Raw genomic sequence first — 72,089 nt, forward strand, 5'->3', positions numbered from 1 at the left:
GCCTCTGTGAATTAGCCCCAGACATGCAGTGACTATCCCAAGGAAAAGAAACCAATGCAGCTGAAGTTCACTAACTTTATTCCCTAAAAAGGTAAAAAAAAAAAATCACTGAATTCCATCAATGAATAGCTAATGAGCCTAATATATACCATATACTTTAGGTTAAATTAATCATGAATAAGAAACCTAACATTCCAGCATAAAAACATAAGACAAAGCTTGATTTCCAATGAACTGTTTCTCAAGAAATACCAGTTGCCATGATTTTATATGTACATTCTGTTTATTAAAACCCTGGCACTTAATATAGAAGCAGAAATAATTACAGTATTTCATATCCAGAAGCAATACAGTTGTGAAGGCTCAAACATTCCTTGTTTCCAATAAAAGTAAAAAAAATGTTTTAACATGTTCTATAAGCCCTTAATTGCATAATTTATACTTAGCATCATTTACAGCCAGTACATGTAACATAAACTAGTTATCATTTCCTTCCTACAAAAGAAATATGTTAAATGTGTCCAGATACCTGAGCATGATAAAAACTAAATGTCAGCTCTGAATCATTCTCGGGGGGAAAATACAACTACCTATTATAAACTAATGGCCATCACCTCAATGATCTTCACAAGTGTTTAATGCTTTTAAAGTAAAATGAAATGTCATACTAAAGACAAAAAAAAATCTTTTTTAACAGCAGCACCTTTAGACAAGAAAAGATTGCATCCTGTTCAGCCACATTATAAATCATGACATTTGTGAAAAATAAGTACAAATAGGTACACACAAACACAAAAGCACTGTTCTCAGCAATGATAAATGTCTTGTGGGTAAGCAGTCTGTAGAAATGGCATAAACATCTGGTGATGACCACCATGTGTTGTCTTTTTAAATGGGAAGCCTGTAAACATACATGTAAAAACCAGTTAAAATAAAAATGTAGCCAGCTGGTGGCTCATGCCTGTAATCCTAGCTACTCAGGAGGCTGAGATCTGAGGATCACAGTTCCAAGCCAGCTTGGGGAATAAAAGCCCACGAGACTCTTATTTCTAACCAGCAAAAAGCCAGAAATGGAGTTGTGGCTCAAGTGGTAGGACACCAGCCTTGAGCAAGAAAGCTAAGCAAAAGCTCAAGGCCTACCCCAGTTCCGGCATTAAAAAAAAAAAGATGTAAAGTGCACTCAGTGCACCCTCAGGACTGTCTTCATACTGGTAATCAAGTAATAGGATTAAAATACTGTACCATTTTTAAATGCACTAAGTATTCAAGATGAACAATTACAACAAATTCATCAGGTCCAGCTGATGAGAAAATAATGCATCCAAGAGGATCTGATTTGAAACAAAAAAAGCTCCAAAGACCTACCTGACTCCCCTGTTCACTCAAACCAATACAAACCAATAACACACAGTGTTTCATTTGCTCCTTCAAAAACACCATGGATAGAACATAAAATTCATTCCATCTTAAGCAGACATCTAGCAAACTGCTAAGCTTTGGTTGGGTAAAGTGCAGTTCAGTAGTGTGCATCTTCATCATTCAAACACAGCTAGCAATGTTACAGCTCACTACCATCTTCAAGAGAATTTTCTTTGAGCTTCCTACAGGGACACAAAGTCACATCAACTCCACAATTCTTTTACAACATTCTGCAATGTGCTTCACAATTCCTAGGCAATGAAGCTTAATGGAGTACAGCAAATTCCTATTTGTGCTACAACACATTCAAGATCTGGCTCTGCTATTTTAAAGTTTTCTTTAAGTACTTTCACACTTTTTGTTGTATGAAATTTTCAAGTTTGATTATGATACAGGCAGTGCATTCCATCACCCTCATGGCAACCTCAGAAGTGAACCTGTCATTTGGGATCTGTGGGAAAGGGAGTAAATCCGGGTATCTGGTTTTTAAACTGTCTACGCCGTAAGCTTCCAATGTGTGCACATCATTTGTCAGTCCTTCAAGTTGCTGACTGTATTCCTCTATTTTCTGTGCAAGCGCAGTTGGCTTTACATCCTTGTCAGACTTGCCTCTCACAGCATAGTCGGCTGCGATCAAAGCCAACTTGGTAGAAAGATAGCATTTAAAGCACACCCATTCATTGGCATTCTTGTGAAGGTCATTTCTGGCAGCTGAAAAATTTGCTCTGGCCTGTCTCAACCACCTCCGTGCTTCCACTGGATTACCAACAGACTTGAAAGTAGGAGGAACAAAGAATCGCTGGGAGTAAGTCTGTCCAGATGATGGAGGGCACTTTTCTTTGTTTTGTTGTTGTCTTTCAGATTTGTGGCTTGTGGCTTCTTGATTCCATGAAGTATAAAACCTCTGAAAGGAGTACTTGTCTGACTGAAATCGAGACGCTGAGGTTGAAAATGTTCTCCTAGAGGCTCTGTCAGCATTCTGATCTAGAAAGGCTTGTTTTTCTAACCTGTTGATCTCATTCTGCAAATGTTTAAAGACTTCATTAGCAATGTCATGATTCTCTGGATTTTTGTCAGGGTGCCACTTCAAATATAACCGTCTAATTATCTTTTTCCGTTCTGATTCTGGAAGTTTCCAGGCTTGTTCCACCACCGATGTTACTTCTTTTAAGATCTCTGGTAAAGAATTTACCTTGAGCTTTTTGGGGGAATGATGCTTTGAGGATGAAGTCTTGTGGCTCTCTCTGCCAGGGAAAAGTGGGGGAATGCTTCTCAGTCCAGGGGTAAGGAATTCTGTGGGGCTGGTTGGTGTCGAAGGGGCACTGTCTCTGTTCTGGGAGCTTTCATCAGGCCTGGAGAACTTATACAGATCGAGAGAGCTGACTATTTTATATTCACTATAACCAATGTCGATCTGATATATCTTCCCTAGAAAGCTAGAATTGTCAGAGTCTTCTCTCTCAACTTCTTGCACAATAATTGCATATGTGTATGTTGGCTGGTATGATCCATAGATGTCACCACCTTCCGCATCCACCAGGTATCCAACATACTCTCCTGGATAAAAAACATTCATTGGATCCATAAGCAGAGTATAGTGAATTTCAGCAGGTATTGGCGTGCCAGGCATGGGAAGTTCCAGCTTTGATGGCTCTGATGAGTCGTATTTTACCCCTAAACTGTCTAGCTTTTCACTGATCCTGTAAATATCATTGCATCCCAGCATAGCAATTAAATAGGAAGTGTCGGAAATCAAGTTGTCAGTGGCTGATTTCAGGGTCATTGCTAAGGCTAACAGGAAATTAATGTCTTTACTGTCTGAATGTTGAATGTATAGGAGGATAACAGCATTGCCAAACCTTTTCAGAAAAGCAAATGTTTCGCTTCTGCTGTGGGGAATGGGATTAAAACCTTTAACTCTTAATGTTGTCTGAAGCTTTTCAAAACAGGATACCTTTAATCCTTCTCTAAGGGCTTTGCAAAGTCTTATGGCTTTTTCTTCATTGGCCAGGAAAGCATTATCATTCTCATGCTTCATGATCCTAATCAGTCCTGTGATGAACTGTTCTGAGGAGAGGAGCAGCTGAAGTCTCCCCTGAAGGGAGCACAATGCTCCAAACTGACAGATTTTGGGGGTCTCTTCATCCAACTGCTCTTCAAGTATACTGCTCAACAGACGAGGCCTGAGCTTTTGAGGAAAGAGCATTATCAGCTTCGTATGAAATCCATGGTCTTTCCCTAAGTAGCACTGGCTGAGGTCAACAAGCATTTGCACACCAATATTCCCCTGGATTCTACTTTTGTAATGTGGTGCATCATCAAACACTAAGATGCTAGATTTAACCAGCCTACCATCCTGACTTGGAAGGTAGAGCACGAGGTCACGGGCATTCTCAAGATCACCCCTTACCTTGACTGAGTCATTCTGCAGACTCTTGAACAGACCAGAAACCACTCTCTTGACTGTACGCATTTCATTAGGATCCAACTGTTTCCCTTCAGAGTTCTTGAATATGCGGCTTAACACTTCAACATACTGCTTAGTTGAAATTATGTCTTCAGTACCTAAGAGTTTGAACAGCTGATGAAATGTGCCAAGCTCTAAAGGCAGCTTGTACAGATAAGGCTTAAAATCTGATTCATATTCCAGATTTATCACCACCTCCTCAGGCTTCAGAAGTTTCCAACCTTCTTCTACCATCACAAAGGCCACACCTCGAAGCTGGAACCGGAACTCCCTTTTTTCTGCACTGAGAAATTCATATATGCTCCGCAGGACTTTTGCTCTCGTTTTTACCATTTCTTCATCCAAAGTTGTTATGTTACAGATGTTTCTACAGTTATTAATGACTTTATCCAGTGGGGGATCCAGGTTAACATTAAGCATATTCAAAACTTGTTCAAGCTGTTCCTGTGGACCCAGGTCACTGCCTTCCTGTTCTTTGATACTCAAGGGTGTGGCTTTCTCTGGAAGAATAGGGCAGGATGTCCACAGGAGCTGGAGCACATCACACTGTTTAAATTTTGGATTTACTTGTGCTCCATTGAACTTGATGAGAGGGAGTGTTCCATTCACCTCTTGGTATTGAGGATGAAATCTGATGTACTCAGCAGGGGCCCGCTCGGGACATAAGAATGGTATCAAGGACAGTTCTTTCAGAAAATTTCCAGACAATAGATCCATTCGTTCTTGGAATATGTGATGGAGAAGGATGTCAACTGTATTTTGCAATGTTTCTTTAGACCAGTTTTCTGTATTAGCTCTCACACTGATTTCCTTAGCAAACTGCAACAACTGTTGCTGAGAAAGTATATATTTTAGTCCAATATTTCTTAAGAACTCTATCCAGGATGTCATAAATGCAACTTGATTCTTAGGCTTTATAAGTTGTTCCAATTTTTTAAAGAAGTCCTTAGGAATAAACAATTTTTCAGGAAGCATAACTTCAAACACCCTCACACTTCGGTCATAGAAATGCTTCGCCTGCTTTAGCCGACTGTTGGCATCGTGAATAATCAGTAAACTTTCTAGTTTTTCAAACAGTTGTTCCTTAATCTCTGACAATTCCTCAATGCTTGATAATCTACTCTTAAGATAGATCAAGTGCTCTAATTTTGCATCATAAGAGAGGTTTTCAATTTTTGGTAAGAGGTGTTTCAAATATACCTCAAGATCATCCATAGGCACACAACCAAGCACCTCATACAGTTCCTTTAAATGTGTTTTTTCTTCAAGAAATGCAGATGATGATGACTGTGTCCATTTGTCCACTTCAGTTGAAGGGATACTTTTTGTCAGTACATAGCATGTCCCAAATTTGGCAATGCTCATATAGCGCCCACTGATAGATTTGTAACATGGAAGTGACTTTAAAATTTTTATGTCGTCTTGGGACATCAAGTGACTCAAATTGCAGTTGAAATACATAAGAAGGGCTTCAAAGTCACTTTCCACCAGCTTTTCAGCTCTAAAGGTTGAAGTCTGCACCATGTAATGTACAGCTTTCAATATGCTGGTGGGGCTCTCTATGTTGGCCGTGTGACATGACAACAGAGGAACAAACACACTGTCTTTGGAGCAGATTTTGTTCAAAGCAAGCTGAATGCAGCCAGCTTTCATTAGCGCATGAAAAACTTTATCACTCTGGGCATTGGGAAAAACTGCAATGTGCATAAGGCTTAAAGGAAGCAGAACATCCCCTTCAGGAACCACAAGGTGATTGGCTGAAACAGTAAACTTTGTTCCTGGGAGCAGGGCCCAGTCCTTGAGAGTCTCAACCACAATGTCAAACGTTGGCTTTGTTTCTTCCTGATCTTCTTTCATACTTACAGACTCACTGATAAAATGCCATGCATTCTTAAGCCAAGATTCACTTGCAAAATTGTCCTTCCATTTTGTACAACTCTTGGTCTTATATTCACGAGGCAACACAGAAGATAGCAAGTCAGCAAAGCTGGAAATGTCAAATACTTTCGCCACTTTACCACTCAATAAAATAGTACTGTATTTCAAATATAACGTGTTCATAAACAAGTCTTTGCGGGATGGAATCAATTCGTGGTAGGTTGTTAGAAATTTGGGTCGTTTGGCATCAAAAGTCTGTAAAACACTGTCCAATGTGATGAGAAGAGGCAGTCCCTCAACTTCAAACTCATTTTCTTCTGCGTCTTTGAAACAATAGTCAACTAGAAGTTTTAAACTATGAAAAAGCTTGAGGTTAGTCTGCTGAAGACGACAAGGGAGTTTCCCAATATGGCAGTTAGTATCAGGAGAGGAGAATGTCATTAAAAAGGATCTAACATCAGCAGGAGTTACATAACTAACAGGAATGTCTGCATCTATAAGGCAGTGGTAAAGATTAGCAGTTTCGTCACAGTTATAAACTAAGTTGAAGCCAATCTCCAAAAGCAGGTGTTTCAGTCTGTAGACATTCTCTGCTACTGTCTTACGAGTTGTGATATTATAATCTGCATTTTTAAGGTGCTGCAATTCATCCTGTAGCAAATTGTCAAAAAATGGTCTGGTTTTATTTAGAGTCGACATATTAATCCAAGTAATTATGACTGCAGAGTGTAAATCAGAACCATCAATATTTGGAGCCCGAACAACAGGCAAAAGACGCTTCATGTCTTCATGAATACAACTATACAGTGCTTTCACTAAGCAATATAAATCTGGCTGCAGATCAAGCCTGTTAACTGGGAAAAAGGAAAGAAACTTCTTTAAAGTATCCTTTACAACATGAATAGGTGTGTTCTGTAAAACTGATAATGTTGGGTCAGAACCAGGGAAGTACCGCTTTTTTAACTGGATTAGTAATTCAACATATGCTGGCGCTATTAATGCTGTCATCAAGCTGTTGTTCCAGTCACTTCGAACTCCAACTCCATTATCATCACGCCACAGGTTTCTTCTGGCTGAATCAAGGGCAAAGTGGCCATTTACATGAAATGGCAACCCTGTCTCCAAAGAAAGGGGCAAAAAGCAGAAGGCTCTGTGGGGCTTTTTATAGTTGTGAGTAATGCAGGCAGCTACTCCACCACGTGGAAAGAGAGTGATATCTTGGTTCTTGTGAGCTGATATAACACTTTTGGATACTTTGTCAATACTTGAAAATCCTGATCTATTGCAAATTAGCCATGTGGTCAGATTTCCTTCAGAGTCCTCAGTGTCCATAGTGTAAGTTATCTGTTGAACTGGTATGTCTTTGAGTTGCCTTTTTTTAGAAACACTGTCAATTACAGATGCATGAAATTGCTTCCTCTTCAATCTGTCTCCATCTGTAATCTTGCCCTTTACTGAATAAAGCACATTTAGACCACCTGTAGTCTTGTCTATTTCACAAATGGAAATTTTCTCCATGTGATTAAGAAACATTAGGAGTTCTGCCCCATCTGAGCGCAGTTTATCCAAAAGATTCTGGACCATTCTGTCTGATGATGGAACAGAGGAAATCTCTGACACTTTTGCCATTTCTGCATTGCGAAGAGGAAATCTAAACATTGTACAATTATCCAGTTTAAAGTGATTTCCCAAGTAAAGATCAAGAACATCTGAGAACTGGGTCCTAAAGTCAGCATCCAAATCTCTAAACATGCGTCCAGGGCTAACAGATGTTGCTCCTGGTGCATATCTGGCGTGAGGATCAAAGATACAAAGAATGTCATTGCCAGAAATAAAAGAAGGACAGTCTGTAATATGATACACAGAATTGAATCCTATGCCATATTGTCCAGTTTTGCAAGGATTCCCTTCTTTGGTACCCTTTCCAAGATTCTGAATTCCTCTCACATCATCTTCTGTAAAAGGCTGGTTGTTGTACACACAAAGGGCTGGCCCTTGCAATGGAGCCCACTTATCATCAAAGATTCTATCAACTGGATGCTGACGAGGATCAAACACAAAGCAGATTTCTGTGGCCTTCGCGTCGTCTGCATTTTGCAGAAGCTCTTTCAGCATTTCCTTTTCTGAAGGATAGGCATTGAGGATGCTCTTAATTCTGCTGGTCAATTTCTCTTTCTGTCCAAATTCTGTGCCTAGTGTTGTAAAACAGATATTGGATGCATACCTTTCTAATGCTTTATGTCTCTTTGGTACTGCTCCTAGTTTTACAGCTACTTCCCTGGGTATATCAGCATGACAATATTTTACAGTGCTATCCTTCACTTTTATCCAGGGACAATCATTGTAACATAGTGATTTGGCAGGGAGAAGCATAAGATTAGTATCTGGCAATAATATTTTGCCATAGTTTTTCTCACAAAATTCTTGTTTCTTTTCTCTAATGAGACTCCATATTCCTTCACTGATTATTCGTCGGCAAAGCTGAAAATTCTCTTCTGTTATTTGTTTTTGTCCTCTTTCTTGATCAATTGATTCTAAAACAAGGGCAAAGTCCTCAACAGTAAATGATTGTCTCACACCCACACTTTCAAACAGTTCACGGAAATTGTTTTTATACTTGTTAGGTAATTGGTAAAGGTATGGTGCTGCATCAAAATTCAAATGAAAAGAAACTTTTCCTGAGTCAACATAGGCATTCTCAACCAGGATGAAACTAAAGGGTTTTAACTTCTCAACAACTGCTGTCTTCATTACTTCATTTTGTGTCATTGCTTCATGAAGATATTTATAGCAAGCATTGGTGATATTCTCCTGGTACAATGTAATTCCATCATCCACAGACTTTGCAACTTGTTTCAACTGGTTTATAACCAGATCAACTGTTGGCTTCTTTAGTAATCCCAAAAACTCCTTAACAGCCAGTGACACTGAACCACAACCTCTGAAGGAATGGGAGTTTTCATTGAGAATCGGTTGCAAAAGACAAACTATATCTTGATGTTCAGCTATATAAAGGTCAGTTGCTGCAAACATGGTTTCAGGCTTAAAACTGTTACCTTTCCATTCCAGAGAGAATCCTGCTGGCTTTGTTAGAAATGGAAGAAAGGGGATTGTTTGGTATCTTGCAGCAAAGTCCTTTGCTCTAGGATCCCTTATTTTTAGTTTCTCATCAATAAGACTTAATAGGATACTACTTCTGAGACAAGCAGCAACATGGTCGCTTTTATTAATTTCAGCAACTGACTCTGCACGTTCTAGCATATCATCCCATAAAATATCATCTTTTGCCATACCTAATTGAACTAGCTTAATTAAAATAATAGGATTCAGGTAGTCCTGAGCAGAACCATAAGGAAACCGTCCATCTTTAGTGTCAAATAACTTTGCAACTCGTCCCTCAGGGTGGATCAGTCTTGATGGTAAAACCAAAGGATGCCCCTCCAAGGAGCAAGGAATACATGGAGTAACTCGAAGAATTCCAGAGAACTCATCAAGTTTTTCATTTAAAACATAGTTCATTAAAGGATCTCTAAGTTCTGCTTCAATTTCTTGAATATTTGGAAAAAACACTTCTGAAAAAAACTGTTTCTCTGAAAATGTATTTTCAAGCAATATCTGTTTGCACCCAGCCTCTTCAAACCCTAGTTTCACAGAAGAAGGAAGTTCAACGGCACAAAGGTTTTTAGAGCCAGTCTTCTTAAGATATTTCAGAAATATCTTGAAGGCTGCTGGGCCAACATCTTTCCTTTTAAGTATAGAATCATCTAGAAATCTCACATTTTTCATGGAAACCCATGTGGATCCATCAGAGAAAACTTTGGTCAAATCCTTCCCTTTTCCATGAGCTATATCTTCATAAAATCCTTGACAAATCACAGAGAAATCATCATGAACTAAATCAGGGTCAGGCCAGGCAGTATAGTAGGTATAATCAGTTAGCTCCCCTGCAATGGCCAGGTCCCGCAAGACACTGAGTGCCTGCAGATAAGCTTTCACAATAACGTGTCTCATGAAGGTGGTATTCCATCGTCCTTTTGTATCAGTCTTCCAGATTTCTTTTCTATTGGAAGTAACAGCAAAGCATCCATTGATGTGAACTGGCAGCCCTGTTTTTATTCGTAAAGGTAAGTAGCAGAACACCTCTCCAATGTGTGGTTTCACAGTCCACTTCTGGTCCTGGATTTCAGACAGCAGAACCCCTATAGCCCCACAAGGAACCAGCCCCAGTCTTCTTCCACTTTCACTCAGAGAAAATTTAAGTGCCTCTCCTGTATCCATACAGGTGCAAATAAGCCATGTGGTAGAATCTACAGTTTTCTGTGGCAATTCATCCGATGGCTTTTTTGATTGGCTAGACTTAGCCATTTCAAAGAGAGCAGCTGGGTCGTCATCTGGACCTCTGAACAGTGGTGACTGTAAATCAGCAATCCTTCTGAACACATGGTGAAATTCCTCTACTGTGATCTGAAGGATACAAGACGACTTGGGTGCATCGGTGGGAAGTTTTTTATTACTGTTGCTACAAGTCTTCATGAGCTTGGCAGCTTCTTTTAATACACTCAAAGAAGGGACACTCAAAGCTTTGGAGGAGCAGGATTTTTTCTTAATTATTATTGTATCTTGTGCTAAGCTGGGATTGGTTTCCTCAATCTTCAAGTACTTCAAATACATCGAGTTAACACTCTGAGTGAAAATGATAAGCCTGTGTCCACAGAGACTAAACTCATCCACAAGGGAGTAAATATCTGCTGTATTGTAGCAGGTACTGCTAACCTCACTCACTTTTGCTTCCTGTTGGGTTCTAAAGGACAGTCGGAAAAGAGTTCCATTGTAGCTATAAGGTGTTTCTACAGTCAAAGGTAATTGACAGCCAAATACATCAATAAATGGCTTGAACTGATTAGGAAATTTCCTAAGCCTTTTCTGTTGCTTACTCCAGTTAATCTTGATCCCAGGATTAGATTTATCTTTAATGTGCTTACTGATATGGTTTATGTTCGGGTCAAACATTATCATGAATTCTCGGCTCATGATGATGGGAATGTCAGTGATGTGGTACACAGAATTAAACCCAAGACCAAACTTTCCAACTTTATCCACTTCACTTCTTTTTAACGATTCTCCTAGCCTGGTTATATTCACAAAATCTGAATCTGAGAACTCTGAATTATTGAATGACCACAAAGCAGGTCCATGGCAAGCTGCCATCCCTGGGTCTAGAAGATTCTCTCTTATGTCCATGTTTCTTCTCATATCAATCATAAAACTGCATTCTGTTGCATTTGCATCATCAGCATTTTGAAGGAGCTCTTTAAAAATATCTGATACAGAAGGATATTCTTCCAGAATGTTCTTAATTCTTACAGTAAGTGGTTCTCTTTGTCCGGACTGTTCAAATCCCATGTTTTCAGGATTGATCAATCTTGTGCTGAGGCAAGGTACTTTCAGCCATTCTGCAGTTTTCATGGGTATGTCCTCATGCACCAAAATGATAGGTTCCACAGAATCTTCAAGCAAGTCATTGAGGTCATCAACTTTGATGTCACAATAACAGCATTCATGAATTGGCTTCATGATAAGTTTAGTAGGATTTTTGCTGTGATGTATAGGAACTGGTGTATTGGGGCTTGCTGGAATTTGATTGCTATACAGCCATCTGACAATATTCAACATGAGATGAAGATTTTGTTTGCTTTCTTGTTCACTGAGATCTTGATCACTTTTGAGATACACCTTCTGAATGACCATGGAAATATGATCTGATGTCAATTCTTCTATTGAGCCACATGCCTTAAACAGCTGGTGAAATTTTGCCATGGTTTTAGGCACGTTATGTAAATAAGGCTGAAGGTCCAGGTCATGGATTGGTTTTATCACAGCTTGGGCAAGAGGACAAAATTTTTTACCAGTCCAAACCCATGGAAATTTTAAGGCCTGAAAAGAATCTTTCCCTTCATTCAAATGATCATGCATGAATCCGTAAATTTCAAGCAAAATATGTTGGAATTGATAGTAGTCTTCATCACTAAAGGTTTTTGAAGTATACCAGTCAACAACAGTTTTAAAGTGTTTTAAGACAGCACCAATGCTAGGCTTGGTGAAGATCCCTAATGTTTTTTCCAAGTTTACACTGATACTCTCAACAAGAGGAAGTGATGAGCCAACTAAGATTGCATGGGCCACATCGCACATATCTGGAGGTGCGCAAAGATCACAGAGATCTCCTTTCCAGACTAAAGACCCTGGATAATTTGGAGGCCTGTCCTTGCAGGCGGGGACCCATTTTATTTTCTTCAGTGTCACTTTTCCTTCAGAAGACTGCAAGAGTGAATGATTCTTATTTAAAACCAATAAAAGTGTTTTGGCTTTCTTCAGCACATCTTGATTTGCACAAGAACTGGTCTGTAAAGCTTCGATTTTTTTTGCCACTTGCATGACATCTTTCTCTTTGAGATTAGACTCGTTTTTTAAACCAATCTGTCTCAAAGAGTGCAGGATATCTGGTGAGGTAAAGTCTGCAGGTGGAAAGCAGGTTTCTTCTTCTTTGTAAAAGAGATCCTTTAGGACTTCTATATCAGGATCAAAGAGTTCATTAGCTGATACCATCCGTTCTTGTGAAGTTGGAATGAATTTTAATGGCATTAACCAATCAAGTACATTTGGATTCTCATTTTTAAGAGAAGCTAGGTTCTCAAGGATCCATAACATAAGGTGTGTTACCTCTTCATGTGAATAAAATGCACTCTCGATATCTTTTAAAGCAAGTTTTAAACAGCTAGTCGTCTTTAGTTTCTCAATTTTTAACATGTTTGCCAAGCGAAAAGTGGCTTCATCACTACTGTCTATTACTGAAATTGAAAGCCGTAGCTCCGGTGGAAGTTTGGCAGTATGGTGTAAGACTTTGCAACCTTTCAGTTTGGTGTAAGAAGAAATTCCCTGATCAGATGAGTGGTTAATTCGCTTGAATATGGTCAATTCTTGAATTATTCTTTTCTCCTTTTCACCGCTATCTGTTAAGCTAGCCAAGAACTTCCTCAAAGCATCTTTGTGTGTTGGAAGTAGTGAAGCAATTTGATTACACAATTTCTGCAATGGTATCTTTTCCATTATCTGTAAAACAGCACTTGGTAACGGTGAGTGGACATACTTTTTAATGAGTGGGTGCTGTATAGAGGCATCTAATTTTTTCAAGACAATTCCTCCAAGTTTTTGCACAATGTCTGCTAAAAATTCTGGAAGCTGTGCTTCAGTTTCATCATCTAAAATGACTACTGATGGGACTCTGAGTCTAAGGAGCTCCACACATGTCTGATCTTCATCTAGTGTAGTTCTGGGGATAAGAGGCATCTCATCAAATAGTGTCAAATCCTCTGAAAAATGAATATAGAGATTCTTCCAAACCATCTTAAGCCATGAAACAGGTGGATGATGCTTCTCTTCATTGACTGGATACCACTGAACAACCAAGTCTCTGCCAGGCCAGAATGCATTCATTACTTCTTTAATAAGACGTGCAAATCTCTCTGGATTGAGAAGCTGCAGTTGAGTACATGGTCTTCCTGTAAACAATACACAAAAATGTGATGAATATATAATTTCACTGTAATAATCCTCTATTCTCACAGACACTACAATACTACAAAGCTATCTTCAAATTTTTAAATAGATATTTTATTCATCCATTCAGGTTTTTGTTTGGGGCAGTACTGAGATTTGAACCCTGAGCCTGTGCTTGCTAGGCTAGTGCTCTACCCTTTGAGCCATCCTCCAAATTAAACATTTTATTTTAATAAATTCAACATAGCTTGCCTACAGCAATTTTTAAATGATTTTAAAAATCCATACTAATAATAGCTTATGGGACAAATTCTCTATAAAAGTGCTAAACCCAGAGCCTCGATGCTTGCTTGGCTGGCACTTTACCACCTGAGCTACATCTCCAGCCCTACTTTTTGCAGGGGGTGTAGCAGATTTTTCTGCCCTGGCCAGCTTTGAACCAGATTCGCCAGATTTCAGCCTCTTAAGCAGCTAGTAATTCTTGGCTTGAAACACCATGGCCAAGCTTTAAATGTGTTTTTCAAAGCATTCTATAGTGTTCTACAAATTTTATCAGCATGAAAAACTAATGTTTGTATGTCCAGAAATAAAAGTTATACTACAGAGAATGCAGATGACATCTGTAAAAGTATTTTAACCTTAAAGGATACGAATTGATAAGCAAACCCAGTAATGTCCTTTTGTGTTACTTCATGTACCTAGGACAGAGTAGATCTGTGGACTGGAAGAGAAGAGGGTGAAGTCAGACCACGGAGACTAGAGTCTCTGCTTCAGTGACTGATACTTTTCAAAGCTGGGACAACAGGAAATCTTAGTTTCCTTTCAAACACTAACCAATGTGTAATTAGGTGTCATTTAATCTTTCTGAAGGTTGAGCTCACATCTAGATAAACAGTGAGGATGAACTGTTCTCAGTATAATATACAAGCCAAATATGGAATCATTATTACCACTTTTCTAATGTGGCTTGTACCCCTTACTACTACTGTATGTCGAGCAGAGCCCTAGAGTTTTCAGAAATGCTTTGGGGCAGGCAAAGGGAAAAAATGAGCCACTTCCATAAGCCATGGCTCTCCTCTACTTCTGGACATTTGTAAACTGAAAGACTGGTCTTGATTTCATTGTTGATGGGGAGGGTTGCTTATTTTAACCACTGGTCTAGAAATTAACATTCCCTTTCAAAGTGGAGTTTGTGCTTCAAGCAAAATAATCATTAAAATTTTGTAACTTCAATAGAAACAAGATAAAAACATAAGAATACATACCTATAGAAATGTATCTGTCCAGACAGGGAAACAAAAGCATCTCAAACTCAAGACTGAGGAAACTAATACATTTTTCCCTATGTACAATGATTTCTAGACCCTTGAAAGAGCCAACTTTGGAAAACATTGTACCACAGGGCAAACCTCAGGCTCTTGGAACTTTTGCATATCATTACTTTTCAGTCAAGAGAGGACAGCTTATTTCAAAGGCCTACATACACATTAGGAAGGTGACTTACCTTTTACCAAGCAATTATGTGTTATATCTCAACAAGGAGAAATTAAAGCAAGGGTAAACTTCCATGACTTTTGGAAGGTGATAATAACTAGATTCACAATATTAGCACTTTTCAACTTTCGGTAATTTAAGGAAATTCAAGCAGTAATACCTTAAAAAAATTGTAACTTGCCAGCAACATAATCAGTGTAGTGCCTTTGTTCTATAAATCCTATTAAAATATAATTTTAATGTTCTTAAAAATAACAACTACAACGAAAGAACCAAATCATTTGGAAAGTAAGTTAGAAATTAAATCACAACACCCAGAAAACAAAAAGTTAATATCACTTTATGTTCTGTGCTAAATTACCATAAGACATGCATTCTGTAAATAATCCTGCCTGATGCCCTTCATTAAATTTGGTATTTTACAAAACATATCTCTGAATGAAAAAAATTGACTGATATTAATATGCAAATAAAGTGCCAAGTCTCACACACACATATACACACACATACCACATTACAGCATGCAACTAGCCCACCAGTCATGCTCAACTGAAAGCATATGACACAAAATAAAGGAGAGAGAAAATGTAATAATTCTAACTGTAGTAAACTGTCTCAATCTGAACTTCTCTGTGTTCTATTTACAAGGTATTAAAGATGCTTAGCTTTTATCTCCCATATAAATGTTAACACAGAACAAAGTTTCCATGTTTTGGGTTATAAAGCATGGAGCACCTTTAATAGGATCAGCAAAAATAATTTTAGACATTTTAACAAATGACTTTTAGGGTTATAGCCTTAAAAATTAAAATGTCAGAAAAGGTTAACTATGGCAATAAAATTGTTTCTGGAACAGAAAGGCTTTATCTAAATTGTAATTAGGTGAAATCATTTAAGTTGAAAGGGACTCTTCCTGTGAGTAGTTTTGCTTTATTAAAGATGAGTCAATAGTACCCTGGATGTTGAAACAGTAGTTTTCAATAATGAATCTGTTCAGAGATTACACTTTTTAATTGTTTATATTTATGTATATGATTTTGTTCAGTGCAAACTTTAAGGATGAGGTCAACATGGCTAGAATTATAGTCTACTTAAAGTTTACATAACCAAGAAAAGCCAGTCCTGAATTTTTTAATTAAGTGGGAGTTACTATTTTTGACCAGATTCCTTTAGATTCCCAAATAGCTAATGCTGACCCAACGCTCCAAATACAGCAATGGTTCTTTATATATTCTTTGAGTACACAAAGTGGCCAGAGCAGCTTTGATGGCTGGAAGTTCTAATAAGGAGATTCAAATCTCTTTGTAAATACCTACAGTGAAGATCCTAAGAAGGATGTACTATGAATCCATCTAATCTTCAAAGAAATAAAAAAGAAAAAAATGACAAAAAATTAGGGCAAAAGAAAAGAGGAAAAGGAAGAAAGGCAGCCTGACTGCCAAATAAAACAGCTTCCATACCAAAAATCCAGCAGTGGTGCTGCATCTACATTGCCTAGCTGGAATATCCTGTTCTCATGTGGCACAGGCAAGCCAAGGTGACTCAAAATAAACTCCAGTGGCTAAACTGCTTCCCCAATGGTCAGCACCAACACTCTGATCTTGATTTGGGAGGTGCAACAACAGGGAAGCACAAACCCTAAGGCAGATGGTAATTCAACAGCCCACTGACCAGATTTTGCTTTCCCCTGATTTGACTACACTTTCCAAAATGTAATACTGATAACACACTGAGGGAAAATAATTGTAATGTAGCTGTGTAGTAAGCACTTTTAATATAAGCTAGAAACCAAATTTTATATTTGTATAAATATAAAATGCAATACTAAATATAAGTGAAATAATAACTTGGTTTCTAAACTAACTTTAGATATGTAGAGCATGCTTCAAAGAACAAAAATTTCTTAAAGCAAATTTTGCATCCTCTAAATTTCCAAGTGAAACATGAATTGGGGAAAATAAAACTACAAGTTAACCTTTTATAAAACATGTTTTTTATAGAAAAAAAAGAAGAAAAGGTAATTAGTAAAATATGAAAACAAACAGCAGACAATGGATCTTTAATGAAAAGCTGATGGCCATTTCACTTTCTTCCTTAATAATGTTTCCCTGCTGGGGCTGGGAAGGTGGCTCAGTGGTAGGGCGCTTGCCTTGCATGCATGAGGCCCTGGGTTCGATTCTCCAGCACCACATAAGCAAAAAAAAAAGGAAAAAAAGGCGGAAGTGGCACTGTGGCTCAAGTGGTAGAGCACTAGCTTTGAGCTGAAGAGCTGAGGGGCAGCGCTCAGGCCCAGAGTTCAGGCCCCACAACTGGACCAAAAAATAAAAAATAAATAATAATAATAATAATGTTTCCCTGCAGTTACCAGCCTCAGCACTGAACCACACTCCCAACAGTTCTCCATGAGGCTTCCCAGGTAGGTCCTAGAATCCATAGCCCTCTGACCCTTTCATCTGAATCTTTAGGTATCATATACCAAAGGTGAATTTACAGTCACACTTCCCTAAATACCTAATTTAAAATACAAATGGTGCATGCTTCTTTCATTTGAGATTAAATGTTCTATGAAATGAATATTTTTGTTAATAGTATTTGCAGCAACAAATACCTGTATTAGTAATTTCCTCTCTCCTTTAATAGTTATTACTACCAGACCAAAAAAAATTGATATAGATCATTTCTAGTTACTTACATAAATTAAAAAACAAGATTGAACAAACCAAATGATCAAAAACGATCACGCTTCAAATGTTCACAACATTCAATTAATCATCCTACCTGAATATCCCCAGAGAAGTTGCTGTGCTAGAATATAATTAAATCGATTCTTAGAAAGGCCAGAATTTTCACAATTTTCAAATGATCACTATAGAAATTATTCTGGATCTTAAAAAATTATTCTACATCTTTAGAGAGTGCTATTGGTACTTTTTATACATCATTATATTTTTAAAAAGCCACAAACCAAAGCAAGCAGAACAGAACATACATTTAAAATTTCAAAACATATTCCAATGCAAATAAAATCCAAGCCATTATAAGAATGGAGCTTTGGGAAAGAAAGCACATGTTTGTGTGCATCAACTATATCCCATCACACAGTCATGGGATAAGTACCAATGGAGTTTGTACAGGCTGCCATCATGTAATATTTAGATTCTAGATAAAAACTAAGCAAGTAAAGAAATGTCCTTATAAATAAGTTATCGACTATACAAAGTAAACATACAATTAATTCTGAGTTTAGGATAAAGAAAGGGAGATGGTATTAAATGTTTCCACTGCTTGTCACTACACACTTCTAAGAACAGATCCATTACAGCTAACACTCCTCCAGTGCTTGAGCCAAATCATTTCCTCGATCAAATGGTACTGTAGTAAGTCACTGAGATATATGCATTTGGTTCCCTTATTTGGCAGGTAGGATAGGGACTACAGGTCATCTAATAGAACCATCCTTTGAATACCTTACAGCACACATTCATTGACCATGCAATGTTAAAGATAAAGAAATGTACCAAGTGTCAGTGGCTCACACCTGTAATCCTAGGTACGCAGGAGGCTGAGATCCGAGGATGGAGGTTCAAAGCCAGCCTGGGCAGGAAAGTCCACAAGACTCTTATCTTCAATTCACCACCAGAAAACCGGAAGTGGTGCTGTGGCTCATGTGGCAGAGCACTAGCCTTGAGCTGAAGAGCTCAGGACAACACTCAGGCCCAGAGTTCAAGCCTCAGGAACAACACACACACACACACACACACACACACACACACACACACACACACACACACACACACACACACACACACACACACACACACACACACACACACACACACGATAAAGAAATGGACACAGCTATAATGATCATTAATGGGGAAGGTCTCACACACACACACACACACACACACGATAAAGAAATGGACACAGCTATAATGATCATTAATGACACACACGATAAAGAAATGGACACAGCTATAATGATCATTAATAGGGAAAGTTGAGAGTCAACACATCGTAACAAGGCCTAAACAAAGGAGGTGTGCGAGTGCTGTGGGAGCACAGATAGGCTGCATGAAAGGTGAGTAGCAGACAGCAAAACAAAGGGGATGGTAATGGAAAAACCACCTGCATCACACCTAACAGAGGAAGAGAACGTGCTGTCTTCAAAATATGGGAGAGACCAAGAAGGTAACAAAACTAAGAAAGATGTGTAACAACAATAGTTTATATCGTGTTTCCATGCGCAACACCCAGAAAGAACCAGATAACAAAGAGCCTGGGATTCAGTCCTATGTATAAGAAAAAGGGGGAGTTCTTTAAAAGACTTGATAAAAGACAGAAATTTTAGGAAGTGGTGCTGTGGCTCAAGTGGTAGAGCATTAGCCTTGAGCTGAAAAGCTGTGGGACAGCGCCCAGGCCCAGAGTTCAAGCCCCACGACCAACAGAAAAGAAAGGAAAGGAAAGGAAAAGAAAAGAAAAGTCAAGTCCAAGGAAAAGATAGGAATTTTATAGAAAGATGACTCCTTGCAGTGCTGTGTTAACTGGAGATACTCAAGGTTACTCCTGGATTTCAGGGACAGCTGACTGTAGCCAAAATAAGAGTGAGGATGGAATTGGGAGGAGGAAGGAAGAGTCTTCCCATGAATCAAACAACCAACAAGTAGCCGGGGGACTGGGAGCCCCAAACATCTTCATGTATAAGTCTCGTGTCAAAACACGTGGAATGCTGCTGTCTAAACACCTAAGCTCACACAAACACTACATTTTCTACTGAGTTCTATATGTTTGTTTATATGCTGGGTCATTGTCTCTGCCAGAGTGTACATTATGTCAGAGTGGTGTTATACTGGAATCCGGAAACAGCTCCCTCCATACACCAAGGTTAGAATTGACCTCTACATACGCAGGAAGGAACAAAAACCACTCTCCTTGACATGTCACCCAGACCTCTGTGGCCCACACAACTCTGTGTATCTAATAAAAGTGCCCATCACACTAAATGACAGCCCTGATTTATATTGGTGTCACAGCGTCTATATTAATTTAACACAATGCTTGATACATATGGAAAGTGAAACACATTTATGGAAGGATCTTTGGCTACTAAACTGAACATGGCCCATGACTAAATCTAATAAATAAGTATGAAATTTTATATATAAATAGGATACTTATTATATTAAAATTTTGCCTCACTTAACTGGTTTTCTATTTATTTCATCCAATATCTATCTACTTGCTCTTCTAATTAGTTCCTTATGCCCCAATTTTTATACTAATCCATTTATTCATGTAATGTCAAATGAAAATAACTTAGACCAAGTTAAAAAAAGAAAAATGAAAACAGTATTTTAGCTCCAACTCTGCAACTCAAGTCATGTAACAATACTATTTCTTTGAGCTTCTAATATAAAGATACAATACAGGTACTGTTATCTCACAGTTGTAGAGGACGAACATCACAGAAGATACTCCTTTGAATAAGAAATCCTAAATAACAGGTACAAATGAGAAATTTTACCTGAAGCCCTGTTCCCACCCTACTGGCCAAAGCTGGCAGATAGAAACATCAACATGTCCAGCTAAACTTGCAGCCAGGTCATTGGCCAAGTCATAAAATACAAGAGTAAAAACAATGAATGTTCCTGCTCTTAGGACTTTGTCATCTAGGCATGGCTGTAAGAAAGCGGGCTGAATCAGGTAGACTCAGTGCCATGTACACATGGCAGGAAGAGGTGACTCATGAAAGCAATATGAAAAGATGGACTCTAATGAGCTGAAGGAAGCAGGCAAGACACAGCTGGGTAGGGCCCTTTAGTGACAGTCCCCAAGGCACACCAGTTAACAGCTTCATTTATCAAATGACCTTCACAAGGGGTAGGGCCAACATGAGACCACAGTGCAAGGATCAGTACAATAAATATTAAGAGGTATACTGAAGAACACAAGAACAAAGACTCATCTGCATGGCCCCTACTGAACTCCAACTCACAGAGCATGAGAGAAGGAGAAGGAATTAAGCCAAGGTCTTAGACTCAAAACCCATACCAAGCCTGCCATAATAAAATCACTGCAGGACATAATACAGAAATTCCTGCCTCCAAGCTAGTAGAATCACATTTGTCAGACAGCCAAGGGATTGCTTAGAGGCAATCTCCCACTTTTAGGAGGAAGGAGAGGATCCAAGACACTCTCAACTGGGGAGCAGGGACCAAGCCCAGAACTGTTTCTAAGAGCTCAGTGTTGGGCCTACCTCAGTAAGACCAGCAAAAAGAAAACAGAAGCCTTTATACACAGACCAAATTTCACAGACAAAAGCTCTAGATCTGCCACAGCATCAGGCAAATTGCTGCACATGGGGGATAGACTCCTGTTTCTGCCTGAATCATCAGTTCTTACAGTACTGAACACAGGTGAGTGATTGTAGACAAGACACCAGGCTTACCCTGATTCTTCCAGAAGAGGCGTGAAGGGACACACTACCCTATTTTAGGTACTTCTCCAGTTCATGACAGATGACTTACAACTATGGATCTAGGATAATTGGTTCCAATTACCCTCTACTGTTGAAAGAGCAACAACATACCAACAGCCAACTTACAACCTGGACTTTGGGTCCCATCTACTGTTGAAATAGAAGAATTAACTATGGGCTCAGAAAATAAGCAGCTTGCTTAGAATTTCTGGAAAGGTAAGTACAATCACAGGTAGTTTGTAAAGACTGGAATGCTTAATCCTCCAAAGTACAGATGGTTACAGACCTATAAATATCAGGGAATTTCAGAAAACTATAACTTCACCTAACTATCAAAATAAGACACCAGAAACTACCTTGTTACTAGTATGGGAAACTTCTTGGATGGAGAATTTGTAACAGTCATCTTAAGGAAATTCAGTGAATATCCTGTTTTCTCAAAACAGAGAAACAAATAAGTGCTGAACTGAAAAACTTTAGAGAGATGAAACAATTTTTTAAAAAACCTTTTGAGCTGAAAAATACACTAAGCAAAATTTAAAACATTACTGAAGGATGGGCTGTGAAGGTGGCTCAGTGGTAGAGTACTTGCCTTGTATGCATGAGGCCCTGGGTTCAGTTCCTCAGCACCACATAAGCAGAAAAAGCCAGAAGTGGCACTGTGACTCAAGTGGTAGAGCGCTAGCCTTGAGCTGAACAGCTTAGGGATAGCACCCAGGCCCAGAGTTCAGGCCCCACAACTGGTAAAAAAAAAAAATTATTAAAAGAATCAATAGCAGAATTGAACAAACAGAAAAAGTAAACACAAAGACAGACAATCTGAAAATACATAACTAGAGAAGAAAAAAATTAAGGAGAATCAAGAATGAATAAAAATCTATGGGAACTTTGGTAAAACATTTAAAAGCCGATGTTCAAGTTATGGGCGTTCAAAACGATCTTGAGAATTTCAAAGGGACAGAAAGCTTATTCAAAAAGACAGTAACAGAAAACTTCCCAAACCTAGAGAAAGATACAAGGTTCCAGTTATAGAAAGATCAAAGGTCACCAGCAGATTCAATTCAATCAAGGACACTCCCAAAGGTGAACAATAAAAGAAAAGTTCTCAAGACAGCAAGAGAAGAGAAACATTTAACAGTCTGACTTATTTATCAACAGGCTTCTCAGCAGAAACCTTCCAGGCCAGGACATGAGATTTTTCACAGTACTGATTAGCAAAACTGACCATCTACAGTGCCCAGCATAGCTACCCTTCATGAATAAGACAGACATTGATTCCTAGGCAAAGAAATAAGAACTGAGAGGATATGATATACCTTCACCAACCTATCTTGCAAGAAATGATAAATAGAGCAATTTAAAATTGCAGAAAGATATGAATAAGAAGAAAATATCAAAAGGGTACGTAACTCAATGGTAAGAGCAACTACACACAATCAGATTTATTGTAATCACTGTCACTTTGTAAACTTGGTATGTAAGCCACTCATGACTTTAATATGGTGACTAAAACACAAAACAAAAATATGAATAGCTATATTAATACTAAGATAGAAACAATATCATAAAAGGAGACATCAAAAATTCAAAATGTTGGGGAAAATGAAATGTAAATATAGATATTTAAAATCAGTATATTTCCTCTCTTTTGATGTCTTTTGCTAGCTATTCTCTTTTGTTGCCATCACTTCTGAACATTTTTTTGTAAATTTCATGATAACCACAAAGCACAGAAGTATACTAGAAAAAAAACAAAGAAAGAAAATAGAAAATCAAGAATACTAGTGGAGAGGCTGAGAAGGTGGCTCAGTGCTTGCCTTGTATGCATGAGGCCCTGGGTTTGGTTCCTCAGCACCACATAAGCAGAAAAAAAACCTGGAAGTGGCACTGTGGCTCAAGTGGTAGAGCACTGGCCTTGAGCTGAAGAGCTGAGGGACAGCGCCCAGGCCCAGAGTTCAGTCCCCACAACTGGCAAAAAAAAAGAATACTAGTAGAGTATTTCATTTAAGACAAAGGAAGGCTGTAGGAGAGAAAGAAAGGAACAAACTACAACAAACTAGAAAATTTATTAAGACCTTATCTTCCAACAAGTACTTCAAATATAAATGATGAAATTCTCATATATATGTATATATACATATATGTGTGTATATATGTATGTATACATATATGTTTGTGTATATATATGTATACAGATACAGATATTTTGTGTGTGTGTGTCCTATGGATTGAAGTCAGGGCCTGTGTGCTGTCCCTGAACTTCTTTTTGCTCAAGGCTATCTATTGTTATACCTCTTAAGCCACAGTGCCACTTTGCAGCTTTTTCTGAGTCATTTACTAGAGATAAGAGCCTCATGGACTTTCCTATCTGGGCTGGCTTCGAACTGCAATCCTCATATTTCAACCTCCTAAGTAGCTTGGATTATAGGCCGTGAGCCACCAGCACCCAGCTGAATATATTTTTTAAAAAAGACTCACCTATATGTTGCTTATAAGAAACTCATTAGTCAGACTGATAGTAAAGGGATAGAATAAGCTGATAAAGGGATAAAATAAGATATTTAATACAAATGGAATTCAAAACAAAGCAGGAAGAGCCATACTGAGATCAAGTAAAATAGACCCTAAATCAAAACCAGTAAAAAGCAAGCAAGGAAGGTTTATTATGTAATTCCAAAGGATTAAATTCAGAAAATAGAAATAACCTAAGTATATGCCAGGTTTGGTAGCACATGCCTATAATCCCAGCTTTTTGGGAAAGTATATATTGGGAAGATCAAAGTTCAAGGCCAGCCTGGGGAAAAGTGTTAGTGAAATCTACCTCTATCATCTCAACAAACAAGTTGGGCATGTGGTACATGTGGTACTAGCTACAGGGGGAGCACAGGTAGGAGGAATGAGGTAAGGCCAGCCCCAGGCAAAAACTTGAGATCCTATCTGAAAAATAAGAGGCACAAAAGGTGGGAGGATAACTGAAGTGGTTCTTAACTAACAAGTACAAGGCCTGAGCTGAAACTTCAGTGCCACTAAAGATGTATACAGATATAGATATATCATATATGTGATCTATATAGAAGCAGTCAAATAAACAAAGCAAATATTAAGAGACCTCAAAGGAGATGCAGACCACAGCACAATAATAATAGAGGCCATTAATGTCCCACTTTTGAGGACAGACCTTGCAGACAGAAAATCAACAAAAAACCCAGCAGCGTTAAACTGTACCCCCAGACCAAATGGATTTAATAAGCATGTAGTAGACAACCCTCCAACAATTTGTATACATTTTTCTCAAAAATAATAACCTGATTAAAAATGGTCAAAAGATACAAAATATATACTTCTTGAAAGACAAATTGCTATTTGACACATGAAAAAAATGCTTAACACCAGTAATCATCAGGAAAATGCAAGTCAAATCTATAGTGAGATTTCAACCTACCCCAGTAGGAATGAAACACAGAAAGATTGGTGAGATGTATAAAAAAAAGGGAATTTGCCAGATGGCAGTGACTCACACCTGTAATCCTAGCTACTTACAAGGCTGAGATCTGAGGATCAAGGTTCAAAGCTTTCCCACACAGGAAAGTCCATGAGACTCTAATATACTAGTGTCAGTAATGCAAACTGGAAACTGGAAGTCAGTATAGAAACCAGTAGGGAGATTTCTAAAAAAATTAAAAGCAGAACTGACAGAATCTAGCAATTCCATTCCTGGACAAATGATCCAAAAGAAATGAAACTAGTATGTCAGAGATCACTGCAGCACTAATAATAGTAGCCAAGAAACTAAAACAATTTGTGTCTACCAATTGAATGGATAAAAATTATAATACATATATATATACAAGTGCATACTCACACACACACACTCATACATGAATACACTCTCACATGTACACACACATTAGCTGTGCAAAGTGGAGGATGAAAAGAGTACTCTAAGCAAAAGAAATACTATGTACAAGAAAAAACTATTCCTTCAGGTACAAAATTACTGAGCAGCTCTAGTGAAGCAGGCATTATGTACAAGGTCAGACCAGGAAAGCACCACAGTCACAAAGCTGTGTGTGCCTGCCTACCACAGAAGCAAAGCCACGGAAACAGTACTTCCCCATCAGGGAAGCTATTAGGGGAGAACAGTTGCTCACACCCATGGAAATACCATCTAGTCTAAACTAGCAGCTGACCTACTGGCCAACCCATGTCCACCTCAGAAGTGATTTGCCACCAACAAAAAAATACTCCCTTCAGCCGAGCACTGTAATCCTAGCTACTCAGAAGGCTGAGATCTGAGGATCACGGTTGAAAACCAGCCCAGGCAGAAAAGTCCATGAGACTCTTATCTCCAATTAACCACCAGAAAACTGGAAGTGGCACTGTGGCTCAAGTGGTAGAATGCTTGCTCACCTTGAGCTGAAGAGTTCAAGGAAAGTGCCCAGTCCCAGAGTTTAAACATCCATAACTGACAAAAAAAAAAAAAAAATACTCCCTTCAAAAGTTAACCCATGGGCTGGGAAGGTGGCTCAGTGGTAGAGCGCTTGCCTTGCATGCATGAGGCCTTGGGTTCGATTCCTCAGCACCACATAAGCAAAAAGACAAAAGCTGAAAGTGGCGCTGTAGCTCAAGTGGTAGAGTGCTAGCCTTGAGCTGAAGAACTGAGGGACAGCGCCCAGGCCCAGAGTTCAGGCCCCATGACCGGACCCAGAAAAAAAAAAAAAGAAAGCCTCAAAAGTTAACCCATTCTGTAGGGCACAACAATCTCACTAAAGAGTGCCTGCTGCTACATGTGAAGATCTGATCAATCTTATTCTTGGAGGGGGAAATTAAAGTATACACTGCATGGGTCCTTTCTGGGACAACCACTAGTGAGGTTCATCTCTATCAAAGCTAGGGCCACAAGCCACAGTTCCTTCAGTGGTGGGAATGACAAAAGAGCCCTGGGGCTGATGGCTTTCTGCTTCCTGCTCTAGGCTACATGTGGATTTTCGGTTTGCACAGTTTCACCTAAGCCTATATCCATGATGCACGCCACGTTGTATTTCACACATTGTCAAAGAGAAAGAAAAGGAGAGAAGGAAGAGGGAAGACAGGAAAGCTCTGAAATACTGCAGTAAAGAACAGCAGGGTCACAGGAACCCATGCTGAGACTCAAAGAAAAACTAGCATGAAGGTGACAGCTCACAATTAAATGTGTTGACTATTTCAATCACAGATCTTTGTGATCGGAAGCCATTTATTAACTCATTTTCTTTTAATCTCACTTTAACTCCAATCTCACCTGCCTGCCACATCCCAAATCCTTTCATGTATATTTTAGTGACTAGAGATGTACAGTTACTTCCAAGTTGTCTTTGAAAACAAAAGAGCACATGCTAAACAAGACACATCACAAAAAAAATGCTTTGCAATGGTCACCAGTGGAATAAATCCACAATTTTCAGGCTAACATCTTACGTAGAAAAAGTCCGGACAACAGTTTTATGAGGAAAGGGTGCTTGCTAAAGGTGTAATGTAGTTTATTAAAGTAGTCCTGCAGATGTTTGCCCTCAAGTTACTCTTTTCCTAAAAATAGCTCATTATAGAAATCCAGGGCATTCCTAAGATTCCTCTTGATGCTGTGCTGGGGTCTACTTTGTCAGTCCATGTCTCTTGAAAGGGGATCCTGTCATAACTACCTGACTTAACTACCACAAAGTCACACAGGAGAAGTGTTGAGGGCATCAGGAGGACCTGATTTCCAGGTACGCCACTGAGCATCAGGAAAAGACCTGATTTCCAGGTACGCCACTGAGCATCAGGAAAAGACCTGATTTCCAGGTACGCCACTGAGCATCAGGAACTTAATCTTTCTCTACTGCTCTGTGATACGTAACAGCTAGGGCTGTCCTCATTACCACCCAGGCTGCAAGGTCTGAGGACTAGAGGTTCAAATGGTGAAAAACAAGGAAGCACTGGAAACAATGCAAGGCAGTTTACATATGAAAATGAGAGTTCTGTAAGTGTCTCACTAGACATCCTTAAGTACATCACTTCCAGACTTTTTAGATGCTCGAAGAAGGGTACATGAAAAATCCTAAAATTATTGCAATTCCAGGGTTCTGAAAATATGAAGTTAATGACTTACAATTATAAAATTAATTCTCAAATGTAGTCTTACAAAACTTATTTACATACTTGTAAAGAGTTCACCTTAAAAAAAATACTGAAAGACCAAAATACCTCGAGTTTGGGCAGCTTCCTTTAAAGCAGCTAGAAGGTGAGGCTTCAAGTTATCCAAAATAAGTCTTCCTTCAAGACCTGGAAAAAGGGACCTAGAAGGTGAGAAAAAGTTTACTATGTAATTTCAAACCAGCTAAACTTACCATTTTATAAAAATTTAGTGTAGACATCAAATCAAACTATAATACTTTTTGACCAAGTATTTCTTGCCTTTGCTGTTCCATATAAATTCAGAAATATTCTAAATACCTTAGGATACCATTAATTTCACTTCCTGAAATGTCAATGCACACTCTTAGCTATAAAGAATTACTTAATCAATCTAGGCATGGTGATAGCACCTGTAATCCTGGCACTTGGGAAGTTAAGGCAAAAGGACTGAAAGTTCAGAGTCAGCCTGGGTTTCACAGGGAACCAAAGAGGCTCCATCTCAAAAAGCTATTTAATATACAATTTTGTCTTATCAAAATAAATCATTACTAATTGTAGACAGCTATTAGCATTCTATATTCATTACTTTCAGTGCTGCTACTGAAATTTCCAAGAAAAATAACTACCCAGATAATTCTCTTATTTTATTTCCCAGAATGACCAGGGACTCCCAGACTCAACTGATTCTCTTGCCTCAGCCATCTGAGTCTCTGAGACCACAAACATATGCCACCATGATCTTAGAAAATGTTACCTGACAAATGATGGAACGCTTTTGCCTTTAAAAATACAAAATGAGCTATAATCCTAGCTACTCGGGAGGCTGAGATCTGAGGATCAGAGTTCAAAGCCAGCCCAGACAGGAAAGTCCGTGAGACTCTTACTTCCAAAAAACCACTAGAAAACTGGAAGTGGCGCTAGTGTTCAAGTGGTAGAACACTAGCCTTGAGCTGAAGAGCTCAGGGACAGAGCCAGGGCCCAGAGTTCAAGCCCCACGACCACCACCAATACCCAACAACAACAAAAATACAAAATACATGCTTTAATATCCTAATGAAGTATTTCATCAAAGTCTTCTAGCCATAAAATCAAGACAGATAAGTGGTTAATTGTGCAGTAAAGGAAAGCTATGGGCAGGCCAGGGGGCCCCGACTAGCAAGCCAACATTTTAGAAGTGTGATCTCTACCTTGGATATTCTTGTGAGGTAATATAAATAACATCTTGATCTGATACAGATGAGGAGAAGGGGACAAAATTTCCATTTTGTAAAGGGAGCAGTTCCAGCCCAAGCAGCTCACTGTAGGCTTGGTCAGAAAGCACAAATTCTAGAAGGTGGAGCTTTTCTTCAGCACTGCCCAAGTGCACACACTTCCTCAGCACCTGTCGCACCCACGCAGGCGTCACCTTCCTCACAGGTGTCCCGCTGGAGGAGGCAGCAGCACTGAGCTCCACAGCAGTAGCCAGATTCACTGGTACCTTGGCAATCTGCTTCCCTGAACTCTGGAGGTAGTTGAGTACAGATTTTGTATATGCCAAGCTCTCATCAAGTTCTGTGAAGCACACCTGCTCCAACTTGACCCAATCATTGCTAACTGAGTAAATCACAGCATTCTGGAACAGCTCACTGAACAGGGGCCCCAACACTGGCTGCCAGTGCACTTTGACTTTGCTGGCCTCAGGCCAAAGCTTGTAGATGACATCAACTGACAAAGGGAAGTCAGTACTTTTTTCTGCCTGTAGGCGTTTTATGGAATCTAAGATCAGAGTGGCATAAGCTTTGGGGACAACATTCACGACCAGAAGTTCATTCCAGAAAGCAGCAGGGTCTCTCCACTGGTCCAGCTCTCTCCACTTGATGCTCCGACGGTTGTCAGTCAAGCCAAAGAAGCCACTGATGTGAACTGGGAGTCCCGTTCTGCTCTCTTCGCCAGGAGGTAAAGGAAGAAAACAAAATGCTTTTCCTGAGAAATCAGCTACTGCTCCTCTTTCTTCTTCGTGGCCTGATAAACACATGGCTATTCCTATGATGGGGACAAACTTCAGTTCATCAGCTAGAGTGTCCAGCTGACCACTGATCCCCCGCCCACCCACACTGTTACATACCAACCAAGATGTCTTCTGAGCATCCTTTGTACTCTCATCCTCTAAAACAATGTTTATATGATATGTCACACAGGTAATGCTATTGCTTGGGATCTTTTTACAGTAATTACTTATAGCAGTTTCCAGAATCTTGATGGAATTTGGCCGTTCAAGTTTCATGCCCTTATTCTCACTTGCAGTCACTCTAAATATCAGTTTCTCTGTCCCATCTGCCTCTCGGACATGTAAAGAGACTTCTTGTACACTCTTTAAGAAAAGCAGCACAGTGTCTGCATCTGCCCGGAAAGATTCAAAGAGCTCGAGAACCTTCTGTTTATTGTAAAGATTGTTACTCAGTTGAGAAGGTTGCAAGCGAAGAGGGAAGCGGAAAAATGTTCCTGGAAAAGTGCCATTTATGAACGTTTCCTTGGTGCTTCCAAAAATACCAATGAAGGGGGCAAATTGGTCTGAAAGTGCACTAATTTCTTTGCTGTCATCTTTCAGATTCCAACACTGGCCAGATTCGTGTGGGCCAAAAAGTGTTTGATGAGGGTCTAACATCCCAATCTGGTCACCACTGAAGATGCAAGGGACATCTGCAAAGAGAAAGTCACCATCAACTCAGAAACAGAACACACATTGGAATCACAGATATATGACATTATAACCATCAAAATATCACCTATGAAACAAGTATGAGTCATAAAACAACTCAAAAACAAACATCATTCAGGCTCCGGACATGAGAAATAATGACGCTTTAATTCTATCCTGTAAGTGCCAGACACAGAAACATCCATGATTACTGTGAAAACCTAGGATGTATCTTCAAATACCCATGAAGCGGAAAATGGAAGGAGAATCTGGATATTTATACTCAGCCCCTCCAACCACATGAACCCAATGAAACGGAAGAAAGTTGCACCTTATGCTCCAAATTAAACACCATGAAAAGAGAAAGGCAATGCAGGTGGTCATCTACCATATTGCAGGTTAGTAAGCGCAGGTTAATGAGCTCAAAGCACTACCCTCACTGTGCCAATCTCACCACAATGAGCCCCATTATCAGACTTAAAGATATACAGTTTTGGCCTAGAGTTGATACCAGATGCTTCACTTGTTTCCCACACAAGACAGGGTAATATTCATTCAGTACACACTTCCAAGTGCTTGGTACACCTCTGAGAGGACTTCCTTGGGATAATGCTAATATGTGTTCCTGAAATAAACACTTTAACTCCAAATCCTCACATGAGATGTAACCCCAGTAAAATCAACTCTTCTTATTGGTGATGGTCAACTGCAGATTCCACTGTCAGCATCAAGAACTCCTGAGCAATCATGTGTCCACCAGCCCCCTGGCCAAAGCCATCAGCAGTGAAGTCTAGGGTACACTGGTGCCTATTCCTATGACATGACTAAAAGCAAGTCAGGGAAAGTCCTGAACTATAAAAGCATGACCTATGAGCTTTTCAAATCTTTCAGTTACAGAAGATCTCCAGCTGATGCTTCACACACATGTACCAACTGACAAGTTGGGAGCAAGTCCAGAGTGAGATGCAGATGTGGGGCAAGAGCCCAGTTTTAACATCAAGGTCACTTCTGCATAACACTCTCCACACATGTACAATTCACACCTGTGCCTTCTTACATTTAAAAGCCATATGTTGCAGACCTGAGGGCTAACTTGCAAATAGACCAATACAGATGTTTAGCTATACTTTAATATACGATTTCTAGTTAATACAATTAAAATATAACACAAATATTACTTACTATGTCAATATCAATGTAAATGTAATAAGCTTACTAAATTCAGCTATAGTTAGGATGACCCTGCTTCCCACTCACCAGGGAAATCCTATTTAAGCCAAGGGAGATGACACCCTTTCTTACCCTCAAACATATCCTAGTTTGGAAAAATTAGTCTTCCTTCCTAGATGATGTCATCACCTTCCCTGCCTACTCACTCTCTCCTCCTCCTGCTATACAGTTTAAAAATACCATAAAAACAACTAATTTCAAAAAGAATTTCTATGGTTCATCTGTAGTAAGTGCTAAGAGGTTGTGTGCTAAGAATAACCATGTACCCTGAGAGATACCTACACCAAGAGCTTCAAGTATTTCCTATGTTATCTATAAACTAGAAATCTGGTGTTCTTTCTAGACTCAAAACATTATTTCAATGTAATCTATAAAATACTCAAAAGTCTAACAAGAGTAAAATGTTTAAGGAAAATGTAGATCCCAGGACCACTTCAAAAATCATTTTAATACACTTTTCTCTTTAATTGTCTGATATTTATAAATATGTCCAAAAAAACCTGTAAAATGCAGTTTGACTCAGGAAGATTTACAATTTCTCATAGTAACAAGTTTGTGTATTTCAAAAGCTACATATGTAAACATATAAAACAAAAATATCTTACATTGATTGCACTAGTTCACAGTAACCATAACTTTTAGTTTAACATAATAAAGTAATACTCGGATATGGTTACCACAGTAATTTTAGAGATTTCTAGACACTGGTATTTCACTGAGCACTTAGTGCCACTGTCAGAAGAATATGGGAAAGATTCCTTTAAAACAGTCTCATCTCTGAGGTTAGCCAAACCAAAGATAGAATATTGGCAAAAATATTTTCCATTATCAAAAACTGAAAAGGCAAATACTCCACCTGTTATGTGGTAGACAGAATTAAACCCAATTCCAAATCTTCCAACCTTCAAGGGGTCGTCCTTTTTCCTGCTTCTTGCTATCTCCTGGATGCCATGCCAGTCCTCTGGAGTGAAAACTGCATTGTTGTACACATACAGTGCTGCCCCTAGATGATATAATGTACAAGGTTAGCAGATGGTACAATGTACAAGGTTAGCATTTTAGCAAGAAGTACTCCACAGCTCCAAAGAACAAAAGCTTTCCTATGCCAACTCACTTATCTGATGGGAAATGGAGAGAAGGGTATGCAGTGACTACACTTGGTATTATAACTCCGGTTGTTTCCACAATAAACATAAAACATATTTATGGTAAAAATTAATAGCCAAAGAAATACATTATTGATGACCAGAAATCCAGCATGAAGAAATTAAGGGCACCATGAAACTTAAGATACCAAAAATGTGGGGAAAACAAAGCTATTATCACACAGCACCACACTTAGTGAAAACTGCTTCAGATAACATAGTTAAATCATTTTGGGGAAGTTGTGGTGTGTCTCAAGTGTCTCAACAAAAAGACAAACAAGAGCACAAGACCCTGAGTTCAAGCCCCAGTTCTGGCACAAAATAATAATAATAATAATAATAAACAATCAATTTTTGTAAACACAGTTAAGTGAAAACATAGTAAGGTAACCTGCTATGTAAAGAAACCTCGTTGACATTTCATAAAGTGAAAAATAATCTTATAGTGATGTTAATAACTGTTAATTTGTGCTTTTATTGTTTTTACTTTCTATACAAGGCACTACTTGTATAATTTAAAGTCATTAATATGACAAATATTTAAATGCTCCAGAATTATACCACTTGGTCTCCAAATAGCTGTATTAATAATTCTGCACAAGTAGTTTTGAAACTCCATTTTGAGAACTATCTTCAGAAGCTATAGCACTCTTTGACATATTCAACCTTATTTTTCATCATTCTTTAAGGAGGAACAATGTTTTCCTTTAGGAAACTAAGAAAGAAAGGAAAAAGAAAGAAAGGAAGGAAGGAAGAAAAAAAGAGAGAAAGAAAGAAAGAAAGAGAGAGAAAGGGAGGGAGGGAGAGAGATAGAAAGAGAGAAAAAGAAAGAAAGAAAGAAAGAAAGAAAGAAAGAAAGAAAGAAAGAAAGAAAGAAAGAAAGAAAGAAAGAAAGAAAGAAAGAAAGAAAGAAAGAGGGAGGGAGGGAGGGAGGGAGGGAGGGAGGGAAGGGAAGGGAAGGGAAGGGAAGGGAAGGGAAGGAAAGAAGGAAAGAAGGAAGGAAGGAGGGAAGGGAAGGAAGGAAGGAAGGAGGGAAGGAAGGAAGGAAGGAAGGAAGGAGGGAAGGAAGGAAGGAAGGAAGGAAGGAAGGAAGGAAGGAAGGAAGGAAGGCAGGCTACGTAAGTATAACATGTACCCAGCAAAGCACAAAGATCTTCATATATGCCTAAATGGACCTTGTAAGCACCATGCAAATGAACTATGAAGTACTTCTAGGCACACCAAAAGCTTCTCCTTGAGCTCTTTTAAGGCCATGCCACACACAGGGCTGTGGGCTAGATCTGTTTTACACACATGCTATGACCACATCTCAATGGTATGTGCTGGGATGACATTGGACATAGTGCAAAGGCTGCTGTGCAAGAGACAAGCACACAGTAGACACAGGCAAGGCTGGATGCTACTTGTTTGACCATTACCAACTATAGTCACAGGCTGTCTCCTCATCTATACAAGGATAAAAACATTATCTACCCACCAGGGAATGCCAAGGATCCAAGAGAACAGTACAAGCCAAGAGGCTCAGCACCTGTTTTGTGCTATAGAATATGTAACTTTATATAACATTATAAGGAAAGTATAAAATAAATGTCTTATTACCCAGATAATTTAAAGTGGTACTGAGTAAGCAGAGGGTGGCCCTGTGTATTCCATGTCTACAAAAAGTACCTAAGACACAGAAAGAAGGACTGCAAGACCCACAGCACCCAACACGGCCTGAGAGAGAACACTTGCCAGAATCTCCAAAGAGCTCATCTTGCCTTGAAGACTTGTGGAAAGGAAAGAGGAATCCAGCAGGGGACATGCCATGAACCATACGTAGAAGGAACATCCACCTTCCTTCCCACTGTCTTCAGGAAAGCTGGCAAGCAACCTTGACTGCTGGACTGTTAGCTTTCAATACCCATGGCAAAATAACAAAATTCTTGTCTCACAAATTCAAATAAGGAAATGTTTCTCATAGACCAATCCCACTTCAAATAAAGAAGTATTTCAACCCCACTCTCTGAGAGTTTCTGGACAAGTTAAAACTGTAATCCTAGCTATTCAGAAGACCAAGTCCTGAGGATCACGGTTCAAAGCCAGTCAGGGCACGAAAGTCCTTGAAATTCTTATCTCCAATTAACCACCAAAAAACTGTAAGTGGAGATGTAACTCAAGCAACAGAGCACTATCCTTGAGCACAAAAGTTCAGGGATATTACTCAGGCCCTTAGTTCAAGCCTCAGTGCTCACACAAAAATTATAAGTAAAACCCTGCTGGTTCATATCCTACACCATCCTATACCATTAGTACAAATCCTAAAAGGGAGAGTGATATGAAAAGCATCCCCTCCAGCAGCCTTGACTGAGCCACCATGACTGTCCAGGGTCAGAGTGACAGACAAAGACCAGTCCACCAAAACACAGCCAAGTATGTTCAATCTCTGCATCTAGCAGAGAAAAGCTAGTCATCGTTGAGTATGTTTAATCCAGGTACAAGTCTAGTCATATTCACTCTGGAATTAGATGAGAAGCCACATATTTTGCTTTTGTTCCAATTAGCTTGAGGTCTCATTGGATCCCTCTCTCCATGAACTCTCACTGAGATTAAAATATTCCACCATCTAACCTGATCCAAAGGGAGCACTCCTGATTCTGAGAGTAAGATATGAAAGGAGAAACAAAGTCTGTCTGGGAAGAAAAGAAACAGCAGAGACATATGATCTATTTCTTCCTTTTACCTAAGTAATACACAACAAAGAGATGGCCCAGCCCAGTGTCCTTATAACATGCTGGGCAAACATACTCATAGTGATTACTAGGAAGAGAATACTTAACTACTGGATACCTTCAGAAGATTGTTTACTACAAAGTCTAGAATTCCTATACTATGAGACACAATCCTTTAAGAATATCATAAGCTACATAATTACCAGAGAGAAATGGACATGTTTTATGAATAAGTGGCTTTCTGTGTGTAAGCAATGATCTGCATGTATCATTCCTGCTAAACCCAGGCCAAGGTATATACCAACTCACAACACACAAAGACCTCTGTGTGCTCCCTTCACCTGTGTCTGAACTATGCCCTCAAAAGCCTTAGTGAATTGTGATACTGGGTAAGATCTCCTACTCTTGTGTACCTGATGTGACCCTTCATCTCCCAGTAAATGTCTATCCATCTACAGTCATTCACAATCACCATAAACTTTGGAGCTGCACTAACAAGTTAGGAAGATTCTTTTCAACTCCACTACACAGAATGTAAGTCAGCTATCCAGAATTCATTGGCTCACTTCTCCTTTTCTTTCCTCTTCCTCCTCCTTCTCCTTCAGTCTATCTTAATGATGCCTAGAACAAAAACATGTATCTTACCACCTCTTCCAAGCCATCTTTAGTCACATAAAGATGTCCGTTTCTTAGTGATAATATCAAATACATATTAAATGAGTGAAGTAAAAGGCTTGTTATTTTGTTCAGATATTTTTCTTTGTCTAAAAATACCAACCTTCACACCAAAAGCAGACAAACACCTAAATTAAGCATGCCAAAATGACAATTAGGTTGTTACATAAGCAATGTATTGTAAGTCATCAATAATCACCTACTAGCAAAAAAAATAAGTTGCTCCTAATGATCAACTCTTACCCTGATATTGTGCCATATCTTTCGACCACAGGGTCTCCGTTCCATACTGAGTTTCATCATATAAAAACTTAACTTCTGTGGCCCCAGCATCTTCAGCATTCTGAATTAGTTCCTAACCATGAAATACACCAAAAAGAATTATATTTAATAATACAGTATCTTCATTGTATCATTGTATACTAAAAAGTAAATATACTAAAATCCCAGAAACAACCCATCATCACTTTCATCTCTAGTCACTGTTGATTACCAATAACAGTATGGCCAACAAGGCCTTCCCCAATTAAAATGCCTGAAATTCACCTGTAAGTCATTCTCACTTAGGTTTTAAATACAAATTCCAGGACTTCTTACAACTCTGTCTCTCATTTACCATTTTTCCTTTGTTCTAAAGACATTGCCATTTCCAAAATATGCACATATTCTCTATAGAAGATACCTTCAAGCTGCAGCAATTCCCAAAAATAAACATCAGTTCTCATTTGCTTATCAAACTTACCTGCTTTAAAAAGAAAAAAAGGAACTATTTAATATCATCTGTATGTACTCTTAATAAGCTGCATTCTTAAAAGCTAGTCATGCACTCATCATTCTGGATTAAGCAGAAAGCCTGATAATGACTAAGACTGACTTAAGTTTTCCTTTTGTGGTACTGGTCCTGGGGCTTGAACTCAGGCCCAGGGTGCGGCCCTGAGCTTTTTTCCTCAAAGTAAACGCTCTACACCACTTGAGCCACAGCTCTACTCTACTTGAGCTCTACTTGCAGTTTTTGCTTGCTTACGGGAGATAAGAATGTCATAGACTCTTGCTATTGTTTCTAACTATTTATAATGTACCATGTGATTTTTTTGTTTCTTTGTATGTTCCTTCCCCATGGTATAACCCCTGTTTTCACTGTATTTGATGTTGGTGCCCTGCATCTTGTATTTATACTCCTCTAATTCGGGGAGGGGAAGGGAAAAAAAGAAAATGCTTAAGTAGGGATACAGGTTGACCCATTGCAACAATGAGATGTACAAAACACTGTGTTGAAAACAGACTTTACAACTTTGGTGAGAGGGGGAAGGAGTAGTTGTGGATGTGGGGGAGGGAAGGGATTGTAGGGGAAAAACAAAGGAGGCAACAATGCTCAATAGGAAACGTACTCATTACCTTACTAATGTAACTGTAACTCCTCTGTACAGTATTTTTACAATAAAAAACATACAAAAAAAAAAAAAAAAAGAATGTCATAGACTCGCCTGCCTGAGCTGTCTTTGAACTAGGATCCTTAGAGTTCAACTCCCTGAGTAGCTAGGATTACAGGTGTGAGCCGCCAGTGCCTGGCTTAGTCCTTTCTTAAAGGAGGGAGTGAGCCAGGCACTGGTGGCTCACGCCTGCAATCCTAGTTACTCAAGAGGCTGAGATCTAAGTATCTCAGTTCAAAGCCAGACAAATCTAAGAGACTCATCTCCAATTAACCAGCAAAAAAGCAGAAAGTGGAGCTACGGCTCAACTGGTAAAAGTGCTAGTTATGAGTCCCAAAGCCAAGCAATAGTGTGAGACCCCAAGTTCAAGTCCTTGTATTTGCATAAAAAAAGAGTGACAGGATTTGTGTGATGGGTAGTGGGTACATGAATGGATGGCCAAACATCTGTCATGTAAAAATAAAAGAGTAAAACTTAACATTTATATTCAGCAGTTACTGCTTGGTATAAATCTCTAACCCTGACCACCAAAAAAAAAAATGTCCATTTGCCCACTGGAAGGGAGCTCCAGAGGTAAATAGCTGAACCCATCACCAGAACTTGAAGTAAACTCCATACATTACCACCTGCTTATTCTCCAGATTTTTTTCTTAAATAAGGAAAAAAATCAATAGCTGGTCATTTTAGAAATGAGCTCTGATTCAGACCAAACCAAACTGAGGGCTAATGTTTTAAATGGATGTGTGGTTGGAGACAAAACAAATCACCCTGCATAAGAAAACTCATGAACCTCCAAACTTGGGAGTAAGGAACCTTTTTACCTTCTCAGAACCTGGGGATCACTATTCTGAAGGTAAGTATGGCTAGAGGCTAAAGACAGCTTATACTATACCTCCATCAGAGCACATTTCAAGGTCCATGTGATGTGAAACCACTGAAAGGAGACTCTAGGAGTGGCACAGAATAAAAAAGCTAGGTATGGGGAAAGGATTCAGTTCAGAGAGGACACCCAAAAGCTGGTGTCTAAACCTAACAGCTATTGAACCCAAATATAAACATTTGAACCAATCATGCAACTCTTCTACTGCTTCCTTATCAGTTACTGCCTATTTACACCCTATTTCTCCCAGCATCTTTAATTTTATTTGGGGCAATGAACTCAAGGATTTGTGTTTGCAAGGAAACTAACTCCCACTTGAGCCACATTTCCAGATCTTTTTCTCTGATTACTTTTGACACAGGGTCCTGGGTTTTGCATATGTCAGCTTTAGTCCCCAATGATCTTATTTATACCTACAACCATAACAGAGGTGTCAAGTACCAACCACCACACCAAAGCATTTTATCTACTTGATGGAGTCTTGAAAAGTTTTTGGCCCAGGCTAGTTTGGAACCACAATCCTCTTGATCTCAGCCTCCCATAGTTAAGATAATGGGCTCATAATTTCACATCCAACTATTGATGGCAATGGGTCTCAAGAACTTTTCAGCCGGGTTGGCCTTGAAATATGATCTGTCTGACCTCTGCCTCCTGGATACCTAAAATTACAGGTGTGAGCAGTGGCACCTGGCTGGATCTTTACTTTGTTAATTAAGTTTGTTAATTTGTTAATTTGTATAATAGCAAGCTTATTTACATTACAATTTTATGAAATAACACTGGTCACTAGATAAGTAGGTAAAACAAAATTTTATCTTATGATAAAAATAACAATTTAGAGGCTAGATCTGGTTTTCATTCAGATTTATATATATTTTAGGAAGCAGAGATGGAAAAATATATCTTTAAGTTCCAAGCTCCAACTATCAATCACAAGTTATATGAAAAGCAGGATGGGAAGCTTTCCCAGGTGTAATCTACAGGGGATCACTTTCAAATTGATCTGGGAAGCGGCATCATGTATTTCCCAATTACTTTTGGACAAGTCCCTAAAACAACGGGACTGGTTCCAATTAGTTAGTTAGTTAGTTAGTTCCATTAACCTCACAAAAAATGGTAAGTGGAAATACAGGGGATTCCTAACATCCTTATTGAATCTAGCACTGAGTGTCAGGGAACAAAGACTCTTCTGAGCTGACTGCCAAATACACACATACATAACAAGCAAAGTGGACTAACCACCAGCTACCTGCCAGACTTTGCTGAAACCTCTCCTTGTTTCCCAGTGAGAGCCCCACTCACTCACTTCCTTTTTCTTTTTCTTTTTTATTATTTTTATAAAAGTGATGTACAGAGGAGTTACAGTTAGATAAGTCAGTAATCCAGTATACTTCTTTTTGGACAATGTCACCCCTTCCCAGTTTTTTCCTCCAATTCCCACTCACAAGTTGTATAGTTCATTTGCAAAATAGTGTCCAGTGAGTACCACTGCTGCATGTGTTCACCTTCTGTCCCTCAATTTCTGTGCCCCCCCACCCTTCCAAAGACAGATAAACAAAAGAAAACTAAAACAACAAATCCATGTATTTATTCACTTTTATATCAATGAGATCCAATTCCTATAGCCAAATGAACCCTCATTCTAAATTCATTCTGCTTACTTCTCCCCACCCCTCTGACAACACCCAAACCAACCCCTTCTCATAATAATAAATCGACACAAAAATACAAGAGGTGACACTATTCAAAAAGAAATGTACTCATTGCCTGACCTATGTTAACTGTAACCTCTCTGTACATCACCTTTAAATAAAAATAAATAATTTTTTTTTTAACAAATGAACCTTCAGGTATCTATGCTAAACTCATCTCAGGATACTCACTAGGTCACAAGCTTCACATAGAGCCTATCCATGCATCACCACATGTGTTAAACACCCAGTCCCCATCCTGTAAAAGTTCATCACTAGACAATGAAGTGAGGGCTAAGATACTAAAGACAATACTAAACAAGTGAATAAGAAGGAAAATGCATATTACTGACCTACTTTTACAATTCATTACGGAAGTACCTTATTGTACATAACCTAATTGTTGACAAATCTTCTTTTACTGCTTCCTGGTTGCTCAGGTATCAGTTTTTTGTTTGTTTATAATAAGTATACTCAAACTAAGTGGATATATCATATGTGTATAACAATGTGACAATGAAACCACCTTGTAACAACTAATGCTAATAATAAAAAAAACTTTCTCAAATAATTTCTTTCTTTTTAATGCCAGTCCTGGAACTTCAACTCAGAATGAGTACTGTTTCTAAGCTTTTTTGCTCAATGCTAGGACTCTACAATTTGAGCCACAGCTCCACTTCCAGCTTTTTGGTGGTTAAGTGGAGATAAGAATCTCATAGACTTTCCTGGCCAGGCTGACTTGAACTATAATCCTCAGATCTTAGCCTCCTGAGAAGCTAGAATTACAGGCATCAGCCACTGGCCCCCAGCTAATTTAAAGAGTCATAAAAAGGGGTTTTAATTCATTATGTCAGTTTATGTGTGCAATGCATCTTTATCAGTGTCATTCTTTCTCTCACTCTCTGCCAACTACTATCCCAACCCCATCTATAAGTTTCTTAGTTCCATTTTCACAGACCAAAAGTCAGGGAGTCAAATGGGCTCTGGCTCCTGGCCTCTGATACAGCCTTTCTATTGGTTCAGTTGGCTGGATTTCTATTGGTCAGTTGATAAGTGAGACCCACAGTGCTCTACATAACCAGTCCTAGAGCAACAAACTAGATGACAGCACACAGCAGCTTGTACATTCCTGGATTAACACTGACTTCAGCCGTAAGCCCACCCCACCCAGCCAATCACTGCAGTCATGGAAGGACACAAATGCATTCAAATCTAGACAGAGCTTGACAATGCAAACACTAAAAAGATTCCCAAGTAATTTTACTTCTCATCTTTATTAACTGCAGTTACATGTAAATACAGAACATATCTACCTTAAGGATCTGCCCTCCTTCTGGGTATCTTCTCAAGATGTCCTTGAGAAAGTCAACCAGTGGAGGCGTTGTCTGACCAAACCGACCTGAAACACAGAAATTCTTTGAAATTATTTAGGAGAAAAATCCAATGGTTTACTATCTATGTGATTTCTTCTACCTCTCGGCATAACTGCACAAGTTAAGGTTTCATGTATCTCATTATAGGGCCTGGTACAAAAAAATCTTACCTGGTCAAGTGCTGATGGCTCACACCTATAATCCTAGCTACTCAGGAAGCTGAGATTTGAAGATTACTGTTCAAAGCCGGCCCAGGCAGAAAAGTCTGTGAGATTATCTCTAATAAATTACCAAAAGCTGGAACAGAAGCTGTGGCTCAAATGATAGAGTGCTAACCTTAATCAAAAGACGCTAAAGGACAATGCAGAGGCCCTGAGCTCAAGCCCCAGGAACCCATCCCCCCCCCCCCAGTTCACCCCCACCCTCACGCAGACACATACACAAATCTTTCCTGTTTATGGAATTTTATCAAATCTCAAGATTTTTCATTTAACTGGATTACAAATGAAGTTTCAAAAAAATTCAAAACTATACTACTACAAAAGGTTATTGATTGAAAAACAAATAGCATGGGAGTAGAAGTGCTGTACTTTCCAAAACGAATTAAATAAATGGTGCTTGTAGGTGCTTTGCCAGCTAACAATAAGCCAAAGATGTTGGTGCTCCTATACTCTATAAAAAAAAAAAAAAAAAAACAACAGGATTCTGCTGGCTCTGAAATTCAGTGGTCCCATCTCAATGGCTCCCTAGTTTAGGTACTTATCTTAAGCCTTGCATACACTAGGAAATTCTTAAACTGGCCAGGTCACAACATGGGTGACAAGAGGAACACCATTTTTAAAGTAATCTGTGATTAAAACCACAATTGTCTCTATCTTTCAACTAGTTAATGGACCAGAAGTGCTTCTGAAGTCAGAGTGTTTCAGATTTGGAATATCTACATATGGTTCCAACACAGCCTTCATGTGTGGATCATCTTCACTTTCTTAAACACATGGCCTCATGGTAATGTTATATGTTTAGTATGCATAGGTTCTGACTGTGAACTGGAACACAAACTCAAATGTGGAATTTTCAATTTGTGCCATCAAGCCAGCACTCAACAAATTTTGGATTTGGGACAGTTTGTATTACTGATGCTTAATGTGGATAAATTAATTTATTGTTTTTTTGTGTTTGTTTTGTTTTGGTTTTTTGTCAGTTGTGAGTCTTGAACTCTGGGCCTGGGCACTGTCTTTCAGCTCTTCAGTTCAAGGTGAGCGCTCTACCCCTTGAGCCACAGCACCACTTCCAGCTTTTTCTGCTTATGTGGTGCTGAGGAATCGAACCCAGGGCCTCATGTATGCGAGGCAAGCACTCTACTAAGCCACCTTCCCAGGCCCATATATAGTTTTAGTAAAACTATCTAAGAGCAAGACTACTCCCAAACTTCTCACCTAACTAGTCCATGAACTTGTATTTCCTCTGAACTGAGAACCCCATTGAATCCCTCATCTGCTTCCTTTTATTTCACTCTGAAAACATGATCTTTGTAAAAACTGCATTACTGATATATGACTGACAATCAAAAACCTACTGAATATACACAAGATGGATATGGAAATAAGTACACAGCCATCTTACTGCTACCATCACCCCCCTTTATGTTAGGAATTCTGAGCTCCTTTCTTAATAAAATTTTACTGTTAAGCATAACTAGGGTCCTGTAGTGCCGGGAGATCTCATTTGTTTTGCAAAACTGAAGCTCTGTGCTTTGACCAACACCTCCTAATTTCTTCCCAGCCCTTGACAATCATGCTCTTCTCTGCTCTGTATTAAAACACATTCATCGTGCAACTAAATATGGATGTATTCCTGGAAAATTCAACACTGTACCTCCTCCTTTCAAGCCTTTTGGTTGAAGGCTGACAAAAAGTTGACAATTTCTGGAAGTCAAATCTCCAATCTTGATCCAGTCAGACAACTGAAAAAAAGGACATAAAACACATGAAAAGCAACGTTATCTCTAGAACTATGATAAAACATGTGCTCTCAATGTTTGTCAACCACTCTTACCAGGAAATAAATTGTTCTAAAAAGGTGACTATTCCAGAGGACAGAAAAAGCCAGTCAACATCATTATTTAGACATTTCAAAGACTTAAACTTTAAAGATGGAAGGATTTTTCTTTAAGTAACTACAAATAAAGATGCATGAATTTCTGCTATAACGTAATTCTCTTGTGTGTGTTATATGTGGTTCTGGGACTGGAACCCAGAGACTTACATTCTCAACCCAAAAATCACATTTGGATCATTAATGTAAGAAAAGATATTTGTGCTTGCTTTGATCAGAAAAAGCCAAGCAAGATCAAGAAGCCCTGAGTTCAAGTCCCAGTACCAAAAGCAGGACACCAGTGTCTCACTCCTGTAATCCTAACTACTCAAGAGGCTGAGATCTGAAAATCACAAAGCTAGTTCAGGCAGAAAAGACCATGAGATTTATCTCCAATTAACCACCAAAAAGCCAAAAGTAGAGGTGTGGCACAAGTGATAGAACATTAGCCTTGAGTAATATCCGGAGTACAAGTCCCAGTACTGGCACTTTTTCCATGGGACCTCAGCACATATTAGAAAAAAAAGTTTTGAAATTAATTACAAGAATTTTTAGGACCGGCAACCTATGAAAGTGTATGGTAACTTCCTCATACTACATAGACTTATACTAAATACTATTTCCTAAGTTTAAGCAAAGTATTTTTCAAAGAGAATCCTTACAGGCCATTGCTTTATAGATACACCCTTTGGAAAATCCTGCCAAGGATGCTACTATTTAAAAAATAAAACAAGTATAGGTGGAAGGAAAGGAGGAATAAGCCTTCTGACACTTTGAAGCTGCTTTGATCCATAGCTTCCCAAAATTCCCTTTCCTAAAGTCCCTTGAGGTTTGTTCTGGTGATATTTCTGCTCCTCAGAAAAACGGGATACAGGTGTATTACTGTGGTTTACCGGGATGTTTTGAAAGACTAAATAATCCAAAGGCCGGTTAACTCCATCCCCATCCAGGTCTACTGGAATCTCCCCATACAAAGTTCACAGAATTCCTCCCAAGCTCACCAGAAGGATCACTTTCTAACTTGCACATCACTGACAGGGCAGAGAGGATACCATTCACTTTTTTTTCTTTTTTCAGTCATGAGGCTTGAACTCAAGGTCTGGGCATTGTTCCTGAGCTCTTTCACTCAAAGCTAGCACTCTACCACTTTGAGCCACAGTGCCACTTCCATCATTCACCATTTGTAACACTGAACATTTCCAATTATCCACCAGACACCTCAACTTGACATCTTCCCAGGCACTAGCTTTGGCTCCACACTAACATCTTCATCTCCATTCTCAACTACATCTCAGTCTCCACATGGTCACCACAGCTGGAAAGCATGGGGTGGTGGGGGAGATCTCTCTCCAAACTGCAATACACATCTGCAACTACCTTCTAGATCTAAGCAGGACCTTCCCCCAGTCTCTCCAACGTAACTTGCTCTTCTCCATTCCCAATCCCACAGACTGCACACCTAATGGACTCTATACCATCTTCCTCACTCTTCACATCACCCTATCTAAGCAAACTGATACTTCCCTCAGTTTTACAACAGCTTCATGTCATGTCCCCAGTGAGCTATATGGCCAACCTATGAAAAGCAGCCCAGGGGCTGGGAAGGTGGCTCAATGGTAGAGCACTTGCCTTGCATGCATGAGGCCCTGGGTTCGATTCCTCAGCACCACATAAGCAAGAAGAAAAAAGCCGGAAATGGCGCTGTGGCTCAAGTGGTAGAGTGCTAGCCTTGAGCTGAAGAGTTGAGGGACAGCGCCCAGGCCCAGAGTTCAGGCCCCACGACGGGACCCAAAAAAAAAAAAAGAAAACCAGCCCAGATCTTCCATTGGTGCGTCAGCCCACATGGGTAAGAATATCCATCGCATGACAGTCATACACAAGAAAAACTTAAAAGCTAAATGCTATGACTTATTTACACAGAATATTATACACTGATGAAAAATGAATTAACTAAGCTACACATAGTCTGGGTGAATAATTCAATATTGAGTGAAAAAGCTAATTCTAAGCTATAAACATATGGAATAATATGCTACTTAAAAAGGTCACAAGCAACTAAAAGTAAACATATTGGTTTAAATATTCAGATTATACACACATATATACATATGCAATTCAAATGTATACATCCACAAACACACACACACTATGAAGATAACAAAAAGATATCAGAATTAACAGACATAGATAAAGGAAAGCAACAGATGGACTGAGAAGATTCACAGAAATAAACAATCTCTGACAGTGTTCTAATTCTCCCCTGTATGATGTCATCACAGGTGCTCATTTTATTGTTAGTCAATTAACTACTAAAAGAGAGCCTGCATAAACAAAGGATTATTGGCATTTTGTATAACTAGAGTGCACTAAAAGAAAGGCAAACATGCCAGGAGCTTGGGGTAGCTATACAGGAGGCTGTGTAGATCTGAAGATCTAAAGATCTGAAGATCACAATCCAAAGTCAGCCAAGGCAAGGAAGTCTGTGAGACTCTTACCTTCAATTTTAACCAGCAACAAGCTAGAAGTGGAGCTCTAGCTCAAGTGGTAAAGCTTCAGCCTTGAGTGGAAAAGCTAAGTGAAAACATGAAGCCCTGAGTCCAAGCCACAGTACCAACATAAAAAGGAAGGAAAGATTGGCTGGGAATGTGGCTCAGTGGTAGAGTGTTTGCTTAGCATGCATGAAGCCCTGGGTTTGATTCCTCAATACCACATAAACAGAAAAGGCTGGAAGTGGTGCTGTGGCTCAAGTGGTAGAGTGCTAGCCTTGAGCTGAAGAGCACAGGGACAGCACCCAGGCCCAGAGTTCAAGACCCATGGCTGGCCAAAAAAAAAAAAGGAAGGGAGGAAGGGAAACCTATACTATAGGAAGAAACGTCCAGATCTTATAGAGTACTCAAAAAGGAAGGCACCACTTAGAGCCACTTGAAGTTAAACTGACAACTTAACTGATGAAGTTAAACTGATGACTGTATGGATATGACAAGCAAGAGTTGCAGGTTGTAATCTTGGTGGCCTATGCACAGGGAAGTGACCCTCCAAAAGCAATGGAGCAGCACAGATGCCCTCAGCATCTATCTCCTGAGCAGCTGAGATTTGGGAGTTTTTGGTAGGGCTCTGCCTTTCTTGGATACTCCAGCGTTGGTGCAATTCATATCCAGATGCAATGCAACGTGCTATATAAAATCTCCAAAGGTAACCATAACTTCACCTTTCTCTTTTTTTGGCAATACTAAGTGTTCGAACTCACAGTTGCTAGGCTGGCACATCTCCATCCTGATTTTCAATGGTTATTTTTAGAATATCATCATATTCCCACAAGGGCCACAAGTCACCTACTTACTAGAGGCCACCTACCTGGGATCATGGACCTGCACCATCACACCCAATTTCCATGGAGTCTCACAGTTTTCTGCCAGCACCATGATCCTCCCAATCTGAGTTTCCTATGTAACTTAGATAACAAGTGTGTCCCATTAAACCTAGCTACAAGGTTGAAAGGGAGTCTTGAGAATTTTTATTCTCAAGCCTGCCTCAAACGGTGATCCTCCTGTTCTGGGCCTCCATGTAGTCAAATTTTTTTTAGTGGAGTTATGAAATAATTTGGACATCTGAATCTCAGCCTTGCCAAACTTGCTTTCTCTTACAAGCCTCAAAGCTGCTCAAACTGTCCCTGAGCTCTTCAGCTCAAGGCAAGCACTCTACTACTTGAGCCACAGCGCCACTTCCAGTTTTTCTGGGGTTAATTGGAGATAAGATTCTCACAGACTTTCCTGCCCAGGCTGGCTTTGAACCACGATCCTCAGATCACAGCCACCTGAGTAGCTAGGAGTACAGGCATGAGCTACCGGCACCCGGCCATCTACAGATTTTTGGGCAAACAATACAATATTAATATCTCTCTAAATCTCCCAACATCTCTCCCTTCGTTCAGCTGTCAAAGACATAGGAAGAAGCTCCAAAGTTGGGAGTGGGGCACTTATGATCCCTTAAGAGAGAGAAAAGAAGTATACTTCAAATTTCCTGCTTCAGGATTCAAAAACATGTGTTTCTTTCTTTACAAACAAAAAGGATCAGAAGTGGCACAGCTATAGTTTATAGGCTCTGTCTTGGGATGGGAAGTAAAATGACGCAATTAGAAATTCCACTTCCAGACCAGGAAAAAGGACTGTAGAAAACCAAGGGAACCAAGTAGGTGCCTACTGCTAGGTCCAAAAAGTGGCAAAGGGTTAACAGCTTTCATTTTCTGCCTACTCTGAAATATTTAGAATTTTCACCAATAATTCAGATAGAAAAAGTTCTGAGCAGCATAAAAATTACAAAGGAAACCTCCCAGGAGATCTGCTGAGACACAGGTGACCCTTTGGTTTTGGTTTTGTGCCTGTACTGGCACTTAAACTCAGGGCCTAGGTGCTGTCCCTGAGCTTTTGGCCTCAAGGCTACCAAGTGAGATACAGCTCCACTTCTGCATTATTGGTGGTTAATTAGAGAAAAGACTCTCACAGACTTTCCTACCTGGACTGGCTTTGAAGCATAATCCTCAGATCTCAAACTCCTGAATAACTAGGATTACAGGTGTGAGCCTCTAGCATCTGGCTCAGATGACCCTTTAGATGGCACAGGCCCACCTTCTTTAAATAAGAACCATACAGTCCTGTCCACATTTCCTGCTTGAGCTTCACTGTTGAATTTTCAGGTCCATTTTTTAAAGGTGAAATCCCTTTCTCTCTATTTTAGACAGCCTGGCATTTCATTTATTTCCATCAGACACCCTGGGAGATTCTCTATAGTGTGGAAGCACTTTGGAATCACACAGACATAGATTTAAATCCTGACATGATACATCATCTCACTGCACCTGAGCTGTACTCTTCTACAAATCAGACTAGTAAGAACTCATAGGTTCTTCTGAGTACTAAGTGCCAAAAAATATAGGATTCCTAGAACAGTGTCTAGAGGACAGTTAGCAGCTTAAGTAAATACTCATCAGATCCGAACCATTTAACCAGATAGTAGAGACAGATGTGATCCATCAGTTACTTCCTATCTATCTCTAGTACTGATCTCTCTTCCTCTCTTCTGCAGAGATAAAGCCTGATCTGCAGCTGCCTACTGAAATTCCCTATTAAGTGGAGACCTTAGAACTGGTTAGAGGTCTTTTTTTTTTTTAACATTCCCATTACAAGCAGAGTGGCAGAACCTGTTACATATCCACAAGGCGCTACAGCAAGCAGGATCTAGGTCACCCACTTCTGTTTTGTCATTTTCCCAGATGCTTCTATGTTTTGCCATCTGCTGAACCACCTACAAAAATCAAACTGATCAACACACATCTCTTGGGATTAGCTGCCCCCAGATTCATCTATGCCATAGATTCATTCTCTTTTGGTCTGACTCCAGGCTCTTGACTACACTCACCACCAGATATCAGACCCGGGTGGGACCAGACGCCGAGAATTCCATCTTCTTCTCTATTTTGTGGGGGGGGGGGGGGAGGGGGTGGGGGGGGGGGCCGGTGGTAACTGGGGCTTGAACTCAGGGTCTGGGCTCTGTCTCTCTTAGTCTTTTAGCTGAAGGCTAGTACTCTACCACTTTAATCACAACTCTGCTTCTAGCTTTTTGGTGATTAACGAAGTATAAGCCCCAATACCAGCATGAGAGAGAAAGAGAGGGTGAGAGAGTAAGAAGGAGAGAGAGAGATAAATGGTCGTGGGCACAGAAGAGATAACAGTGAGTTTTCTCTTTCAATTTTGACTCAGTCCTCAGTCAAGTCAATGTCTGATGCCTGCAAGCACACCCACAACTCAATGGGAGGACTGATAAGGAAAAATCAATCTTGGAAGAACAAGAGAGCAGATTAATCCAAACTCTCTGTGTTAGTAAGCAAGAAACCAAAAAAGTGACCCAAGTATAGTACATGCAAAGTCCCAGCAGACTACATTGACTGACTGGGCAAGATAGCCAATACAAGATAAGCCATTGTATATTGTTCAAGTACTCCTGTGTACTTGTTCAACTCCTTTGCATCCTTTTAAATCCTAGAAATGATCTTCTTTATGAATAATACAAATATATTTTACAGATATATTATTAAAATATTACAAGTATATTTATTAAAATAAAACATTAACATTTCTAAATGTGATGATACTAGGGCTTGAACTCATGGCCTTGTACTCTTGCTTGGTTTTTTTACTCACAGCTGGTAGCATCATACCACTTGAGCCACACCTCTACTTCCAGCTTCTCTGCTGGTTAATTGGAGATAAAAGTCGCATGGACTTTTTCCTACCCAGTCTGTCTTCGAACAATGATCCTCAGATCTCAGCCTCCTGAATAGCTAGGATTATAGGCATGAACCACCGGCTAAGATTAAGTTAATCAAACCTCTTCTACATTGTACTCATAATCTAATTTGTTCAGTTGAAACCCACTTCACAACTACTTAAAATAATAAAAATTTAAACTTCCCCTTTCAGAAAACTCTACAATTTTCACAAATCTTAAAAGAGATACATATGAAAATATGAAATATTCAGATTTTTCCAAAGTTTTAGTCTACCAAGTCATTTGTTAGTACTTCAGAAGTTTTAAGTTTCCTCCTCAAAAGACTGTCTATTACATTACATCTGAAGGTCCTTGTGAGCCCTGAATTTCTTTGCTTTTAAAACAGGACAAAGGTTGATGGAACTCAAAGGTAGAGCAACTGTCTGGCAGGTTCCACCCCCAGCACTAACAGGAAAACCAGAGACAATGGAGAAGCTTGCCTAGGTAGTAGCATGGGCAAGGCCTTAGGCTGCATCCCCCAGATCTGAAAAAATAAATAAGAAAAGAAAGGAAAAGAAAAAAAAAAATGAGAATTTTCAAGAAGATATGTAAATGGTGAAGGCACTAGAACACAAACAGAAAAAGAGAATATGAGTAATGATTAAGTCACTTCTACCACGATGCCTCCAAATGTTTAAATAAAGAAAAAGCCAGGCCCCTGGGACTCAGGCCTATAATCCTAGCTCCTCGGGAGGCTGAGATCGGAGGACTGATATTTAAAGGCCAGCCCAGCAGGAAAATCCCCGAAATCCTTTATCTCCAATTAACCAGCAGAATGTCCGCGGTGAAGCTGTGGCTCAAGTGGTAGAGTGACGGGCCCAAACCCTGGAGATGGATGCAAGCACGGATGCGCGCACGCATGCATCGATCAATGAATTCATAGTTTAACGGATGGACGGACGGATGGATGGATGGATGGATGGATGGATGGATGGATGGATGGACCGACAGTTCTTTAAAGACTCGGGTTCTCACATCAGCAATGTTTCTCGGGCTGGGAGTGTGTCTCAAATGGTGGAGCAACCTGCCAGGCAGGCCCAGAGTTCAAATCCCAGGCTGGCCACAGACATAACCAACGGGGACGCCAGCAGGGTGACAGGGGACGACTGCGGGGGTGCAGAGGCCGGACGCGAGAGGCGCCCGGCGCGGGCCGCGCACCGCACCGCACCGCGCCGCGCAGGACGCCCGGTGGGGGCCACCTACCTCCCGGTCGCCGCGCCACAGCCGCTGCTCCGCCACCGGGAGGCCGGTCTGGGCGAAGATGCGCTCCTTGAGGTCGCGCGCGGTCGCGGTCGCCGGCACCGCCACGGTCCTGCAGCCCACGCAGCCCGGGAGCACGGTCACGCGGACCCACCTGCGCAAGGGAGAGCGAGGCTGGGTGACCACGCGCGGGACCCGGATGAGCGACCCACGCGGCCCACGCCCCGCCCGGCCCCGCCCGGCCTCGCCCGGCCCGGCCGCCGTTACCTGTCCCCCATGGCGGGCGTCCTCCGCCACGACCTCACGCCTGCTCACGGCCGGACCTGACGCACCCAGAGGTCTGGAGCTGAGGGCGGGAGCCTCATGGCGCAGGCCGGCGTCGCCGCCTGGGCCCGAGCTGAGGTGGAAATGCCGGAGGAAGCGGCCGCCGTGAGGGAGGCGGAGCGGCAGCGCTGGAGGAGGCAGCGTCGGCAGCCCCGCTCTCCGGCGGGACCCGGCCCTGCAGGCCACGCCCACAGGCACGCTCCCGCCCTCCGGGACCGTTAGGCCGAAGGAGCCGCTTCGCCCCACCGCCGCCAGGCCACGCCTCTCACAGTGCGACTTTTCACTGAGGAGCCTCTGGACCAGCCCAGACCCGCCCGCCACTCACTCCCGGCAAGGCCACGCCCCTCACTGCCCACACCAAAACCCCAAGCTTCTTGGACCCGCCCCTGCACCACAGATCACGCCCCCAGGCGCGCCCCTCCCCTACATACTACTCCATAACCCTTGGCCACGCCCATATCTCAGGCCACGCCCCCCAGCCCCACTGGGAGCCCACGCCAAAAGACAGCTACCGTCCTGGCCCCACCCATGCCCCGCCTCCTGCTGCTAGGCCCCGCCCACTCCGAGCCAAACCATATCTAAACAGCCTTCCTCTACACCAACTACTAGGCCCCTCCTGCCCCTTTGTTAAAGTTGAGACCTCAAACGTGTGGCAGAGGTGTTTGCAGAATACATGTCTGCAAAAGAAACCCATTTCCTCTGGTAGAGTTGACAGTGCCCAAAAATAGAGAACCAAACATTTCTAAGGGGGGGAGTCTAGGTTCTCATCTGTAATGCATTGATGGAAAGACTTTCAAATAAGATTGATCACTGTGACCTTTGGCAGGAGGAGAGGGAAACTTTGTGGTTGTTGAACACCAATGTTTTCCGCAGTTATGTTTCATTTTGTTTTTAAGACAGAAGGACATGTGTGATTCACTTTGCTGGAGGAAAGGGCCAGCAGCAAAGTAAACGTATGAGGATACGTGTTACGTCCTTAGACATGTTAAGTGTCTGCCACTTATTTGGGCCAAATTATCTTCCACCGTAGGTAGCCTGAGTCTGTCTCCATCATTACTGGAAACAGAATCAGTAGTGAAAACACTCAACCATTTTGTGTTTTGGGGCTGATACTAGGGTTTGAATTCAGGCCCTGAGCAATGACACTTAGCTTTTTTGGCTCAAATCTGGGGCTCTACCACTTGAGCCACACCTCCACTTCTGGATTTTGGGTGGCTAATTGGAGATAAGAGTCACAGACTTTCCTGCCCAAGTTGGCTCTGAACCATGATCCTCAGATCTCAACCTCCTGAGTAGGCATGAGCCACTAGCACCCAGCATCACCAGACAGCTTTAACTAAAGTCCTGTAATTGGAAAATGTGTGTGTAGTTTGGTAAGACTTTAGTGAATAGTAGCCCCTTCCTTCAGCTTCTTACAGGTACAAATAAAACACATGGCATAAAACAAAAGCAAAAAAAAGCACATGTATTAAAGAAATTCAAGGAGTTGGAGGTGTAGCTCAGTTGGTAGAACTCTAGGCAATGAACAAAAGCATCAGGTACTGAGTTCCAGTCCTGATCTCACACACAAAAAAGTAAAGGAATTCAAATTTTACCAATAAAGTTGTATGTGTTATATTTTAAATATTCTGAAGAGAATTCAATTTGAGAACCCTGAAAAATAGCATTCATTAAATGAAAACTTCTCCTTTCTCTCCTCCACCAGAAGTGGTATTACTCAGACCTTAGCATGAGTAACTAATACACAGGATGCTCAAGCACTTCCATCTGTCTTTACTGTAGTTAAAAGGAAAGTGATGTATCATGCTTGTCTTTTCCTACTTGGAGGAGGTGAATGTCTTCAAATACAGAAGAGTATAGGAAGTAGAAATGTGGTGCAAAGGGTAGAGTGCCATCCTTGAGCAAAAAAAGCCAAGCAAGAGTACAACGCTCTAAATTCAAATGATACCACCAGCATAATAATAATAATAATATAATAAATAATGAGGACAGGATCATTTAGCATAAAGATCAAGCCAGAGATTAGTCTATTAGGACAAGTGCTTATTTCTGTGATTAGAGAAGTCTATACAAGCAAATATATTAGAATATGAACAAACAAAAACAATAAGCACTTGTTAACAAGTGACTTTTCTGTCTGGGCTTAGTATGCTGCTCAGTTAGAAAGATCTGGAAAGCCAGCTCCTGCAAGAGTCTAGCCACACAGATTCCAAGACAAATCCTTTGATTAAAAGGATGAAGGGAAATAGATGTGGTAGATATTGTGTATAATCCCAGCACTCAGCAGAGGAGGCTGAGGCAGGAGGAGAGTAGAAGGCTAAATTGGGCTACATTGTAAGACATGTCAAAACTGGAAAAAAAAAAAAAAAAAACAGGCACCTTTGGGTGCCTGTAATCCTAGCTACTCAGGAGGCTGAGATCTGGGGCCCAGTTGTAATTCCAGGCCAGCTTGAACAGGAAAGTCCATGAGACTCTTGTCTTCAATTAACCACCAAAGAAACCGGAAGTGGACCTGTGGCTCAAGTAGTAGAGTGCTAGCCTTGTGCAAAAAAAGCTCAGGGACATCATCCAGAACCTAAGTTCAAGACCCAGGACCTGCACACAAAAAAGAAAAAAAACGAGATTTAGCAGCCCTTAGTTCTACAGGCTTTCCTTGGAAGCCAAACAGGATGTAATGACAATGGATCCCAGGGAGGGGCTGAGGACTTAGGTCACAAAGGAGTGACCCCCACCACAAGGACACAGGAGGGAAGCAGACACAGCCAGAGGATTCTAGCCTCGAGTGCAATGCAGTTCAAGAACTCCAAGGAAAAGTCAAAGCTAAGATTTGGGAATCATTTGTGTATTCAGACAATGTTGATAATATTTGCTTTGTTTCTGTGCCAGTGCTGAACATAGGGCCTGGTCACTGTCCCTGAGCTTTTTTGTTCCAAACCTAGTGCTTTACCACTTGAGGCACAGATCTACTTCCGACATTTGGGAGACTTATTGGACATAGGGTCTCACGGATTTTCCTGCCCAAGCTGGCTTTGAACCAAGATCCTCAGATCACAGTCTCCTGAGTAGCTAGGATTATAGGAATAAGCCACCTGCACCCAACTTGCAAATGTCTTTTATTAAAGAAAACAAAAACAGCCAGGTGTTGGTGATTCTGGCTTGTCATCTTAGCTACTCAGGATGCTGAGGAAAGTCAATGTGACTCATGTCCAATTAACCATTAAAAAGTCAGAAGTTGAGGTATACCTCAAGTGGCAGAGGTCCAGCCTTAAAAGAAAAAGCTCAGGTAGAGTGCTCTGAGCTCAAGGCCTAGTATCTGCACCAAAAAGTAAAAAAATTGGAATTGTTCTAGTTCATTCTCCTTGTCTAGCCTCACATCACCACCACAACCTGTGCTTACTCAAGTTAAGATGACACTCATCAGAATCCTTCCCACCACAAATCTGTACATGGAATATCAAATTATCCACCCACTATAAATCTCTATTCAGAATGCTCTTGATGTCAATCAGTATTCTTCATACTGATAGTTATTTTTATATGTATAACAATGGGATTTTATTTTTCTCTACCAAGGTTTGAACTCAGGGCCTACCACTTGCTCAGCTTGCTTGGTCCCAACTAGCACTCTGTCTCTTTTTTTTTTTTTGGGTCCGGTCATGGGGCCTGAACTCTGGGCCTGGGCGCTGTCCCTCAGCTCTTCAGCTCAAGGCTAGCGTTCTACCACTTGAGCCACAGTGCCACTTCCGGCTTTTTTCTTTCTGCTTATGTGGTGCTGAGGAATCGAACCTAGGGCCTCAGGCACGCAGGGCAAGCACTCTACCACTGAGCCACCTTCCCAGCCCAAGCACTCTCTTAAACCATGCCTCCACCCTGGCTTTTATAGTAATTAATTGGAGATGGAATCTTGAGGATTTTTCTACTCAGTCTGGCTTTAAACTTCAATCTTCCAGGTCTCAGCATCCTGAATAGCTAGACTTACAGACAAGAGTACCAACACTCGACTTGTTTTTTCAGTTTGTTTTTGTTTTGTTTGGGTTTTAGTTTAGGTTTTGTTTTGTTTGCTTTTGGCAGTATCGGGATTTGAGCTCAGTGCTTCCCGTTTAATAAGAAAGCTCTCTTAAAGATAATAAAAATATTCCAAAAAAATTATAAAGCTCTCTGCTGCTTGACACACTCCCAGCCTTTTTTTTTTCTTTATTTTTCGTACTTTTGCTCAGCACCAGTCTGGGCTTCTCCCAACTACTAATTCCTGAGTAGCTGGGATTAAAGGCATGTATTACAACACCTGATCCCACAGTTTTTGTTTTTAAATGTGACTTATACAAATTCTTAAAGGAGAAGCACTTCATTTGCATTGACATTCCTTCAAGACAGCTGGTATGTGTAGAAGAGGTTGTGGGCATAATCACATGTGCGCCCTGGCCTACGCAGAAGGCAATCATCATTCTTTGTAAGTCTTTAAGACTCACCCACAGAACCAATCGCAGTTATTGTTGGAAGCTGACCATAGGGTTTCTCTGAAATCACATCCAGTGGAATGAGATAAAACCCCTACAGTCTCACAAGTCCCTGCCCTGACAGAAGCTAGGCTCCAGACCCAAGAGAGCTGGGCAGATTCAATCAGCTCACACAGATCGGTGTATCTATCTCTATGCTTTTCTCTTTTCTCTCGCTAATCTCAGGGTCTCAGAGCCCTCTACTGAAGAGAGAAGGAAGATGGGAGACTCCCCCAGCAATGTTGAAATTTATCCAACAGCCACGTTCAGTCTGTCAAGAGTCATCTGAGGGACCTAACCTCTCTTCTCTTTGTGCTCAGGCACATGCAATCTGTGAACATTTATTTTTAGTCTCCTGCATCATGCCTGGGAAATGATGTCATGTTTCTGAATTAGCATCCCTGCCTTTTCTCCACATCCCAAGAGAGCACTGGGAATTCCCTAGAGGCCTGGATGGGGTAAGGTGGAGGGAGGTAATCATCAGAAAATAGGATGCCCAGGGAAAAGGAAGGGGTGGGGGGATGTTGTCCAAAAAGAAATGTGCTCATTACCTGACTTACCTAACCCCTCTGTATATCTCCTTTATAACAATCATTTTTTTAAAAAAAATAAGATGTAAGAGAAAATAGGATCTTCAGATTTGATATCCAGCTCTTCATACTACTATTCATTTTCAGTGAAAGCTAGTTACTTGAGGCCACAGAGTCTATGTTATTCCAAAATGGCTTTGCTAAAAACAGAATTACCCAATGTGGCCCTTAGAGGTTGTCAATTGAACAATAGAAGGGAGACTTTGTTTTAGAAAGGAACATGGTGGGCTCATGCCTGTAATTTTAGCCACTCAGAGGCTGAGATACAAAGATCTTAGTTTGAAACCAACCAAGGCAGGAAAGTCCCTGAGACTTTTTTCTCCAATCAATCACCAAAAAAACACTGGAAGTTTTAAAGCACGAGCCTTGAGCAGAAAAAGCTAAGGAGCAGTGACTCAGGCCTGGTCAGAAGGTGACACATTCTGAGCTGTCATAGACACAATAGGCAGTATTGGCCCCACATGCGCTTTCTGAATTCCTCTTCCATGTATGATGTTCTTTGGCAAAAATATCCATTTTTTGCTAAATTTTTATAGGAGCTAGCTGGCTACAGCAGTAGTATGTTAAAATCAGTTTAATGAATGCTAACAATTATGGATCATAATATAATAATGGAGTATTAAGCGGACGATAATAGAATCTCAGCCCAAAGTAAAAGATGGGAAATGTGTGAGAAGCCTAAAAACAGTCTAAGCCTCAAAAACAGTCTATCATAAAACTGATAAACTGAGCTGAATGTCAGTGGCTCATGTCTGTAATCCTAGCTACTCAGGAGCTTGAGATCTGAGGGTGAAGGTTCAAAGCCAACCCAAACAGGAAAGTTCATTTGTCTCTTATTTCCAGTTAACTAACCAAAAGCTGGAAGTAGAACTGTGGCTGAAGTAGTAAGGTGTTAACCATGAGTGAAAAAGCTAAGTGACAGCATCCAGGTCCTGAGTTCAAGCCAGCACAAAAACAAACCAATCCTTTAGAAATTTCATCTCAATAATGATACAAGTTCTAATGGAAAAGTAACTTCTGGCTAATGACAAAAATTCCTCAAAATAGTACAAAACTTGTTTTTTCTTCAGTGTTTCAAGTTTGGAAAGCAAACTTTGGAAAAGCTTTGCATCTGTTGATACTGTTAGGTTCTAAGTCATGATGCCTTTTCTGGGCTCTGTGGCAGTAAAATTCTGAGTTTTTGACCACACTGTTTGAATATATCAGTCAAACCTAATGAATATTGTTATATAGTTAAGGAAAAAAGAATGCATAGACATTTACGTAGTAATAATACACTCATATATTATTGCATTAAGCACACTTATAAAATAAGCAAATATTTTAATAAAATAAGAACTACATTTAAGAAAAGGAGCAAACATTATCTTTTATCATTGCAATTTATGAAGAAAATGTAGGTCTATCTCTCTCTCTTCTACCTCTCTCTCCCTTCCTCTCTTCTACTTCTCTGCTCTTTCTTCCCCTCTTTCCCCACTCTTCCCTGTCTCTTCCTCCCTTCCTCTCCCCCACTTCTTTTCTTTTCTCCCTCCTTCCCTACTTTCCTCTCTCTCTCCTTGTCTTCTGCCCCTTTCCCAAGAACTTCCCAATAATTCCAAATACTCCATTATACTATATCTTAATCTATACATCTATCCTATATCATAAGGCCAGTGAGAGTTACTAATGTATATATTTTACAAAAGAGAAAACACAATATTGTCAGAGTTCAATTTGTTCTATATCATAATAGCACATCAGAATGAGAAAAGCCAAATGAGCTGGACAGCTATGAAGGAATTATTTCCAAGCCTGGCCTTGAATTCTTGCATATTTAATTCCATTTCAAACAGAAATATCACTCTATAGAGTTCATTCACTTGTACTTCTAGGGAGCTTCCTTTTGTTTTAATCTATATTTCAACTGGGGGAAAAAACCCAGCCTCAACACCTCACTACCAATAATCATTTAATACATTCACTCACTCACCTGCTCTCCTCAGTGTCCATTCTCACTTCAGGAACAGTTGTCCTTGGAAACCATGAAAGTATTGTTCTGCCTTCTGGTATTTTCTTTAAATGGGTACTCCAAATTCAACTCTTCCTGGCTGGGAAAAGCCTGTTTTCCCCCCAGCATCCATTCATCATCTGAGTTGAGCAAACATCCTTGGGTTTTGTCTTTTGTGACACTCTGATCCAATAATGACCTACAAATGTTCTTAAGGTGAAAGAGTATTGGTTGGCAAAGAGCTCTTCCCCACAACAAAAGTAACTCAGTTCTATATGAAGATCTGCTTGTTGGTGTTGGTGTCAAGAAAGATGGTGGAGGGGTCCCCGGATCTCACCCAAGCAGGTGAGATCATAGCCCTTCTCCTCGTTCAGCAGATGCAGGCATCTTGGCCTCACTTCAGGGATCCTGAGGGAAAAACAAAGGAATGAAAAAGAAAGGAATAAAGCAAGTACTCGAAGCCATTGCACTGGAGATTCGATTCCTCATGGAAGACAGCCATAGTTGTGAGCTCCAGAGACCTTCTAATTATAAATGACACGATTCATGGCAGCTGTAGCAACTGGAGTAACTTTTATCCCTCTCCTCCCAACAAGATACCAAACAGCAAACATACGGGCGGTCTCTAGAAATGAAATCGTATCTGCTTATCAACTAAGCTCCTGTTCTATTTCCTGGCTTCCTCCAAGTGGAAATACATGCTTCCCCTCACATACAATACACCATTCTTCAGGAATAGCAGCCTTAAAATCCAAACATATGGACTTTAGATGTGCTGTTGGAAAGAGAAATAACTCCCTTAGGAGACTAAATGTGTCCATCAAAAAGGCTTTACTTAAATAAGCATTGATGTTCCAAACAGCCTGGGGATTTAAGAAATAAAGAAGACAAGGGTGAAGGGTTTTTGTAACAAAGATAAGCCAGAAAAACACATGAGACAATTTGCCGTCCTTTCATGCAAAGGTCATGGCACCAAAATATTTGAAATTGCCAAAGTGCCCTCTTAGACATGGCCATATTTAATGATTATTTGAAGTAGACAGAATGACAGAAATAGAACTGCTTATAAATTAAAGACTTTGGAAAGCAAGTGACTTTGTTTAGACTCAAACTAAGAGGAGGTGATAGCAGGAAATAATCTATTTTCCTACCCAATATCTTTACTTACTTACTTGTTTTCTTCAGTGCAGAGGATCTAACTCAGGGATTTGGGCAGGCTAGGTAAGCACTCTACCACTAAGCTATATCCCACCTGTCCAATAATCCTCCACTGTGGACAAAAGTAATATAGAGATAATAATCAAAGCAGTTGAAATGATTCGTTAATCATTATAGATTCTATGATATAATTAAATAATATTGTGTAATGTTATGTTTAATACTAAATATTAAACAATAATACTAAATAATAATGTTAAATAAAATTTAATAATATTATTACTATTGATATTAAATAATAGGAATAGTGTCTAATAATATTAATATTAAATATTGAACAAATGTTAAATGATGTTTAATAATATTATTAAATAATATAAATAATTCTCTAGGGTAGATGATTCAAAACTACTCTCACAACACTTCTCTGAAGACACCCTCCCAGAAGCTTACTAGAAAAATTAGTAGTATTAATTTGGGTGATAATGGAGTTTGAACTCAAGGTCATGTACTTGGTAGGCAGGCATTCTACCCCTTGAGCCATGCTCCAACTCTGACAATTGAAAATTGTATTAGGCATTTTAATGGAAACTAATTAAAACAAAATCAAAATTTGCTTTCTTTTCAATAAATCTAACATATCAAGAGCTAGAAAAAAGTCTATATTTAAATTTAGAAATTGACATTAAAATTAAACCAAGAGATTATACTCACAAGCAAACAGAGCTTTTTATGTGTGAATAATTGTAAAATTGGACTCATCCATTTAATGGATTAGAATAGGTCAAGTTTTATGAACTAGAGAAGTAGAATCAATGTATTCATAAAATAAAGAGGTTGGGATGAGTGTTTTAAGTTATTAACCTAAAATTCTGTAATTCTAGACCAGCATATTTCACTTAAAACCCATCAATAATTATGAGAACAGAAATTTATCCAAATATATCACTTGTTGAATGGTTGCTTTGTGCATCCTAAGCACATATACTGAGCCATTGAGATCAAACTGTCTTTTAAATCAAAAAGTGTTTGTTGATTAAAATGACATTTTAAATTCAACCATAAAATATGAATGGATGGTAAAATAGGTTCTGTGGTGCGTGTGTGTTTGTGTGTGTGTGTGTGTGTGTGTGTGTGTGTGTGTGTGTGTGTACATGTGTGGGCCTGGGCACGGTCACTGTCCCCTCACTTCTCTGCTCAAGGTCGGTGCTCTAGCATTTGAGCCACACCAACATTGCTTCTGGCTTATCTGGATAATTAGCCTAAGAATCTCATAGAATTTTCTTCCAAGGCTGGCTTCGAACTGCCGATCTCAAATTGCAGCCTCTTAAGTAGCTAGGATTATAAGCCTCAGCCACTGGTGCTAGTCTACTTCTTATTTTTCTTTAAAATGACTCTGCCATGGTTTGAATGATAGTTTGTTCCCTCTAAAACCCAAGGTAGAATTCAGTCCTTACTGCAACTTATTCCAAGGATGGAGTTAAGAGTCAGGATCCATGGGAAGTGATTAGGGTTGAGTAAAGTCATCAGCGTAGGCTCCATGCTTCAATTCTTGTGGTTTAAGGAATAAGAGACACCAGAGGGTATATGCGCCCCTCCCTGTCTCTTGCCACCAGAGGCCCCATGCCACCTCCAGACTGGCAGAAAGGAAAGCCATCATTAGATATGGCCCCTAAACTTGGGACCAGAACTGTGAGCCAAAAGAAAATTCTTTTCAAAATAATTGATCTAGTCTGTGGTATTGTTTTATTCGTGACAGAAAATGGGCTGAGGCTCTCTGCTACAAGTGTATCATGAAAGAAAATTTTCCATCACAACCATAAACAGAAACCCAGTACCGTGTGCCACAAATAGAAGATATTGCTAAAGATAACTAAAATGAACGCAAAAGGAATTTGAGTTCTGACTTGGTTCAAGTGTCCACTGAAAGCAGACTTTGGCCTGCCATTTCTTTTTTAAAGATGGGGATCAGCAAATTTATGGGGAAACTTATAGTCTTTAATGATTTCATTCAGAAAGAAACATGGATGGAAATTGATTTAAGTAACTTAGAGAAAAGTTTACAGGATAAATCCAAAGAAAATGAAGACAAGAGAATGATGGATGAAATGGAAAACAAAAGACTACTGAAATTGCCACATTTCAGAAACACCAACCATGACAAATCAAACATAGAAAATAAATCTTGGAAATAAAAATGAGATACATTAGAAATTGAAAAGTTTTTAAAAGTTAAAAAGATGTAGAGGAAATGAATGTGAGCATTTGAAAATGAGCAAATTCATGTTAAATATAAAGCTCATTAAAGAATAAGTCAAGCCAGATGTGAGCCACTGGCTCACTTCTGCAATTCTAACTACTCAGGAGGCTGAGATCTGAGGATCCCAGTTCAAAGCCAGCCCACATAGAAAAGTCCATGAGATTCTAGTTCCAATTAGCCAGCAAAAGCAGACTAAAAGTGTAACTCAAGTGGTCAAGTGCCAGCTGAGAGTAAAAAGGCTAAACAAGAGCTGGAGGCCCTGAATTCAAACCCCTGGACGAGAGAGAGAGAGAGAGAGAGAGAGAGAGAGAGGAGGAGGAGGAGGAGGAGGAAGAGGTAGAGGAGGAGGAGGAGGAGGGATGTCACTCAATGAAAAAGTGCTTCAAGCTTCAATAGCAAGCATAAGACATCAAGAGCAAAAGAAGAAAAAGACCAAAAAATTAGAAATAGAATAATTTCAGTCATTTATATTTGAAATCTCCCCATGGAAAAACCATAAGAATAGATGGTTTTACTTCTGAGTTCTATTTAAAAAATTTAAAAACAAACAGCTCTAGAATCATACCAATTCTACCCAGTAACATAAAAACAGATAATAGATCCAATAATTTCACAAGGCTGATGACATATCCAGATCAGATTGGGACAGTTTGGAAAAGGACAGTGACTAGTCAATCTAACACAGAAACACGGAAGAAAAAAATTGTGTGTGTGTGTGTGTGTGTGTGTGTGTGTGTGTGTCTATACAAGGTATAACAGAGATAATGCCTTATTACCAATCAATTTATTATAGGATAAAACTCAATAACCATTCATGACAAAAAACAAAAAAGGAAAAATATAACTAGAGTATTCTTAGTAAACAAGCAAGTGGGAATTTCCTTTAACAACAAATTAAAGGTCAAATCTATTCAGGCATGGTGGTACATACTTGTAATCTTAGCTACTCAAGAGGCATAGGTAGGAAAATTGGGACCAAATGCAGCCCCAGGAAATAAAATAGGACAAAGAAACAGAAAGGGAAGAAGGGAAGGAGAAATCCCTAGTTCTTAAAAAGATCCACAAGATATACTAGTAAATTCTTAATTAACATTAAGTTCTGCATATGATATTTAGATAGGATCACTTACATTTTGCAAACTCTGATACTGCATATGTTATCATATGATTCTCAATAGACCAGTTTCTTCATGTTATACATGTTAAGAGATTGAAATTCATTTTTTTGTTTTTGTATCATGACTAAGGCTTGAACAGACAGCCTTACATTCTCACTTGGTTGTTTTTGCTCAAGACTGTATGCAGTTGAAACATTACTGATATCTAAAATTAGAATGTATAACAAGATTAATTCATTCAAATATGGCATTTTTAAGTCATTAAAAAGTATGCCAGGAGCTCGATGCCAGTAACCCTAGCTACTCAGGTCGCTTAGATCTGAGAATTGTGGTTTGAAGCCAGCCCAGGCAGAAAAATACTAGTGAGAATTTTTATCTCGAATTAACCACTCAAAAACTGAAAGTGAGGCTGTGGCTCAAAATGGTAGAGTGCTAGCTTTGAGCAAAAATCTTAGGGACAGTGCCCAGGCCCTGAGGTCAAGCCCACAACAGATTAAAAGAAAATGTTTGGCTTCAGTAGCTAACACTTATAATTTTGGCTACTCAGGAGGATGAGATCAGAGGATCAAGATTAAAGCCACGCTGGACAGAAAGATCTGTGAGACTCTTTTCTCCAATTAACCACCAAAAAGCTAGAAGTAGAACTGTGACTCAAGTGGTAGAGTGCCAGCCTTGAGTGAAAAAGCTAAGGGAAAGTGCCCAGGCCCTCATTTCAAGCCTCAATTCCAGTGTGTGCGTGTGCGCGTGCATGCGCGCGCGCACACACACACACATACACACACATACACACACACACATACAGAGTCATTGCATGGCTATTACCTATTTCACTATGGAAAGTTTGGTGATTGGGTAGCGAATTACTAATTCCATTTTACAGATGAAGAAGCTGGTACCCAGAAGAGGCAATAACAGCATGTGTTTAAGCCCTGACACAGGTGCTCTGTGCTGCTTGTGGATGATTTAGAATGCCTAAGAAAGTCTGCACAGGGCCTAAACAAATACTACTGCAGACTTTCTTAGGCATTCTAAAGGCATTTCATAAAGGCATTTCATAAAGAAAATGAGTATCTCAGACTCAGTGGCTGAGATTCCTGCAACCACTCCCCTGTGAATACTAAGGGATAATTGGACAGGGATCCAAGTACTATTTTTTGATCTTCTCCACCTTCCACAAAGGGAGAGCTAGCCATTTCTACCACATCATTTGGGAAGAAGGGAAGCCCAGGCAAATCCTCTATCATGACCTTGTATTTGCCACCAATGGAGAATCACACATCCTCTTTTGCCCCCAACTTTCCACATCTGTAAAACAAAGCTATACCATATCCATGAACACCATTATTGTAAAGACCAAAGCAGTGGCTGAAAGGGCTGAGAAAAGTGCATTAATACAATGTGTGCATGACAGCCTCTCCCCTCTTCTCATGAACCAGTCACCAAAACTATCATCACATTCTGGCTGTTAGGGAATGGGGTGTGAATTCCCATCCTCTCCAGCTGTGGAATCATTCATTTGACTCTGAAACCAGGAGCCAATACCCATAGCTGACAGAAATCTTCATGTCCATTCAGTGAATTCAGCCTTCCTAGAAAAAGTAACCTCTTTTGGCAACCCAGGCTTTACCCATAGCTAGAGTTGGCACCACACATTATCTTATTTAAGGAACAGAAAGAGGAACATTTGCTCAGTAATGTGAACATTTGAGTTACAGAAACAGGAGCTTCCAGGCTTCAGTCATAACCCTGATTAAACAAACAAACAGACATCTAGCGATGCTCTTTCAACCCAAAGCTGCCCTTTGGCAGAGGCGGACAGGAGCAGTCAGGGAGAGAATAAAGAGTTTCCAAGGTGGTTAAAGGAAGCAGAAACAGAAAGAAAGAGGAAAATGACAACCTCCTAGGAACTAGCCATGGCCTCCTGGCTGTCACCCAGGAGATGACAAGGAAGAGATTATCTTCAATATCATGTCCCTTTTGTTTGTTTAAGGCTGTTCCAGAGGCATATCAATAAGCTTAAAACTAGAGGAAAGCTGGGAGCCAGTCGCTCACACCTGTAAACCTAGCTACTCAGAAGGCTGAAATCTGAGGATCCTGGTTCAAAGCCAGCCTGAGCAGTAATGTCAGTGAGACTCTTATCTCCAATTAACCACTAGAAAACCCAAAGTGGTGCTGTGGCTCAAGTGGTAGAGTGCTAGCCTTGAGCTGAAGAGCTGAGGGATAGTGCCCAGGCCCAGAGTTCAAGCCCCAAGACTGACCAAAAAAAGAAAAACAACTAGAAAAAAAAGGAAAGCTTCGGTGGAATGTGGTAAGAGAGAAAGGAAAAGAAGGAAAGAAGGAAGGAAGGAAGGAAGGAAGGAAGGAAGGAAGGAAGGAAGGAAGGAAGGAAGGAAGGAAGGAAGGAAGGAAGGGGGCTGGGAAGGTGGCTCAGTGGTAATGTGTTTGCCTTGCATGCCTGAGGCCCTGAGTTCGATTCCTCAGCACCACATAAGCAAAAAGAAAAAAGCCGGAAGTGGCGCTGTGGCTCAAGTGGTAGAGCACTATCCTTGAGCTGAAGAGCTGAGGGACAGCGCCCAGGCCCAGAGTTCAGGCCCCACGACCGGACACAAAAAAAAAAAGAAAAAAAAAAGGAAGGAAAATGTAAGGAAGGGAGGGAGGGAGGGAGGAAAGAAAGAAAGAAAGGGAAGAAGGGGAAGAAGAGAGGGAGAGATGGAAGAAGGGAGAGAGGGAGCAAGGGAGAAAAGGCAGGAGGGAAGGGAATGCAAAAGCAAGGGAAGGCTAGGTAATAGAGAGAAGGACAAAAGGAGGGAAGGAAGGAAGGGAGGTAAAGATCGAAGGAAGGAGAGAGGCAGGAAGGGAAGGTGGAAGGGAAATGGGAAAGAAGAGTGAAGGCAGGGGAGCAGAGGAAAGGAGGGAAGAACAGAGGGAAGGAGGGAGGAAGGGGAGGAGAAGGTAGGGGAGAGGGAAGGAGAGGGAGGGAAGGAAGAACAAAGTAAATAATGAGGGAATGGAGGACGAAAAGAATGGAAATGGAGGGAGGGAGTAAGAGAGTAAAGGAAGGAAGAGGAAAGGGAGGGAAGAGACAGCTCCTCCCTCCCTCTGCCCTCAGTGCTGCAGTACTCTCAGAATAGTTCAGTGCTGCAGTTTCACTGTCAGAATAGCCCAGCCTCCCCGGGAGCAGTCTTCTAGTCATTGAAAGCACAGGGAAGGAGTCACCTTGCCTGTGACTGACTCCTGAGAGCACAGTGCACATTCATCTGAGGATGGGAATTAAATCTCCACGTTCACACACATTCACACACAATTCAGCCCTCTGGGTATGGAGAAAACTTATCCTTCAAAGTCTATGGTAGCATAGAAAGGAGGAGCCAGATGCCAACAGACTGCCTCTCATGTCATGTCAGAGCAAACCGTGAGTCAGCAAAGGCTCAGGTGCCTTAAAATGGCATCTTTGCAAATGGAAAAAAGCCATATTAACCCATCCTAACAAATCAATAGATCAGAATCTATGGCACAGCAAGCATTGCAAATGTCACTGATGATGGAACTGTGTGCTATAGAGGTCATGGCCACTATAGCCATTATTTGAATGTACTAATAAAGCACATTTTATACTTAGGAGAAGCTAAGAGTGAGTGCAACTCATTGTGTGTGTGTAGACTTAAATGTGTAACAGTAAAGACACGATTGTGGATTATGGAAGAAAAAGGCATCAATTCCCAATGTTCCAGATATGTTCTGCAGTTATTTGAGTGTCATGTGTATACACACACACACACACACACACACACACACACACACACACACACACACACACAACACTCACATACGCACACGCCACCAGTACTAGAGCTTGGACTTAGGGCCTGGATGCTGTCCCTTAGCTTTTTCCCTCAAGGCTGGTACTCTACCACTTGAGCCAAAGCTCTGCTTCTGGCTCTTTTGGTAGTTAATTGGAGATAAGAGTCACATGGTCTTTCCTGCCCAGACTGGCTTTGAATCATAAGCCTCAGATTTCAGCCTCCTGAGTAGCTAGGATTTACATGTGTGAGCTGCCTTGTGCCCAGCTGGGATTTTGTAATGGCTGAATGTATTATTGAATTTAAAAGAAGAAGGAAGAGGAGGAGGAGGAGGAGGAGGAGGGGGAGGGAGAGGGGAAGGGGAAGGAGAGGGGAAGGAGAGGAGGAGAGGGAGGAGAAGGAGGAAGGAGGGAGGAGAAGGAGGGAAAAGAGAAGGAGGAAGAGGAGGAGGAGGAAGAGAAGGAGGAGGAGGAGAAAGAGAAGAAGGAGAAGGAGAAGAAGGAGGAGAAGGAGAAGGAGAAAGAGAAGGAGGAGAAGAAGAAGATCCCAGCCAACTATAAGGCATGTATACAAACTTCAGATACCTGAGTTTCAAATCCCTGCCCCTTTCAAATACTTAGCATTTTAGGGAAATTTACATGATCATCCATCATGCTATTGGGGTGACTTTCACTTATTCTTAAGTGCCTTCATTTTGTAACACATGAAAAGGACTGTAAAACCCTCACTTTCTGGCCTAGAGACCCAGATCTAGACCTAGACCATTGGCCAATGGTCCAATCTAGAGCACAACATTTAAAACAAGTGTCTGATGCAACCTTGCTCTAAGTAGATCTAAGATGGCTCCTTACAAAACTGGGACCCACTATGGCCTAAATTGTAAGTGCCCTGGGAAGAATGTGAGGATCCAGAGCTCACTGAAAACTCACTGAGCCTCAATAAGACAAGTAATTCTTAACCTGTGTCGATCAACCTCTCCATATGCAAGTAAGAAGCAGCTAGGTATCTTCTACTCTCTCAGTGTTACATTTAGTAATCTGCAAAATGGACTTCCCATTTCATAAGGCTGTTGTGAGAATCTGAAGAGAAACCATAGATGAAAATATTTTATTTGATCAAACTAATCCTTAGGCGTGGAGGAAAGCTATCTGAAATCACATACACAGAAGATTCAGGGAAATTTAAAGATTTTCTAGTCCATACCTTTTATCTTACAGATGAGATTAAATGGCCTTCTAAATGAAATAAATCTCTTTCTCTTGACACAAAGAGGAAGTAAAGCAGAACTAGAGCCATTTTCCCTGGCCCCAATCACCAAAAAGAGCCAGAAGTGGAGATGTGATTTAGTGGTAGAGCACTATCCTTGAACTAAAAAAAAAGGTTCTAAAGCTCAAGGGACAATACCCAGGCCCTGAGTCCAAGCCCTAGGACTCTCCCTCTCTCTGTGTCTCTGTCTTTCTGTCTCTCTCTCTCTCTGTGTCTCTCACTCTCTCATACACACACACACACACACACACACACACACACACACACACACACACACACACATCTATTTTGTTGTGTTCTGTTTTATTTGCAGTGGTGGGTACCAAACCCAAGGCCTCACACACTATTACCGCTGAGTTACATCCTCTATCCTAGCCATTGAAACCTCACATGATGTACTCAGTACAGAATTTGAGGAAAGAAAAGATGGCAACAAGAAATAGAAGAAAAAGCCGGGCGCTGGTGGCTCACGCCTGTAATCCTAGCTACTCAGGAGGCTGAGATCTGAGGATCGCGGTTCAAAGCCAGCCCCAAGAAAGACCGTGAGACTCCTATCTCCAATAAACCACCAGAAAACCGGAAGTGGCGCTGTAGCTCAAGTGGTAGAGCGCTCGCCTTGAGCTGAGGGACAGCGCCCAGGCCCAGAGTTCAAGCCCCATGACCGACAAAAAAAAAAAAAGAAATTAAGAAACAGTAGCAAGACTTGCAATAAAGAGGGCACATTGCCATCTAAACTGTCCAAGATCAAAATAGCAATAGGAGTTGTTCTGATTTCTAATTTGGTATCTTCTGCATTAATCACAGTTAGCTAGAATTTTCACCTGGACTCCTGGCAGACCTTCATTATCATGGCTACTGTAGAGATGGACTTAGGAAGAGGGATACAAAGTGTAATGGCTTCTCTACTCTAATAGAAGGACGTAGCAATGTAGAAACTCCAGCATGCTTTTTGTTTTAAAATTGATTGACTGATTGATTGTATCTGTCCTGATACTCAGGGCTAGTGCTCTACCACTCAAGCTTCAGCTACACTTCTGGTTTTTTGATGGTTAATTGGAGATCAGAGTTTCACAGACTTTCCTTCCCAAGCTGGCTTCAAACGACAATCCTTAGACCTCAGCCTCCTGAGTAGCTAGGATGATAGCTTTCACCTAGCCTAGCTTGGCCTTTATTGTTTAAAAAAACAAAAAACTGCCACAACAGACATAGCTGATGCACTCAGTCAAAAGTTGATTATGAAATTTGTGCTTTGGAGCAGTAATGGGTAAAACTACATGAGGCAAGTCCACATGAGGTGTTTTCAGACACATTTCCTGTTCCAGTCCTAGGACAATCATATAAGCGTGGCTGCCATCATCTCTGACAGAAGTGGGACATGGATCACAAAAGGTCAGGGACCCCTTGGTGGCTGTAGAAGAAGGATCCCACAAAGCTGAGACTTAAACCTCAGACTAGAGAGGCCAACATAACCAAAAGCAAAAGTGCTTCTTGGTGTCAGGTGATCTTGGTCTTTAATCATGGGAAAGATTTTACAGTCTAAGAAAGACACCAAGAAAATATAAGAAGATGGGTTTTAAAAAATCAGACTTGAGGGGAGGGGGAAGGGAGGAGTTGGGGAGGTGGGGAAGGAAGGACAGTAGGGAAAAAACAAAGGAGGGGGTAACTGCTCAATAGGAAATGTACTCATTACCATACTCATGTAGCTGTAACCCTTCCATACAGTATCATTACAATAAAAAAAATCTGACTTGATTTGTTTGATAAGGAACAGTGAAGAAGACTTGGAGATGGGGGGGAGGGGAGGGGAGGAGGAGAAAAAGACCATAAGCCAAAAGACCATACAAGGTGAGAAAGGGAGGAAGGAGAGAGCCAGGGAAGAGAAAGAAAAGGGAACTGAACATTTTATTTATTTACTTATTGTGCCAGTCCTGGGGCTTAACTCAGCTCCTGGGCGCTGTCCCTGAGCCTGCTAGCTCAAGGCTAGCACTCCACCACTTGAGCCACAGTTCTACTTCCAGCCTTTTTATTTTCCTGTTTAATTAAAGAAAAAGAGCCTCATGAACTTTCCTGCCTGGGCTGGCTTTGAACTTCAATCCTCATATCTTAGCTTCCGGAGTAGCTGGGATTACAGATGATAGCCACCAGCACCTGCCAGAATTGAGCATTCTACCTGGGTAGGATGAGGGAGAGAAAGCAGGTCCGTCATCAGTAAAACAAAGATAGCATTAAGAACAATGCAATATCTAGAATGAATCTAATTACCAGTGTGTAGTGTAAACAAGGGACATTACTAGTCCTGTGACAAAATGGGATTAAGGGGCAATTACTTTCACTAGTATCAGTACAGAAGTAGAGCATCTCTTCAATATGACTGCAGGGAAGCTCAAGCTTAGAAACCTATGGGGCCAATCTGCATTCTGGCTATTGCTTCAAATGATTCAAGTTTTATCCATCTTCAGAGATCAAATGAAAGCCCAAATCACAAAATAATGGCTGTGTTAGAAGCAAATCCAATCTTCTCTGAGATGTTAATGTGTCTTAAAGCAAAAAAGAAAGGAGACAAAGAAAACAAAAAAGAGAGAGAACTCAGAATCACAAAATAATTTGATGTGTAAGAAAGAAAATCCAACATTGTTTTTTGAAATGTTAACCTTGTCTTGAGACAAAGAGAACTGAAATGAGTGGTGAGGGGAAAAGAGAGAAGGGTGGAAAGGAGAGAATTAGAGCAAGAAAGAGGGAAAGAGAAAAAAGAGAGGGGGAAGTAAAGGAAGGAGGAATTTTTCCTGCAAAAATTGGAATACTCTTTCTAAGAATTTAATCACCACTTATTAGAATGAAATTAAGTTTAAAAAATTTTAACCAGAAGGATTTTCAAATATTATTATTTAAGATTAGCTGGCATTTGAAGACACGGTATTTAAAATGAGGGCAACTATGACAAGAAAACAATAAGCTACTTTTGAGAATCGTACTTAATCATCCCAGAAGACACTGAGCCCAAAGCTCTGGGTAACAGCAATAGAACAATTGAGACCACTGTGTAACCCTCCCCCACTGGAAATTAAAATAACAAAAGCCTCCAATCTAACCAGTCTGGATCTCTCTAGTAACACTGCAGCCGGGTGCCTTTCTCACCCACAAACCTACCAGGCAGCCAACCCAAATGGAGTATTTCATTTAAAAGCTTTCACTACTCACAGCTGCACAGCATGGCTAAGATGATGTCCTATCCAGTCTGAAAGACGGAGATCTTGCAGCTAAGTGGTCCACGATCATTCCACAAACCACTGCAGAGAGAGACTGATCCGATCCCTCACCAGCAAGCCAAAGATCCAATGACCAATCAAACTTCAGAGCCTGATTGTTTCTCCATGCTTCTTCCTCTTTACACCCTTCTCCTGCATTACCAACTGGGACCTTCAGATACTTACTGGTCGCTGTCATCTGGGTGCCTTTGTTTGTCGTTTGTGCCATCAGCAGGTTCTAATGTGTGACTGTCACTGCAGCCAGCTGAGCTGTGCCCTGGTGGAAGAATGCCGCAGTCAGGAGCAACCCCTACCCAGCCACCTTTTTCTCTCTCTCTCTCTCTCTTTTTTTTCTTTTTAAAGAGCTAGTACAATCATAAACCTTAGTAGTCAGAAAGGCTGCAGAAGCATGACAAAAAATAGCATGATCGAAGAATTTCTTAGCTTCTTCGTTTTGCAAAGATTATTTTTAGGATGACATGCTGTTTAAGATGAGAGTAGTCACAGCAGAAGCGTTCTAAGTCATTATTTCTTATACCTCACAAGCAGATTATGTTGAACACCTGGGAAGAGAAGGGTTGTGACCAAACCAAGAGATTTCCAGTCTAGAAATTCTGTGATTTACTAAAAAATTAAAACTCCAACACTACATTTTCAGACAAAACACAGCATAGGCAGTCATAGTGTATGACACAGTTTACAACATGCTTCCTGCATGCTGTTTGGATTAGAGTGTAAGATTCTAAAGGGTTTTTTGTTTTATTTTGTTGTGTCAGTACTGGGACTTGAATTCAGGACTGTCGTGCTATCCCTTAGCTTTTTCACTCAAGATTAGCACTCTACCACTTGAACCATAGCTCCACTTCCAGTTTTTTGCTGGTTAATTAACAATAAGAGTCTCTGGACTACCTAGGCTAACTATGAACTGTGATCTTCATATCTCAGCCTCCTGAATAGCTAGGATTACAG

At 40.3% G+C, this 72,089-nt stretch overlaps 1 protein-coding gene across 1 annotated transcript; it reads right to left on the reverse strand.

Moving 5' to 3' along the window:
- Window positions 1-1,067: 1,067 nt before the first annotated feature.
- Window positions 1,068-51,165, reverse strand: Sacs (sacsin molecular chaperone). The gene is made up of 9 exons (XM_042685596.1): window positions 51,144-51,165; window positions 50,880-51,030; window positions 43,134-43,221; window positions 41,199-41,284; window positions 36,128-36,239; window positions 32,210-32,356; window positions 28,634-30,125; window positions 27,516-27,607; window positions 1,068-13,323 (listed from the first exon to the last, which is right to left on the reverse strand). Exons 1-9 carry the CDS (start codon window positions 51,152-51,154, stop codon window positions 1,769-1,771), a joined length of 13,734 nt encoding a protein of 4,577 aa, XP_042541530.1. The 5' UTR covers window positions 51,155-51,165; the 3' UTR covers window positions 1,068-1,768.
- Between the last annotated feature and the right edge of the window lie 20,924 nt (window positions 51,166-72,089).

Source organism: Dipodomys spectabilis, unplaced genomic scaffold (genome assembly GCF_019054845.1).
Source record: "Dipodomys spectabilis isolate Male_0828 unplaced genomic scaffold, ASM1905484v1 ptg000095l, whole genome shotgun sequence".
NCBI lineage: Eukaryota > Metazoa > Chordata > Mammalia > Rodentia > Heteromyidae > Dipodomys > Dipodomys spectabilis.

Coding starts and splice junctions, on each gene's coding strand:
- Sacs (XM_042685596.1), bottom strand. Junction 41,285..43,133: donor AAAAGGCTTGAAAGGAGGAG/GTACAGTGTTGA, acceptor TCTGTGTTTCAG/GTCGGTTTGGTCAGACAACG. Junction 30,126..32,209: donor TTCTGTCTACCACATAACAG/GTGGAGTATTTG, acceptor TTCTCTTTGCAG/ATGTCCCTTGCATCTTCAGT.